Source organism: Triticum urartu, chromosome 5A (genome assembly GCF_056163025.1).
Source record: "Triticum urartu cultivar PI428250 chromosome 5A, HENAU_Tu73, whole genome shotgun sequence".
In the NCBI taxonomy this organism is placed as follows: Eukaryota; Viridiplantae; Streptophyta; class Magnoliopsida; order Poales; family Poaceae; genus Triticum; species Triticum urartu.
The window spans coordinates 566,916,752-566,988,175 of record NC_141877.1 but is presented as its reverse complement, the minus strand read 5'-3'; the positions used below and the strand labels follow the sequence as shown (position 1 = coordinate 566,988,175).

At 46.2% G+C, this 71,424-nt stretch overlaps 4 protein-coding genes across 8 annotated transcripts; 2 read left to right on the top strand and 2 right to left on the bottom strand.

Moving 5' to 3' along the window:
- Nucleotides 1-13,031: 13,031 nt before the first annotated feature.
- On the bottom strand, nt 13,032-17,543 carry LOC125510618 (uncharacterized). 4 transcript variants are annotated; one of them, XM_048675846.2, is made up of 7 exons: nt 17,244-17,543; nt 15,066-15,626; nt 14,824-14,969; nt 14,496-14,739; nt 14,302-14,406; nt 14,045-14,227; nt 13,032-13,943 (listed from the first exon to the last, which is right to left on the bottom strand). In XM_048675846.2, the coding sequence occupies exons 2-7, from the start codon at nt 15,585-15,587 to the stop codon at nt 13,251-13,253; spliced, it is 1,893 nt and encodes a 630-aa protein (XP_048531803.1). In that variant the 5' UTR covers nt 15,588-15,626; nt 17,244-17,543; the 3' UTR covers nt 13,032-13,250. The 4 variants fall into 4 exon arrangements, with proteins under 4 accessions (XP_048531803.1, XP_048531801.1, XP_048531804.1 ...); XM_048675844.2 differs by lacking the exon at nt 17,244-17,543 and adding an exon at nt 17,044-17,199; XM_048675847.2 differs by lacking the exon at nt 17,244-17,543 and adding an exon at nt 16,587-17,001.
- A 15,037-nt stretch (nt 17,544-32,580) lies between these two features.
- LOC125510617 (uncharacterized) lies at nt 32,581-41,948 on the bottom strand. Of its 2 annotated transcripts, XM_087521749.1 has the most exons (11): nt 41,876-41,948; nt 41,270-41,275; nt 35,366-35,518; nt 35,058-35,262; nt 34,791-34,881; nt 34,535-34,677; nt 34,161-34,404; nt 33,951-34,055; nt 33,520-33,702; nt 33,226-33,430; nt 32,581-33,165 (listed from the first exon to the last, which is right to left on the bottom strand). In XM_087521749.1, the coding sequence occupies exons 1-11, from the start codon at nt 41,931-41,933 to the stop codon at nt 32,684-32,686; spliced, it is 1,875 nt and encodes a 624-aa protein (XP_087377875.1). In that variant the 5' UTR covers nt 41,934-41,948; the 3' UTR covers nt 32,581-32,683. The 2 variants fall into 2 exon arrangements, with proteins under 2 accessions (XP_087377875.1, XP_048531800.2); XM_048675843.2 differs by lacking the exons at nt 41,270-41,275; nt 41,876-41,948 and adding an exon at nt 36,294-36,516 and having other exon boundaries at nt 35,366-35,641.
- A 12,948-nt stretch (nt 41,949-54,896) lies between these two features.
- On the top strand, nt 54,897-56,433 carry LOC147972921 (uncharacterized). Its single transcript, XM_087521747.1, has one exon. The coding sequence runs from the start codon at nt 54,955-54,957 to the stop codon at nt 56,431-56,433; it is 1,479 nt and encodes a 492-aa protein (XP_087377873.1). The 5' UTR covers nt 54,897-54,954.
- A 65-nt stretch (nt 56,434-56,498) lies between these two features.
- LOC125510616 (putative LRR receptor-like serine/threonine-protein kinase At3g47570) lies at nt 56,499-58,594 on the top strand. Its single transcript, XM_048675842.2, has 2 exons — nt 56,499-57,873; nt 58,008-58,594. Exons 1-2 carry the CDS (start codon nt 56,499-56,501, stop codon nt 58,382-58,384), a joined length of 1,752 nt encoding a protein of 583 aa, XP_048531799.2. The 3' UTR covers nt 58,385-58,594.
- The last annotated feature ends 12,830 nt before the right edge of the window (nt 58,595-71,424 follow it).

Genomic DNA, 71,424 nt, shown 5'->3' with positions numbered 1-71,424 from the left:
CAGGGTAAAGCTGATGACTACTCGATAGTTCAGTGTGCCATGCTTTACGGCTTAGAACCGGGACTTCAACGACGTTTTGAATGTCATGGAGCATATGCGATGTTCCAAGAGTTGAAGTTAATATTTCAAGCAAATGCCCGGATTGAGAGATATGAAGTCTCCAATAAGTTCTACAGCTGCAAGATGGAGGAGAATAGTTCTGTCAGTGAACATATACTCAGAATGTATGGGTATCATAACCACTTGACTCAACTGGGAGTTAATCTTCCTGTTGATAGTGTCATTGACAGAGTTCTTCAATCACTACCACCCAGCTACAAGAGCTTCGTGATGAACTATAACATGCAAGGGATGAACAAGACAATTCCCGAACTCTTCGCAATGCTAAAAGTAGCGGAGGTAGAAATCAAGAAGGAGCATCAAGTGTTGATGGTCAACAAGACCACCAGTTTCAAGAAAAAGGGTAAAGGGAAGAAGAAGGGGAACTTCAAAAAGAACCGCAAACAAGTTGCTTCTCAGGAAAAGAAACCCAAGTCTGGACCTAAGCCTGAGACTGAGTGCTTCTACTGCAAACAGATTGGTCACTAGAAGCGGAACTGCCCCAAGTATTTGACGGATAAGAAGGATGGCAAGGTGAACAAAGGTATATGTGATATACATGTTATTGATGTGTACCTTACTAGAGCTCACAGTAGCACATGGGTATTTGATACTGGTTCTGTTGCTAACATTTGCAACTCGAAACAGGGACGGATTAAGTGAAGACTGGCTAAGGACGAGGTGACAATGCGCGTGGGAAATGGTTCCAAAGTCGATGTGATCGCCGTCGGCACGCTACCTCTACATCTACCTTCGGGATTAGTTTTAGACCTGAAATTGTTATTTGGTGCCAGCGTTAAGCATGAACATTATATCTGGATCTTGTTTGATGCGAGACGGTTATTTATTTAAATCCGAGAAAAATGGTTGTTCTATTTATATGAGTAATATCTTTTATGGTCATGCACCCTTAAAGAGTGGTCTATTTGTGTTGACTCTCGATAGTAGTGATACACATATTCATAATGTTGAAGCCAAAAGATGCAGAGTTGATAATGATAGTGCAACTTATTTGTGGCACTGCCGTTTGGGTCATATTGGTGTAAAGCGCATGTAGAAACTCCATACTGATGGACTTCTGGAATCACTTGATTATGAATCACTTGGTACTTGCGAACCATGCCTCATGGGCAAGATGACTAAAACTCCGTTCTCCGGAACAATGGAGCGAGCAACAGATTTATTGGAAATCATACATACTAATGTATGTGGTCCGATGAATATTGAGGCTCGTGGCGGGTATAGTTATTTTCTCACCTTCACAGATGATTTGAGCAGATATGGGTATATCTACTTAATGAAGCATCAATCTGAAACATTTGAAAAGTTCAAAGAATTTCAGAGTGAAGTGGAAAATCACCGTAACAAGAAAATTAAGTTTATACGATCTGATCATGGAGGAGAATATTTGAGTTACGAGTTTGGTCTACATTTGAAACAATGCGGAATAGTTTCGCAACTCACTCCACCCGGAACACCAGAGCGTAATGGTGTATCCGAACATTGTAATCGTACTTTACTGGATATGGTGTGATCTATGATGTTTCTTACTGATTTGCTGCTATCATTTTGGGGTTATGCTTTAGAGACAGCTGCATTCACGTTAAATAGGGCACCATCGAAATCCGTTGAGACGACGCCTTATGAACTGTGGTTTGGCAAGAAACCAAAGTTGTCGTTTCTTAAAGTTTGGGGCTGTGATGCTTATGTGAAAAAGCTTCAACCTGATAAGCTCAAACCCAAATCGGAGAAATGTGTCTTCATAGGATACCCAAAGGAGACTGTTGGGTACACCTTCTATCACAGATTCGAAGGCAAGACATTCGTTGCTAAGAATGGATCCTTTCTAGAGAAGGAGTTTCTCTTGAAAGAAGTGAGTGGGAGGAAAGTAGAACTTGATGAGGTAACTGTACCTGCTCCCTTATTGGAAAGTAGTTCATCACAGAAACCGGTTCCTGTGACACCTACACCAATTAGTGAGGAAGCTAATGATAATGATCATGAAACTTCAGATCAAGTTACTACCGAACCTCGTAGGTCAACCAGAGTGAGATCCGCACCAGAGTGGTACGGTAATCCTGTTCTGGAAGTCATGTTACTTGACCATGATGAACCTATGAACTATAAAGAAGCGATGGTGAGCCCAGATTCCGCAAAATGGCTTGAGACCATGAAATCTGAGATGGGGTCCATGTATGAGAACAAAGTATGGACTTTGGTTGACTTGCCAGATGATCGGCAAGCCATCGAGAATAAATGGATCTTCAAGAAGAAGACTGACGCTGACGGTAATGTTACTGTCTACAAAGCTCAACTTGTTGTGAAAGGTTTTCGACAAGTTCAAGGAGTTGACTACGATGATACTTTCTCACCCGTAGCGATGCTTAAGTCTATCCAAATCATGTTAGCAATTGCCGCATTTTATGATTATGAAATTTGGAAAATGGATGTCAAAACTGCATTCCTGAATGGATTTCTAGAAGAAGAGTTGTATATGATGCAACCAAAAGGTTTTGTCGATCCAAAGGGAGCTAGCAAAGTGTGCAAGCTCCAGTGATCCATTTATGGACTGGTGCAAGCCTCTCGGAGTTGGAATAAACTTTTTGATAGTGTGATCAAAGCATATGGTTTTATACAGACTTTTGGAGAAGCCTGTATTTACAAGAAAGTGAGTGGGAGCTCTGTAGCATTTCTAATATTATATGTGGATGACATATTACTGATTGGAAATGACATAGAATTTCTGGATAGCATAAAAGGATACTTGAATAAGAGTTTTTCAATGAAAGACCTCGGAGAAGCTGCTTATATATTGGGCATCAAGATCTATAGAGATAGATCAAGACGCTTAATTGGACTTTCACAAAGCACATACCTTGATAAAGTTTTGAAAAGGTTCAAAATGGATCAAGCAAAGAAAGGGTTCTTGCCTGTGTTACAAGGTGTGAAGTTGAGTAAGACTCAATGCCCGACCACTGTAGAAGATAGAGAGAAAATAAAAAGTGTTCCCTATGCTTCAGCCATAGGCTCTATCATGTATGAAATGTTGTGTACCAGACCTGATGTGTGCCTTGCTATTAGTTTAGCAGGGAGGTACCAAAGTAATCCAGGAGTGGATCACTGGACAGCAGTCAAGAACATCCTGAAATAACTAAAAAGGACTAAGGATATGTTTCTCCTTTATGGAGGTGACAAAGCGCTTGTTGTAAATGGTTACGTCGATGCAAGATTTGGCACTGATCCGGACGATTCTAAATCGCAAACCAGATACGTGTTTATATTGAACGGTGGAGCTGTCAGTTGGTGCGGTTCTAAACAAAGCGTCATGGCGGGATCTACGTGTGAAGCGGAGTACATAGCTTCTTCGGAAGCAGCAAATGAAGGAGTGTGGATGAAGGAGTTCATATCCGATCTAGGTGTCATACCTAGTGCATCGGGTCCAATGAAAATCTTTTGTGACAATACTGGTGCAATTGCCTTCGCAAAGGAATCTAGATTTCACAAAAGAACCAAGCACATCAAGAGACACTTCAATTCCATCCGGGATCAAGTCCAGGTGGGAGACATAGAGATTTGCAAGATACATATGGATCTGAATGTTGCAGACCCGTTGACTAAGCCTTTTCCATGAGCAAAACATGATCAGCACCAAGACTCCATGGGTGTTAGAATCATTACTGTGTAATCTAGATTATTGACTCTAGTGCAAGTGGGAGACTGAAGGAAATATGCCCTAGAGGCAATAATGAAGTTATTATTTATTTCCTCATATCATGATAATTTTTTATTATTCATGCTAGAATTGTATTAACCGGAAACATAATACATGTGTGAATACATAGACAAACAAAGTGTCACTAGTATGCCTCTACTTGACTAGCTTGTTGATCAAAGATGGTTGAGTTTCCTAGCCATAGACATGAGTTGTCATTTTATCAACGGGATCACATCATTAGGAGAATGATGTGATTGACTTGACCCATTCCGTTAGCTTAGCACTTGATCATTTAGTTTACTGCTATTGCTTTCTTCATGACTTATACATGTTCCTATGACTATGAGATTATGCAACTCCTGAATACCGGAGGAACACTTTGTGTGCTACCAAACGTCACAACGTAACTGGGTGATTATAAAGGTGCTCTATAGGTGTCTCCGATGGTGTTCGTGGAGTTGACATAGATCAAGAATAGGATTTGTCACTCCGATTGTCGGAGAGGTATCTCTGGGCCCTCTCAGTAATGCACATCACTATAAGCCTTGCAAACAATGTGACTAATGAGTTAGTTGCAGGATGATGCATTACGGAACGAGTAAAGAGACTTGCCGGTAACGAGATTGAGCTAGGTATTGAGATACCGAAGATCGAATCTCGGGCAAGTAACATATCGATGACAAAGGGAACAACGTATGTTGTTATGCGGTTTGACCGATAAAGATCTTCGTAGAATATGTAGGAACCAATATGAACATCCAAGTTCCGCTATTGGTTATTGACCGGAGACATGTCTCGGTCATGTCTACATAGTTCTCGAACCCATAGGGTCCGCATGCTTAAAGTTTTGTGACGATCGGTATTATGAGTTTATATGTTTTGATGTACCGAAGGTAGTTCGGAGTCCCCGATATGATCACTGACATGACGAGGAGTCTCGAAATGGTCGAGAAATAAAGATTGATATATTGGAAGCCTACATTTGGACATCAGAAGAGTTCCGGGTGAAATCGGGATTTTACCGGAGTGCCGGAGGGGTTACCGGAACCCCCCGGGGGTTAATGGGACTTGTTGGGCCCTAGTGGAGAGAGAGAGGGGACGGCCAGGGCAGGCCGTGCGCCCCTCCCCCTCTGGTCCGAATTGGACTAGGAAGGGGGCCGGCGCCCCCCTTTCCTTCTCCTTCTCCCCCTTCCTTTCCTTCTCCTTCTCCCCCGTCCTTTCCCCCTCCTAGTAGGAGTAGGAAAGAGGGGAGTCCTAGTCCTAGTCCTACTAGGAGTAGGACTCCTCCTCCTGGCGCGCCCTACAGGGCCGGCCGGCCTCCCCCTTTGCTCCTTTATATACGGGGGCAGGGGCACCCTAGAACAGACAAGTTGATCATTGATCTCTCCCAGCAGTGTGTGGTGCCCCCCTCCACCATAATCCACCTCGGTCATACTGTAGCGGTGCTTAGGCGAAGCCCTGCGACGGTAGCTTCATTAACATCGTAAACACGCCGTCGTGCTGAAAAAACTCTCCCTCGAGCTCTACTGGATCGTAAGTTCGCGGGACGTCACCGAGCTGAACGTGTGCTGAATGGGGAGGTGTCGTACGTTCGGTACTGAGGATCGGTCGATCGTGAAGACGTACGACTACATCAACCACGTTGTCATAACGCTTCCGCTTAACGGTCTACGAGGGTACGTGGACGACACTCTCCCCCCTCGTTGCTATGCATCACCATGATCTTGCGTGTGCGTAGGATTTTTTTTTGAAATTACTACGTTCCCCAACAGTTTTTCTACTGTTATTTATAATGTTTTTATGCATAATAATACTTTATGGAGTAATTCTAATGCCCTTTCTCTCATAATATGCAAAGTTTACACAAAGAGGGAGAATGCCGACAGCTGGAATTCTGGACCTGAAAAAGCTATGTCAGAGTTACCTATTATGCGCATATCCAAATGAGCTGAAAATTTACGGAGAATTGTTTTGAAATATATAAAAAAATACTAGAGCAAATAACTATCGGAGGGGCCCACATGGTGAGCACAAGACACCAGGGCGCGGCAGGGCCCTCAGGCGTGTCTTGGTGGGTTCTGCTTAACCCAGCCCATCTCCAATGCCCATATTCTGGTATATAAGTCATTATGATCTAGAAAAAATGAGAAGAGGACTTTTGGGACGAGCGTCGCCGTCTGAAGGCGGAACTTGGGAAGGAGAACTTTTGCCCTTCGGCGGAGCGATTCCGCCGGGGGAACTTCCCTCCCGGGGGGGAAGAATCGAAGTCATCGTCATCACCAACAACCCTCTTATCTTTGGGAGGCCAATCTCCATCAACATTTTCAACAGCACCATCTCCTCTCAAACCCTAGTTCATCTATTGTGTTCAATCTTTATACTGGAACCTCAGATTGTTACTTGTGGGTGACTCGTAGTGCTGATTACATCTTATAGTTGATTACTATATGTTTATTTGCTGGAAGATTATATGTTTAGATGCATTATGCTATTTGATACCCCCGGGCGCCCATATATCCGCCTTACATTTGGACTGGATATGAAGGTGCCGGTCAGTCCGAGCGTTTGAGGCCTGTTTAGGAAGCCCGTCTGAATCAAAAAAACGTGACCAAACAGTGACATGGTGGCTCGCCCGGGCGTATGAGACGGATTTGAGGCGCCCGGCCATAAATGCTCTTATTTAAATTAGGGACTGTCTATTTGACACTCCACTGAAATCCAATTGGATTACAATCAAATTTTGCACCAAATAGGCAGCTGGCACGTGTATGCCCTTTATTTCCACCTTTGGTTGTATGTATGTCAACAAACAACAAAATCAGCGCATTTATGTATCAGGACTGACCCAACCTAAAATCCCATCTGGACCATAACGGGTTTGATGCCCTAGACCCGGTTTCTTAAAAGTAGACCACAATTACGCCTGGACAGTAAAAAAGCCAGGGGAGGGGTCCCAATTTTCTCAGTTCTGAAGATTCTCCATTTCCAATCCCTGCTTTGATGCCTAGTGAATTTTCTAAGCTCTGAAGATCTAGAGAGAATTTTTGCCAGGTCATGTGAAAACAGCAGATGTAATGCATAAATCAATAGAGGAAACATGAACTGGACAGTTCAGTAACATTGTAAAGCACTAATAAAGCCAGAGCAAACTAGATAGTGGAAGAAAAAAGCACACACTGTATACGAAACCCACATGAATCAGGCAAGGGATAACCAGATAGTTTAGTAGCATGTGTGCCCACATGCTCACATCCCAAACAGAATATCCTAATGAACATACACACTGAGTAATTACATTGAAAATCCCAGTCAAAAAGCACAACACTTACTCTATAAAAAACAGTGTAATCACAGTTCAATTTAACTACAAAGATACACTGGAAATACAGTTTAATAACTCTGAAATTCCACTTAAATGCCCATTGTAATTACATTGAAAATTCACAGTAATTACATACAGTGTGTTACTCTGAATATCCACTGAAAAATTACATACAATGTAATTACTCTGAATATACATTGTAATTACACTGAAAAAACATTGTACTTACACTGTAAAAGACAATGTAATTGCAGTTCAATTTGACTGCGAAAAATACAACGGAATGCAGTATAATATCTCTCAAAATCCTCTTAAATGCCCACTGTAGTGAGACTAAAAATTCACCGTAATTACATTGTGACGTAAACTGCGATTACTCTAGAAAATCCACTAAAATCCCCACTGTAATTGCACTGAAATTCCATTCTAGTTACAAATAAAAAGCACTGTAACTCTACTGAAATGCACTGTAATTACACATTGACTGCAAAGAACACAATGGAAATACACTAGAAAAAATACACATTATTTGAGCACTTGACATGTCAACAGTAGCTTCACTTTCAACTCCTAGTTAATTGCACATCTTTGAGCACCTGCAAAATCTCAAAGGGCCATTGGCCGATCTTTATTATATGAAGAAGAACAGTACAACAATATCTAACAGTTCAGGAGCTCTGGAACTGTTAGTACATGGAGAGCCGGTGGAAAGAAATAACAAGGGAACAACACCAAATCAGATAGGCTATTGGAGTATGGAAACCCTAAACCCTAAGCACCTGCAAAATCACCAGAAAATTTGCAGAGATCACATAATCTATCTATTCCACGGCACTAAACTGGTCAGTTTGCATAAAAGCACTGGGGACATAGAATAACCACAATATTTAGCATGTAAAGTGCAAAAAAAAGAGCATTTCCAAAGTAGTAAATTATAGTAGCTATAAGCCTAAAAACACTGAAAATATAGTTACCAAATTGCTGAAATTACATATACTAGAAAATCATGTGCACAACTAAGGTTGCTTACACAAATGGGCAAAAATAAAGTACGAGTATACCAATAACCCTAACAAAAGAAAATAAATTGTTCTAAAGTGAATGCATCAACAATGACAAAACCCAAACATCCTGAGGGGTAAATTAACTAAAAAGATAATGTGATTACTCTAAAATACTCACTGTAATTACACTGAAATCCCCACTGTAATTACAATTCAAAAGCACTATAATTCCACTGAAAATGCACATAATAATTCCACTAAAATTTCACTGAAACATACATTGTGCTCACAGTACAAATTTCAGTAAAATTACACCAGATTTCTAATAAAAACACATGCATTTAAGAGATTAGAATATTGTGATTACACTTTAGTTTCAGTAATATCCATTTAGACTTTCAAATGGTAAACTGGATTCAATACAAATCCAACAAAGAGAAACCCAAAATGTTAGGTTCTAAAAGTGCAAGTGGGCATTGCAAAACTAGGAAGCTTCTAGTACTTGCAGTACTAAAAAACTAGGAAACTCACCAGTGTGATACAAATTCAAAAACGTTGCAAACTAATGGAATTCAAATGGAAGTTACACTACTTACTTGTGGAACTTACACTACTGATTAGGGAACTCAAACCTATGACTACATGACTCGTCGAGCGAGGCCTTGCTTTCTATAAACACCTCACCATTGAATGAGAAACTTAGTCTCTAAAACGACTAAGACAGAAGACATGGTCAAGCCGGCGCCGCCCTTCCTCACCTGCCCGAATGGAATTAATATTTTATTCATCTAGTCGGGAAGGGAAAAAGACTGGCAGCGAACAGGACCGTGACTCATCTAAACCATTACATGAAAGAGAAGTTCATTCTCGTCATGATCCTGAAATATAACACACACAAAACCCTAAGCATCAAATATATGAGGATACAACAACACTGACATGACTGTACCAAACCATACTATAGAAAAACTGAAATTGCACAACACCAAAACTGAAAATTACACAACCTAATAAGGAGATAGCATCTAAAGTACCAACACCTCATTATAGAAGTACTAGGGCAGAGAAATTCATGAACAAAAAATAGCTGAAGATACAACACAAACCACCAAATACATACAGAACCAAAACAGAATGAATAAGAACATTCACATGACTAAGGACCTGACTTCAGACGAGGGAGGTTTGCCTAAATTACAACTACATCTCTACATCACTTGAACCTAAATTCAGATCAAGGATTGACAATTAGGACATGCATCCACATCACAACGGCCATCAGAATAAAAAATGACTGGTGAACCAAATTCAGAGCAAGGAGCAAGGATTGACCATTACCGCCGACTTCTACATCACACAGACGAGCAAAATCAACCGACCAGGGCAAAGGAAATTTAGAGCAAGGACTGAAATAAGCACCTGCATCTACATCACACGAACATACAGAAACAAGCAACCAAGGAACCTACATCTACCCCCCCCCCCCCCCCAAAAAAAACACCCTCTGAATCAGACTCCCAGGCTAGCAGATATCAAATCAACAGGGGAAGAGCAAGGAGCTAAGGACCTACATCTACATAACATGAACGATCAGGAATAAAACTACCAATACCACTAGATCCAGCAGATCAGACGCCTAGGCCAGCACATAGAAAATCGACAGGGGAAACGAATTCACCGCTACATCCATGCACCTACCACTACAAGAACAACAAGAATCGCCAGAGAAAATACACCGCTACGAGTACACGTACACGTACGTCTATATCAAACACCGAGGGAATCGAATCAAACCAGTAGATCTAGAAGAAATCCAGTGGGGAAAGAGAGCAGACGAGAACAACCAACCAAAACCACAAGAAACTGGATCGGAAATCAAGCTGCAGTAGAGAAGGAGCTTGGAATCACCATGGTGGACAAGGAAATCGCCAAGGAATCGAAAGGACAGAAATGGAAAAAAAGGAGACAGAGGGCTAGGGCCTAGGGGATGGGCACTTGGGCAGTAACGGGTTGGCCTGGAAACTATTACGCCACCAGTAAGGAACAGAAAAGGAAAACACCCTAAAAAAGACACCTCCCAGCGTGAATCTCCGTGCAAGATTGAACGGCCATAAAATTGAATGATGCCCAATTGTAAAAGCGAAACCGTTAAATTATCATGCTCGATCTGGCCTTCAAATCGGTAAGACCTGGTTACCGAGGGAGATTTATCGCCGGGACCTTCACATCTTTGCGTCGTAGTATATGCACACACACACACCGACATATGCTCGCAGGGAGGGATCGATCCGATCCATCTGTGTGCACATCGTGGCATCAAAGGGAAATTAATTACTCGATTTGATGTGGTTGGCCCATGCATCCACATGCTCGAGGTCCACTCTATCCAAGCAATTATTGGTTATTTTCTTATAGTGTATGCACTTGCCTCAATCACAAATGAGATCTCTCGTTTGGTGCATGCCCGTGGACCGTAGTGATGTGCAGCCCTATCCATTCAATTTTAATAATCGAGATATTACCTCTTCAGTACTAATTGGTCCTCTCTACTACTCCCTCTCTTCCTAAATATAAGTCTTTGGCGAGATTTCACTATAGACTACATAGTGAGCAAAATGAGTGAATCATACTCTAAAATGCATCTATATACATCCGTATATGATTTATAGTGGAATATCTACAAAAACTTATATTCAGAAATAGAAGGAATAGTATTGTTTCTTCCGATTAATCATGCATGGACGTGAGACAGATCTCATGGAGCATCACTTGAAGATTGGGTAGCATCCATATACATCAAGTCGCGATGCACCTGACCTGCACAACCAAGCAATCAATTTGGTCTCTACAGGCTGGGAGAGGAGGCTAAGTCACTGTCACGCCGGCTTCGAAACATTTTTCAAATACACGTCTTGGCAATTTTTTTAAACACGATGTTTTTTAAGAATGATGGTATAAAATTTTAGTACATGGATTAGAAAATTCGAACTGAAATATTCTCGATCATACTTTAAGAAAACGAAAAGCACAAAAATGAAACAACAACAAAATAAAACAACAAAGTGAGGAAAAAAGAATGGCAAAATCAAAAAAAATTAAAGAACTCCCTATTGGACCGCCTCGTGGTGGGATATTGCTGGTAATATCGCTCGGGTATTACTGTTTGCTGCTCGCTAGCTGTATGGACGGTTTTTTATTGCTCTCAGGCTGGACCGATCTGATTTTCACCGGGTTTTTTTTTCTTTCTTCTTCTGTGTTTTTCTTTTGTTTTCACGGGTTTTTTCTGTTGTTTTTTATCAGGTTTTTTCACTATTTTGCATCGGTATCTTTTGGTTTTCTTTTGTTTTCGATTTTCCCTTTTTATTATTTTTCTTTTTTCTTTGGTTTTCACTAGTTTTCTTCGGTCTTTTCTTTCCTTTTTTACTTTTTTTTCTACCCATTTTCACATTTTTGAGACATTGAATGTTTTCTGTTTTTCATATGCATTTAACATATTTCAAATACATGAAAAATATGTTTTAATGCTACCTCTTTCATACACATTGTACATTTTTCATATACGTCTAAAACATTTTCTTATATATGTTTAACATTAGTAAATACATGATTAATATTTTTTCAAATACTCCTTTCGAACATTTTTCTTACACACCTTCAAACATTTTTTCGACTGACAAATTTTTCTAACTCACCTTCAAACATTTTTTGGACTGATAAATATTTTTTTAAATGTTACAACATTTTGTTTGAAACGCGTGGTTTTTCTAAATGTAAAGTACATTGTTCTGAATGGTACAAAACATTTTGTTTCAATTACATGACATTTTTTACACTGGATTACATTTTTTTCTAAATGTCTCGTACATTTTTTTGAAACCCGTGAACATTTTTGAGCATTGGGTTTCGAGCTCCGTGGTGAAAACCCCAGGTTTTCCGAAGAAGACGATGCTACATGGAGACACACACTGTCCACGGAAAATTGAGAACATGGAGACACAGTGGCACTTTGGACCTTCAAGGGCACCGCCTCGATGTCCAAGCTCCATCACTCAGATCATGCCGTTCGGGGCCATCACGGTATATGATCGGGGAACGCTCCTCATGCGAGAAAGCGGTCCTGACGCCGCCGTCAACTGAGCGGGCTTTGCCCCGCCGCCATGGGGAAAAGGGGCTAGATTTCTTTTTTGGAAAGAATGTTGACACTAATATTCTTGATGCCTTAGGGCATCTTCGACAATGTTCATCAAGTAGGCATACAATTCAAAAAGAAGGACCTAAAGGACAAAAACATGGGGTGTGAGGATATATGGTGCAGCTGATAGTGGGCATGATAGTGCAGCTGATAGTGTGAGGATATATGGTAAAGCTTCCCCAACCATGTGCATCAAAATAGGCATCAAATTCAAACATGTGTCTGCAAACGTTTGGGATACCACGCTCTACGAGCGTTTCGGGTCACCGCGTTTGAGATACTTAGCGGTCCTGCTGCTCTTGCTCTTGAGCGGGGGGTTGTTCATTGGGAACGAGACTTGTCTGCTTCTTGTCCGCATACGTGGCTTGATTTGATTGGAACAAAATAAGATTCGGCTCCACCTCTTTAAAATTAAAAGACAGCCGTATGATGAAGTGGAGCATGGATGGAAGCATGAGAAGGGAGCAGGCAAGTCGGATCCATTCATTGGTGCCATGGTATTCTGTTTCCACGGCCCAAGACTGACATTTTTTCTGCGAGCAAACATTTTTCGGCACGCGATAAAATTCGGACGATTCACACACGATGATGAATTTACATCTCGTGCATGGAGCAGTTTCGTTTTTCTGCCGTACATGTCACATCCACATAACCGCAAAAAAAAAATGTCACATCCACATACACGACCATGACCATCAGTGAATAAAATAGCTCATCGATTGGATATATATTGCTTGCTCCAGAGTGAGATCTCACTCAGCATAATACACCAGATCAACCAGCAACAAAGAAAGTAAGAAAGAATAGCAGTAGTAATAGAATAAGCCGACCGAGCGAAAGGAATCGATCGGCAGCCATGTCCCAGTTTCCTATCTCCATCCATCCATTAATGGTGTGCTGTCTACTACGCGAAGCGGCCTAGTACTGCTTCGTCCCCTTGGTGGTGAGCCCGAAGCCGAGCGGGAAGAGCGGGTCGTAGTGCTTGTCGCCCACGTTCATCGGCAGCTGCTCCACCGACTTGAACCACGTCCGCGGCAGCCTCCCGGTGAACCCGTAGTCGCCGAACAGCGCGTCGGTCACGCCCTGCCCCTCCGAGCCGGGCAGCCACGCCGCCACCAGCGCGTCCGAGGCGGCCAGCAGCGGCTGCACCACCACGGGCCGCCCGCTGATGAGCACCGTCGCGCACCGCACGGCGCCGCACACCGCCTGCACCGTGCTCAGCCCGGGCTCCGGGATCGTCAGGTTCAGGTTGTCGCCCTTGGTCTCCGTGTACGGGTGCTCGCCCACCGCCACGATCGCGTACGAGAAGCCGCCGCCCTTGACGAACTCCGCGTCGGGGTTCTCCGCGAACACCACCACCGTCGACGGGTCCACGGCGGCCTTCACGGCGTCCAGGATGGTGGTGCCCACGGTGGTGCGCCCCGTGTCGCCCTGCCACTCGATCGTCCACCCGCCGCACTGGTAGCCCAGGTTGTCGGCGTGGCTCCCGGCGACCAGGATCTTGGGCGCCTTCTTGGGCAGCGGCAGCAGCGGCGCGTCGCTCGCCGTCTTGCCGTTCTTCAGCAGCACCAGCGACTTCCTCGCCGCCTCCCTCGCCAGATCTCGGTGCTCCTGCATTCCAAATCGAGTAGTCGTTCAGACTTCAGAGTTCAAGTGCTTGCCAAGCTGAAGGGAGTTTCTGAATTTTTCAGCATCGGAGTTTGTTCAGGTACCTGCTTTCCCAGCTGCTCGGCCATGGCCGGGTCAGCGTAGGGGTTCTCGAAGAGGCCCATGGTGAACTTCACCCGCAGAATCCGGGTCACGGCGTCGTCGATCCTGCTCATGTTGATCACGCCGCTGTTGACGTGGCCAGTCAGGATGCTGATGAACTGCTGGTAGTTGTTGGGCACCATGATCTGCAACATCACAAGAATCTTAGATCTCAGCCTGGCCAGCATCAAGCATTCACAGGGAAGAAATTGGTGCTCACCATGTCCAGGCCGGCAAGAATGGAAGCCTTGACCGAGTAGGAGTAGTCGGATCCGGCAGGGGTGGTGATCCTGTCAATACCCTCCCAGTCCGAGATCACGAAGCCCTGCAAACAACAATGGCGATGAGCCTCTGAACATCTGAAGAGTCCAAGCAATGAAGAGCAGCTGAACTTGAATTTGATTTTGTTTTTACCTGGAATTTGAGCGTGTCTTTGAGGTATTTGGTGACGAGGTCATGGTTGGCGTGCATCTTGATCCCGTTCCAGCTGGAGTAGGAGATCATGACGGTGGAGACGCCCTTGTCCATGGCGTTCTGGTACGCTGGCATGTGGATGTTCATCAGGCCCTCGCGGTTGATGATGGTGTTGTTCTCGTTGATGCCGTCCACCGTGCCGCCGTCGCCCACAAAGTGCTTCGCGCAGGCAGCCACCTTGTTCCTACATTTTTCAACACGACAATCAATCAGACGAGCTCTCAAATAGTGACTGAGATTCATGTATGCTTCATGGACTGGATCTTACTTTCCGGCCACGAAAGGCATGCCGCTCTTGAAGCCCTTGGGCACGTCGCCCTGAAGGCCCGGGATGAGCTCCGTCATGGACTGCACGATCCCGCGGTCCTCGCTGTAGCTCTCGTAGCACCGCCCCCACCTCGGATCTCTGCACACCTGTTCAAGAACAGCAAATGATTTCAGCACAGCGCGATGAGATCCAAAATTTGAAATGCCGCCGACAATGCTGTCCAGGAGAGAAGATGTACTTACCGCGATGCATGGCGCGAAGGCGTACTGGATGCCGGTGGCCCTGACTTCGAGCGCCGTGGCCTCGCCGATCCTCTTGACGAGGTACGGGTCCCGGGTGGCGCCGAGGCCGACGTTGTGGGGGAAGATGGTGGCGCCGTAGACGTTGTTCTGGCCGTGGACGGCGTCGATGCCGTAGATCATGGGGATGGCGAGGCGCGTGGACATGCAGGCCCGCTGGAAGCCGTCCACCATGTCCTGCCACTCCTTGGCCGTGGCCCCCTTGCGCGGCACGCTGCCGCCGCCGCTGAGCAGGCTGCCGATGAAGTTGTCCCGGAGCACGTCCGGCGTGGCCACGAGCCGCTCGATCTGGGTCATCTGCCCGATCTTCTCCGCGAGCGTCATCCTCCCAAGAAGATCAGCGACGCGGTCCTCCACGGGCTTGGCGGCGTCCTTGTACAGCACGTAGTCGGCGTCGGTGCCGCCGAGCACGGCCCAGAAGAGCAGGAGGGCCGCGAACACCGCGGGCGCCGTGAGCAGCGCCATCCTGTGCCGGCGCAGGAGCGGGGGCAGGAGCCGCCTGACCTGCGCGAAACATTGCAGCGACGTGATGAGTATGGCGGCGAGACCTTCCTCCAGCGGCGAGAGGACGCCTGACCGGAGACGGCAGGCGAGCCCGCCGGCGCCGCCATCGGCCATGGCGCGGCGATGGGTCAACGTCAACGGTGGCGGTCAGCGGCGAGAGCAGCCCGGGGCGCCGAGGCTCAGTGATGCGAGGAGCCATGGCAGCGGGCCGTGCCGGGGCATCATCATCGCGTGCGGATTGTTTCTGGCAACCACCGACGGGGATGCTTTGTTTACTCCCCAGTTGCGAGCGTGGGAGCGGCGTGTTAGTTTAAGCGTTGTTTTCCCTTTCATAATTTGGCAGAGCAGTATGTTCCGCTTGCACACTGTACTGCAACGGTACCAAGAACAAAATAAAAGCTTGCAAGGACGTCTAATGGAATGTCAAAATCTACAGCTGCAAATCACAATCCAACAACAGCAGAAGAAAACCAAACGCTGGGCTACAAGATTACTTTGAAGCTAATGCTACTATTGGAAGCAGCAAACAGGAAGTGTAATCACCAGGGGCGAAGGCGAGCGGAGGAAGAAGAGGGCGGCAGCAGCTACAGCGAGCAGGTTGCCCTTGGGCTTTGCAAATGCTGCAGAAACGTGTGAGCGCTGGCAGGAACAGGGGAGGAGAGCAGAGCACTATTCGTATGAGAGGTAGGGGGTGGGGGGTGAAGTACTGGGGTGGTGAAACACCCGGATTCAATGCGTTTGTTGCAACCGATTGGAAATTTCGGAACCTCCCGCGAGAGAAAATCCAACCCGCGTGAATGACCGGCGCCCTTGGGCAAACAGTTGGAGTCCAAGCACACACACTAAATGCTTCCAGCAAGAGGCACACTACTTTTTTTGGGGTTTTTCACACAAGACACGCCATGTTTTTGGCACGAGGTCGCAAGAAACAACCGTGGCTGGCTGGCATGAGCCTCTTACCGGAAAGGGCGGCGGTGGTGCTCGTGTGGCGCCGGCAAGGCAGAGCGAGGGTAGCTAGGGTGGATGGGACGAAGAGGCGTGCTCTTCCCCCTGCTCTTCTCCGTCCCCCCGTTATATAACCCGGGGTGGCGCCGGCGATAAGGGCGGTCGATCAAAGGAGTGGTTGGGGTGTGGGATGCGGCTGGTCATGCAAAGCGGAAGCCGCCATTGCAATGCAACCGAAAATGTCCTCCTCTGCCCTGCCCTGCTCCGGTCCTCCACCCGCCCGCCTTTGATGATTGATATTTTGGCAACCATCCGGCGAGCCATCCGGTTGTCCTCTTCCGGCAAAGGCCGAAGTGAAAGCAACGGGGACGGCCGCAGCCATCGCATCATCTCAACGGCAACAACGGCCCAGAGAATCGCAAGAAACAAAAGTAAGGAGGTGCGTGGCGGACTCGTGAACCGACGAACTTACTCTGGCTAGCAGCTTGCTCGCCATGAGGCCCAGCAGCGTGCGGTCGAGAACGAAGGCAGTAAAGTAGCAGGGGGGATGCGGCAGCGGGAAGACGAGATGAATTGAAAGCAAGGCTGTAATGTTGGCCTGGAGGGGAACTGGGAAGGGGCTTGGCTTGCGGTGGGTATAAATATATAGCGGCGGTGGGGTTGGTTGCTTACCGGAGATTAGAAGCGACGGCGACCGGTGCGCGGCCGAGGACGACGGCGGTGAGTCAGGCCGGATGCGAGTCCGACAGCGACGCCCGAACCTCCGTGCCTATCTTTCTATCCACTATCCCACCGCCACCTATCCGATCTTTCTTCCGTGCAAGGTTCTCCCACCCGCCTTGAAACCCGGCCACAACTTGCAGCCAAGCGACCGAGGCAAGCAACAATGGCAGGAGGAGGACGAGGCCGGAGGAGGAAGAAGGTGGGGCGGGGCGGGCAACGGCTAGGTACCGGAGGGAGGGATGATGGACCAGCGGTTTGGAGAGTGTGATTTTATAGCAGCGTTGCATTGATCGATCGGTGAAGGAAGGAAACGGCACGCACGCAGGGAGAGGGACAGACAGGGACGCCGGGAAAGCGCGGCGGAGGGATTAGATTAGTGATTCATCTCCAACGTTCGGCTCGGGGCCCGGGGCACGCGTCCCGACCGCCCGGCGGGCAACGGACGGACGGGCGGACGGCCAGCTGGGGCCGGCGATGATGAATGGGCCGTGGGGGTGCGTGCGTTCCCGCCCGGGCAACGTGACGGCCATGTTGCTCGCCGTCCGTCCGGTCACCTCCTTTTTGGTTTTTCCCCGCCGAGCACGAGGCCCAACGGTAACCGGACCGCGATCCGGGCGAGGCAAACGTTGGGGCGACTAGGGCCAGCCAGCGCCCTCTTTTTCTTTTTTTTTTTATGATGATCTTGTGGCAGGACAGCCTTGCGGATCCCTATGCTTCTTCATGGTTCCCACTGTGCCATCTGTCTGGTGCTGGATCGATCTGGTTCTTTTTTTACATATTTTTCGTGCCAATTTGGACGCATTTTTCTCGCAGAAGGAGGAGAAGATGGAGGGCATTTCGTTTCTTAATTTGGACGCGTGCCGACGGTCTGTAACGTACGCCTAGCTGTTCATTTTTCCGAACGTTGGGAACTTGGGCGGTGAGAAACGCTTTGACCGCTCGTGGTTATCTATGCTGTGCTGGACTGATTAATGGAGTTGTGCTACGCACTGGTAATGTAGTAAATCCAGATGATAGTTATGGCCGTCGACTGGACCGGACAAAATGGGGCGACCGGGGGCAAGAATTCACATATGTTTACATAGAAAAAAAGGCAGAAAAAGAAAACAACAACGCCCGGTAGCAAGTACTTCCTACATTCAGAATTACTTGCCGCTCAAACAGATGTATCTAGCACCAGGAAGCAGTACACACAACACACATTGTCACGAAAGGAAGTACAAATTCCACGCGAGCGAGCGGTACAGACCAAGTGCGCGTTGTATGTGAAAAGGCTTGAACAACGTTTGAATATATTTTTTCTAGCTATTTCAAAGCCTTCCAAACTGCCATTTGGAAGGATTCGTGTATTTTAGTTTCATTGTCTACACAGTTGTCCTGGACGTATATCGCATATGTCGCGCCTTGTTCCCGTTGGTGTAGCTTTTACGTTTATGTATTTTTCTTTTATTTCCTACGTTCCAGACCGGGCATTACCCAGAAATAAGTGCAGGAAAGCAGCTGGCTGGGCCGGCAAACTAAGCATAGTATATATAGTATCACTAGTACGTAATCGAGACTACGCGTTCAATGACTTGGAACCAAAAAAGGATTCAAGGATGTATACGTTGTCCGTTGATGGGTGCTTTTAGTTTGTTTCTATATTCAGGGCAGATATGGCATGTGCCGTCACGTTTATGATCCAATATCAAAATATTCCCCTCTCAAACGAGTTAGCTACGAGCTAGAAACCTAGCATAAATCAAAGTATACTACAGTGCATCTGTACCCCTTTGCTCGTACAAACCCTTGGCGCTCGGCTAGGGTTTCCTTCCCTCTCGCCGGTCCGTCTCATCTCCTATAGTCATGTAGGCACAGTGGATCTCAGTTTTTGCCGGCGAAGGGCTCCGTTTTTAGAGTTTTTTTAGTTGGGTTTGTGCCATGCTCACGAAGACGAAGCGGTGACGGCTTTCTGAAGATGAAATAAGGTTCTCCCGCCTAGCCCTCGTTCCGGTTGTGCTTCTAGCGGCGGCGACTTATTGAAGATGGAAGAAGGTTCTTCCGCCTATCCGTCGTTTCGGTTATGCTTCTAGCGTCATCGGAGGGCGTGCAACGTTTGCCTTGGGTGGATCCGATCTTCATTTGTCTTCTTTTGCGTGTCTGCGGGTTGGTCCTTTCGATCTATGCTTCTCTTTTTCGGCGGTGATTGTTATTCTGATGCGCTGCTCCTATGGGGCCTTAATACAACAAATTCTCGACTCTCTACGACAACAATGTATGTCTAGCTCTGGCGAGGGAGAGACGGTGACGGCGGCGCGCCTTGGGCTCGTTCCAGTGCTTCTAGTCGCCGCTAGCTGTTCTACAGACCGGGATGTAATATTTAGTTCTGGTGTATTTTGTACTACCTTGAATGATGATGAATAGATCGGAAGTTTTCTCGCAAAAAAAACATCAAGTTTGAAGCCTGAGAGCATCAATAGCCAAAGCCCTGATACCTGTCGCAAATGTCCGGACGGTTTGTCCTATCATTGCCTAGACAAGAAAGAGACACCAAATAGGACCTGGCAACTCCGTCTCAAAGGGCCACTTCTCATACCCGACCCATATATCCTGAGCGAATATGAGGATGCCCGGGTGCGGCCGTCACGTAGGACTGGCGCAAGGGCCCGCGTCAATTCTCTTGAAGAAGGCCCTCCCTTCTTGCCCGACCAGTCCATTCCTCTTCTCTTTTCTTCCAATCCGCATAGCTGCCACTATAGTTCTAGCCGTCATCGCTGCACCGATGGCACCCCAACCCCCTGATTTATCACCGTAAAGCCCCAACCCACACCGCTGCCGACCGTGTCGCAACCGGTCAAGGTCGCCGCCGCCACCGAAAGCCCCTTGTTGTTGTGGTAATTTTGTCGATTGCATTCAGGGGTGGTCCTTTTTATCAATATCGTCATGCATGTGGTCCAATATGCCAAAAAGCCGGTGCACATTGGCTGTGAATGTTTGCACCGGGGCTCATCCTAGAAGCTAGAAATAGGTCGAGCGCAAGCTGGAGAAGAAAGCTCGGGTGATGCTAAAAAGACATCAAAGCATTTTTTAAGAAAACACATGTAATTTTATTCATACTCATAACAATTACAGGTACACTGATGTGGATCTAAGATCCAAGAAAATACAAAGTAACCCCTATGACTAAGAATTACTATGAAATCTCTTGGAAACATCTTCTTCGTGGTATAAATCTCTGCTAGAAGAAATACTCTCAAGAATTCAATAAAGAATCTGTAGTTGGACTGGAACAACAATGTTGTCACTCTTTCACACTCACGAACATTATCAATAAAGGTTTCTGAAAGGCGAAAGCGCTTTGAGTCGCAATCCAAAAGGACGGAAAGTCTTGATCAATGAACGTACTTGGGCCATGTTGACAGTAAATGAGAGGGATCCAGGGTTAGAGCATCGACAACCGGGCGTTAAACACCCGGGTGGACGGCCCGGTCACTGAGCGGTAAAAAAAGTGTCCTAGACGGGTGCCTCAGACGCTTAGGCTGACTTGCACCATCATATGCAGCTCAAATCTAGAACGGATATGAGAAGACCCGGGCGCGTCCGCCTCGTCAGACTGGCTGCTAGGGCCCTACACCAATTCGCCCATATTCGCCCCCCCCCCCTCCATGTGCAACCAACCCTCTTCTCTTCTTTGTTTGTCCTCTCCTACAGCCACAACCGATCAAGGTCACCGCACCTGACGATGCCCTGTGGTTATTACTTCTACATCATCGATGGATTCTCGTCTGCAGTAAAAATTACTCAAAAGTAAGAGAACAAAGGGTAAGTAGAAAAATGATTTATAACTTAAAAAATAAGGTCATCAATGCTCGCTTTGTGAAGGATATGAACTGTCACTATGAACAAGAAGATTCATAATGACAATTCATACTCTTCATAGCATGTATGTATCACCGTCCTCTTCATTTTCTAATAATTATGCAATAACGTTTACTTTCTATCAATCATAATGACATAATTGAACAAAAATATGCGCTAAATTGACCGGTTCATGTTCATGTATTGTACCGGACAGTGCACAACACAACAAATATCCAGCAATGAAGCAAACCCTAATTAAAATTTTGAGGGATTGGGAAATGGTACCTTAAATCAGGTGAGCCTAGTGCCGGAGTTCAAACTGGGCGGTGGGCGGCTGCCGCCGGCATGCAGAGGCGCCAGACGGTCGAGGCAGGGCACTGGGGTAGCAGGGTTGTCGCTAGGGCAGTGGCCCAGCTAGCACCGAGGGCGTGACGGAGAGGCAGGTGCGGAGGAGCCTCCTCGGCGGCTGGCAACCGGGGAGGGCGACGATGTAGGGAGCGGCAGGGATTTTTTTTTGGGAGGGGGGGAGGGCTGGGCGCCGTGCAGGGTTTCAGTGTCGCGTGCGACTGATCTGGCTTCGTGTGTGTGGTGTGTGATCTGATGTTGGTTGTTTTGGGTCAAATCATGAAGTGTTGATGGACCATTTTTTTTCTTCTTCTATGGCCCATCCCTCTATACGTATATATGTATATATGTTGGAACTAAATCCCAGGGTAGGCCGCGGTCCACTCCGGCCACCCAGTAGCTTCGGCCCCGCCAACACGGATGTTACATCCATATTGGAAATCATAAGTATGAACAATTTGTATTTTTCTGCACCGAACTGTTTTTGGCCAAAATGATCGCCATGCATATTGAAGTGTGTGACTGTCAGACAGGCCAAACGAAGGACCGTTCGACGCTGTCTGTGGACGTGTTTGTGGGTGTTTAGAGGGCCGGATTTGTCAAAGTCCGAATGTAGATGCCCTTGACGAGGCAGTTGTTTGGCGTAGATCGAGGAGAGGGACCGTGATGCCTCACGAAGTTGGGCCACGTCGGGCGAGACAAGCCGGGCGCCTCAAGCTAGCCAGGCACGCAACGCGCTCAGACTTCACAGAGAGGTGCCGTACCCGGTAAATTTAGCGTGGAACGCTCGTGTTTTGCGTCGACGCGGCCACTCACTTTTCTTTTACCCGTAAACGAAGCGAGGCACTCCTGCTGTCGGGTGCCTGTGCGCGGTGACCTGCCGGTTCACGCACGTCAGAGTACATAGCCCAATAATTTAAACTTGGCGCCGCGTACGTGTGTAGCAACGCAGTGCCCTGCTCGGTCGGAAAGCTCGCCGGCGCTGGTGCTCCTGCACGTGAGGGCATCTCCAGCCGCGCCTCCAACAGGTCCTCCAGGCACTTTTTCGGCGCCGACGCCGAAAAAACGGCCCAGTCGCGTCCCCAGGACGTCGAAAATTACCGGTTCGGACCTTTTTTCCGCCCGGCGGTTACAGGCCGAACCCGGCGCGCTGGGGAGCAGTTGGGGGCTCCGGCGCTAGGAAAAAGCACGCCTAGCCCACACCGATAAGGAAAAAGTTAAGGTTTTCTTTCCCCGACTCGCCTCGCACCCCCGCGCCCTCGGCCACCACTAGCTATATCCCGGCGACGGCCGCCGCCCTACTCTGGTAGATAGCCATTCCCCGCCGGAAAATAGCAGCGCTTCGCCGCGGCAGCCCCTCCCACAGCAGTTGGGCGTTTCCGGCCGCCGTTTCCGGCCGCGGAGGCGCGGTTTAACGGCGGGTACACGCCCACCGAGCGCAAGGTGTTTGGCGTTTTGCCTGTCTCGGCGATGGACTCGGATGAGGAGGAAGAGCTCGCCGCGCTGCTGGATGAGGAAGCCGCGGCCGACGTCCAGGAAGAAGAGCATCTCATGGTGCTCGCCGCCCTCGCCCAGCTGCTGGCGAGCAATGAAAAGCCGCGGCGAGGTGGCTCGGTGCCGGGGCGGGTGAAAGCAAAGAACCGGCATCGTCTCCAAGGCTACTGCATGCTCTACTCCGACTACTTCGCCGATACTCCACTTCATGGCGAGAGAACATTTCGGCGCCGTTATCGGATGAGCCCAAAGCTCTTCCTCAGGATTGTGAATTCCATCCGGGAGTTCGACAACTACTTCAAGTGCAAGATGGATTGCACTGGCGCTCTTGGATTCACCTCCATCCAGAAATGCACGACAGCGATGAGGATGCTTGCATATGGAGCTCCCAGTGATTCACTCGACAACTATGGGCGCATGGCCGAGTCCACCAGCATAGAGTGTTTCTACAAGTTCTGTCGGGCAGTGGTGGCAGTGTTTGGGCCACAATACTTGAGAACACCAAATGCGGAAGACACTGCTCGGATCCTAACCCAGAATGCAGCAAGAGGATTTCCTGGGATGCTTGGAAGCATCGACTGCATGCATTGGAAATGGAAGAACTGCACATTTGGTTGGCAGGGGATGTACAAAGGCGTCAAAGGCGGTTGCAGTGTGGTGCTTGAGGCGGTAGCCACACAGGACCTCTGGATTTGGCACTCCTTCTTTGGTATGCCAGGAACTCACAATGACATCAACGTGCTGCAGTGCTCTCCTGTTTTTGTCAAGCTCGTTGAGGGCCATTCTCCTCCGGTGAACTTCGAGATCAATGGGCACCAATACAACAAGGGATACTATCTAGCTGACGGCATCTATCCGAGATGGTCGACATTTGTGAAGACGATCTCAAACCCTGTGGCAGGAGGCAAGAACGCTTGGTTTGCGAAGCTTCGGGAGGCTTGCAGGAAGGATGTCGAGCGGGCATTTGGTGTGCTCCAATCTCGATTTGCTGTTGTTCGGTACCCCGCTCAGACCTGGTCCAAAGATCAAATGTGGGAGATTATGACTTGCTGTGTCATCTTGCACAACATGATCATTGAGAGCGAGCAAGAAGACCCAGTGTTTGACACTGAACCATACTACAGGCAGGGTCCTCTAGCCGAAGTTGATCACCAGCTACCGGCAACTTGGACTGCCTATCTCAGTATGCGTCAGGAGATCCGAGACCCACAGGTGCATCATCAACTGCAGAAAAATCTGATTGAGCACCTATGGAGGCTCAAGGGGGACGCCGTGTGATGAAATACGAGTTTTTGTTTGTTGAACTATATAATTTGTATTGAACTATTTGTTGTTGTACTATTTTGTTGAAGTATTTGATTTTTCTGTGATGAAATATGTGATAAGAAATAATTATATTGATAATTGAACGCCGAGACACGGCGAAATCACGTCGAATATGGGCCTATTCTCGCCCATATGGGCCCTTTGTTCGCTAAAATTAGGCTGCAAAGTGGGCCAATTTCGGCGTCTGAGGGGCGACGACTGGACGCAAAACCGCCACCAGCGCCAAGTGTATCGCCGGCTCATCCTCAGAGGACGATTTTTATGCGTCCTGAGGAAGCCAACGGCTGGAGATGCCCTGAGAACCCTCCGGCCCTTGTGCTTTTGGCCGGCTTTTTTGGTCCGAGCTTTCTGGCTCTCTCCTTTGGCCTTTGGGCAACACGCTCGTGGGGCACGTGAGTGCGCGTGCCCTGTGTCCTGTGTAACGAGGTTTTTTAGCTCTTTATATGTTTTACCGCACCGTACGCATCGATCAAACCCCAGAGAGAAGAGAAGAGGGGCATCCGCGTCGCGCTGGCGGTTGGTTTCTTCCGTGTGATGCGTACGACGCTTGTCTCGGCAAGGTGACCCGACATGGGGCGGTGGGGGGCGAGGGCGACGGACACGGCCGTTGTGGCGTGCAGCGCAGGGCCGTGCTTGGATCGATATGGTCGACGGGAGTGAACGGGAGCGTAGGGACTTTGCCACCACGCCGTTTCCCTTGGAAACGCCGCGCGTTGCCCAACAACGCCACGCCTACGGAAAGAATTTACCGCTCTCGTCTCACGGACACGGACGCGGCGTCGTGCTGCTGGATAACCATCAGGCAGTTGTTCCGGGGGAGGAAAGAAACCCGTTCAGCTGAACGGCGGCAGCGACTTGCCTCTAGACCTAGCAACGTTACCTGGTCGGGTCGACCTCGATCGTGTTGGACGCATGCATGATGGAAAGAGAGATGGGCGGCGGCGGTGCATAGCATACAACCACGCACGATAACGACTGGGTTAACTTATGGGTACTAGTAGGATTGATTTGGGACGGCGCCTTCTCGTCGTACTACGTACGTAGCCGATTAACAGTCACGCACGGCTCATGCAATGCACATGGCCGGGTGGCTTGATCGTGCCCTCAAGGTGTTTTTTGGGTGTACGCACGTAACGTACGGTGCACGCATCATCCTTTTTTGATTCTTCACCGTTGCGATGGAGATGGTTGGACCCTCCCTAGCAGCTGCCTAGGTCGCGTACATGCGTCGGCGATCGCTGCATTTGCACCCGAGCAAGCGTACAAGACAGATAAATGGAACAGGGAACAAGTGCACATAGTAGTTATCACAACTGCTCACAACCAATTCGATTCAAAAAACAAGCACATCGCATCAGCCAGCGTGCTTTTTCACACACATATATAGCTTGCTTCGAAGCTCTTTTTTTTTCTGCGGGTGAAAAACTGTATTACTCAACTCAAGATATTCATACACTCAAGCTGCAGCTAGCTCTACTTACTTGACATGGTCGAAGCTAATACGTGGATTGATCACCTTTTGTATTTTTACGGCGACGTCCACCTCCAGCGATGGCGCCACTCCCATCCGGATCAGGACGAAAAGATTTTAGGTGGCCAACGTTTCCGGCGAGACGTCGACGCCTTTTTGTCATTTTTAGCACGGTCGTGGTACACATTTCTTACACGTAAAAGGCAAGTGCGTGACGAGGACAACGTAGTATTGCTATTGTACTGCCAAGTGCACGATTAAAGATCGCGCGGCCGTACGTGTGCCAGCCGACGCACGCACCGGCGTTATCGTCATCCAGTCTCCAGCCATTGGCCTCTCAGGCGACGATCTTATGCACCCCGGGGTGAACCGGCGCTAAAATCGGCGCAGGGGTGAGCGGCTTCCCAGCCGTTCGCCCCAGGGTTGTCCCAGACGTATTTTTTTTATTTTAAAGAATCTGAATTCAGTAAAGTTTTGCTAAATTCGGCAAACCTGACATTAATATTCAATATGTTCGCCGTTACATAAATTATTAAAAAAAAGACATTTGCGGGGCGAAGAAGTCGCTGAGCGCGGCGAAGTCGCCGACGTCGCCGCCGTCCTCGTCGTCGGCGGCGTCCTTCTCCTTCTTGACGGCGCGGCCGCCCCTGCTGGACCCCTGTCCGGCGTCTCCAAGGTGGACCGATGGTGGCAGCGGCGCATCGTCGTCGTCGTCGCTGCCATCGAGGACGACGACGCCTCCCTTGTCCCGGTGATGACCCACACGTATAGGGGATCTATCGTAGTCCTTTCGATAAGTAAGAGTGTCGAACCCAACGAGTAGCAGAAGGAAATAATAAGCGGTTTTCAGCAAAGTATTCTCTGCAAGCACTGAAATTATCGGTAACAGATAGTTTTGTGATAAGATAATTGGTAACCAGTAGCAAGTAATAAAAGTAAATAAAGTGCAGCAAGATGGCCCAATCCTTTTTATAGCAAAGGACAAGTCTGGACAAACTCTTATATGAAGGAAAGCGCTCCCGAGGACACATGGGAATTATCGTCAAGCTAATTTTCATCACATTCATATGATTCGCGTTCGGTATTTTGATAATCTGATATGTGGGTGGACCGGTGCTTGGGTGTTGTCCTTACTTGGACAAACATCCTACTTATGATTAACCCCTATTGCAAGTATCCGCAACTACAACAAAAGTATTAAGGTAAACCTAACCATAGCATGAAATATATGGATCCAAATCAGCCTCTTACGAAGCAACACATAAACTAGGGTTTAAGATTCTATCACTCTAGCAACTCATCATCTACTTATTACTTTCCAATGCCTCCCTCTAGGCCCAAACAATGGTGAAGTGTCATGTAGTCGACGTTCACATGACATCACTAGAGGGATGGCAACATACATCTCATCAAAATATCGAACGAATATCAAATTCACATGACTACTAATAGCAAGACTTCTCTCATGTCCTCAGGAACAAACGTAACTACTCACAAAGTATATTCATGTTCATAATCAGAGGGGTATTAATATGCATAATGGATCTGAACATATGATCTTTCACCAAGTAAACCAACTATCATCAACTACAAGGAGTAATCAACACTACTAGCAACCCACAGGTACCAATCAGAGATTTGGATACAAGAGATGGACTAGGGTTTGAGATGAGATGGTGCTGGTGAAGATGTTGATGGAGATTGACCCCCTACCGATGAGAGGATCGTTGGTGATGACGATGATGTTGATTTCCCCTAGAGTCCTAGATTGGTTCCGCCAAGGTTCCGCCTCGTGACGGCGAAGTCTCGTCCCGAAAGCTTGCTTATGATTTTTTCCTCAATGAAAGACTCCATATAGAAGAAGATGAGCATCGGAGGGCCACCATGGGGCCCACGAGGCAGGGGGCGTGCCCAGGAGGGTAGGGCGTGCCTCCCACCCTCGTGGCTGGTGTGTGGCCCCCTCTGGTACTTCTTGCGCTTAGTATTTTTTATATATTCTGTAAATAACTTCCGTGAAGTTTCATGACTTTTGGAGCTGTGCAGAATAGGTCTCTAATATTTGCTCCTTTTCCAGCCCAGAATCTCAGCTGCCGGCATTCTCCCTCTTCATGTAAACCTTGTAAAATAAGAGAGAATAGGCATAAGTATTGTGACATAATGTGTGATAATAGCCCATAATGCAATAAATATCGATATAAAAGCATGATGCAAAATGGACGTATCACCCGGCCATGGCGCCGAGCTTCAAACCGCTCGTAGGCGGCGCGCTGGCGTTCCAGCTCCAGCTGCGCCCAGTCATGGCGCGCCCATTTGAGGGTCGCCGCGTCGTCGACTCCTCCTTGACGCCGCGGACGAGCCCGGGCTTCGTCTTCACGGCGGCATGCCCCGGCCCCGCCTTTGGCTTGACGAAGCGCGGAGGAGCCGAGGAGGGGGCGCGCCTGCCACCCTCGTTGATGACGATGCCGGCGCTGCGGGTGCGCCCACCGAGCTGCGTCTCCGCGGCGGGCTCGGCCTTCACGTCGAACAGCGCCGGCGAGCCGGAAGAGTGGGAGGAGGAGCGGGAGGACAAGGAAGAAGAGGAGGAGCCGAACCTCCTGGGCACCCATGGCCCGGCGCTCCAGCGGGGGGGGGGGGGGAGGGCGGCCGCCGTGGCAGGGTATGCCAGCGGCAGGTTATTGCCGCCCTCGAGGTACTCCAGTACCTCGTGGAGCGTGCGGCCCGGGACGCCCCACCAGACACGTGGCCGTCGTTGTTCTTGACGCCGCCCCGTTCGTGGACGCCAGCCGTTGCGCTTGCCATCGCTGGAAGTAGTCTGCCCACGCCGCGTGGTTGTCGGCGACGTATTGGGGAAGGGCGCGCTGCTCCTCCGTGAGGGACGACCGCACGCGGTCGACCTCGGCGGCGAAGACGCCGGGGTGCGCGTCGACGTCGGGCATCGAGGGATGGGGACGCCGTCGTTGCTGAGCCTCCACCCCGTCGGCCCGGCGCGCATGTCCGGTGACATCGGGATGTTGGCCTCGAAAAGCAACCACGCCTCCCACTCCTGGAGCGAGCGGCGGCCGAATCCGTTGGCCGCCGCGGCGTCGCCGGGGAAGCGTTCGGCCATTGCCGGGGAAGGGGAGAACGGGGGAGCTCGGCGGCGCGGGCGAGAGAGAGCAAAGACGGGGGAGCTCGGCGGATGGCTTGGGCTCGGACTAGTGTGGCCAGCGGCGAGTGGGAGCGGCGGGTTTTATTGCCCGCGCCGTGTGTACGCGTGGCGGGAGGGGAGGTGTCGCCGCGCCGCCCGTGACGCGCCGCCCGTGAGAATCAATGGCAAGGCTGCCGCCGCAGGAAACCGAGGCGCCGTCTCGCTGACGCGGCTGGCCTGCGGTTCTTTCGCACAAAAAATGCTCGCCCCGGCGCCCCCGGGCGCCCCGAGTGCGCTGGGTTCGGTCTGGGTACGCCGGCGTTAATTTCGGCTCAAGCCAGTGAAAAACGGGCTTCTGAGGGTGCGACTGGGCCGTTTTTTGGACGCTGACACGGAAAAAACGCCTGAAAAGGGCATGTTGGGAGCGCGGTTGGAGATGCTCTTACTTCGACTTGATGCTCATCTGGAACGGGTTGACCGGGAAGCATGCCCCGCCATTGGTTGCTGGGATTGGTAAATAGCAGGACACGTAGTTGATGAAACATTTTTATCTTGTTATAGGGTTTTTATCATTTATGTCATTAGTTGTGTCTCACTACTCAGTTTTGCTATTAGAAATTATAACTATTCAAAAATGTCATCGATCCTTAAGATGTTTGCTAAAAATGCCATTAGATATTTCAAAAATGCCATTGTTCCGTTAGATGTTTGCTTAAAAATGCCATTAGACAATACAAAGATAGATGCCCACATGCATGTACATATACTTTTTTTGCGGGGTATACACGTAGATAGACTTAACTCTATGAACACATACCCATCCTATTCAAACACCTTCAAGATATTGAACTCCCACTGAACGAACACCACCGAAAAGGATGAAATAAATCCAAAAAATTTGAGCACCGGTTCTAAATCTATAACTTCAACCCTATGGACCGGTTCCATCACAATAAAGCTAACTATCTCAGTCGGTTCAATATCTGAGTCGGTTCAATAATGCCATTAGACAGTGTAGCACTTGAACCCTCTGGGTTGGTTTCATCACAATAAACCTAACTACCTGAGCCGGTTCAATATATGGGACAGTGGGATTATCATGGTTCCATCAATGCTTAGTCTAGAACATGAACCCTACGGGCTGGTTCCATTACAACATCTTAGTTTTTTTATTTTGAATTGTCACGTGGGGGGAGGAGAACTCCCCCACCTGAATCTTCATATAGAAATATCGGGCCTCAACATCTTAGATATAGCTCACCGGTACGCCATGTAATTTTGGTATAGCAACAAGAATATAATGTACAATGTACAATGAGTTTAAACTGTGATGAGAGATTTTGTTGGTACGGGACCATCTTTTAATTAAAAGAAGGCAAGTCTTTTCATTTTGTCAAGCTTAATGTCACATTATATCCCTCCAGTAGGCTCAGGAATAGATGAGCATACACACTCTTGGGCTGACCTAGCATGGTGGGTGATTTTCTTTATCTTTTTTTTTCATTTTCTACTATTTGTTCATTTTCAGAAGCCAACCAGTTTTTTCTTTTATGTGTTTCTGGTTTGCTTATTTTACTCGGTTTTTGTCTGGTTTCTTTCTTTTTATTTTCCCTTCATTTTTTCCTTTTTCATTTATTTTTTCAAATAGGTGGACTTTTTTCAAAATTGAAAAGATTTTGCTAATTCGTTAACTTTTTCCAAATTTTGTGGACTTTTCCCAAATACATTTTTTTCAATATTTTTTGATTTTATTATTAAAATTGGTGAATTTTTTTCAAATTACAAACTTTTCCATGTCTTGAGCTTTGCCAAATTGGTGAATATTTTTTTTCAAATTTTATGGATTTTACCAAGTTTCCAAACTTCTTTCAAAAATTTGAGCTTTTTTTTTCCATTTTATGAACTTTTTTGTTTTTAAAAAGTCAACGGGCACTTGTCTACTAGTCAACTGAATGACCAAAACAGTCACAGGTCCACCAGGCGAGCAAAAGCTATTGGAAAATAGCAGTGGTTTCTAACTAAGGGCATGTACAATGATTGATAAGATAGTCTTATTTTAAGTTTTGTATGTAAATTAGAGATGATAAAAAAACATGTCTACAATGGGCCATCTCTTAGCCTTATCTTCAATAATTAGTTGTTTCTATAAACATGTTGAGACAAATTATACTAAAAGATCATTTCTTGTCTTCTCTTAAATAAGATAAGACAAGCCTTCTCTTATGATTTCTCTCTCCTCCACCTCATCATTTATTCTACGTGGCACTGTTAAGATAGAACCATTGTACATGCCCTAATGGGTTGCGGCCTGCTAGGGGCGCGCATGAGCGCCAACAAGAGTCTGGGCGCTTTAAGGCGCTAATTAGGAGCTCACGCATGAGTTAGAGGACTCGGAGGATAACCTCCAAGTACGAACCCCCTGCATGATGTGGGGAGCCTGGTTTTTTAGGTTTGTTTTTTATTTTACTTTTAAATTCTTTTGGAAAATTAGAGATAGGTTCCAGATTAAAAAAACATTCCGGAATTTCAAATTTTTTTGCAAAATAATAAAACATGAATTCAAAAAAACATTTGTGATTTGCAGAAAAAACTTCATTAATTCAAAAAGTGATCGTGAATTTTAGAAAGTATTAGTGAATTTAAAAAAATCCAAAAACTTCGTATAGTGTTTTACGAAAAAATTACTCTTTTTTTGTGGTGGTGCCATGAAGCCAGATTATGTGTGCTTGTAGAACTGATTATTCAAATCGTTGTGTGTTATGTGCCATGTTGCTTTTGTTGGGTTGACTCTTTGTGGAGTTGGAACTTTTCCTCGACATTTATGATGAATACTTAATGGTTCGAGCCTGAACTTCTAGGGAGTCATCTCCGACGCTTGTATGCTCGTCGCCCATGGCTTCCCATATCTTTTGAATGAGCAACTCAAGGGGCTTTCAAAAACCTTTATCAGTAATCAAGTTCGCACAGGTGAACGAGTTGCAGTATCGCCGCTCCAATCTAATTGCAATCTCTTTACCATAGTATTGGCAATTTTCATCTTACAAAGATTATTACTATGGAGCTGATGTCTCTAAGAGATTTCATTGTAACTCTTAGTTGCAGGAGTTACTTTTTATTTTGTAATTTCTTGGACCGTAAATCCAAATCAGTGTAGTGTAATGGTTGCGAGTCTAAATAAAATTACAGATATTTCTCAAAAAAATTGCGACATTTTTTCCTTCGTCGCACATGCTATGCATCCATCGTTCATGGTTATTTTAATATTGGTGCTACTATTTCAATAGTATTTGTGTGGTATTATAATTTGTCTTATTTCAAAGTGTTACATTGGGGTTTTCTCCGCTCCAAAATGTATTTTAATGTTTTATCGTGTATCATCATGTATTTGCAAACCCGATTCAAAACAAGCCCATCCCTTTTTTATTGGTACACAAATGAACCATGTTGATACAAGTTGAAACCAAAAAAGTAGCATGAATTTCAAAACGATCACGGACAGTGGATTCACGGTAGATAAACCACACTTCCATGTGATGCATCATTCATCCGATTCGTGTTTTCGCCACATCCACACCTACGTGCTGATTCGAGGGGTCATTAGTATCTTTATATTCATATAATATCATGGTACAAGGATTGAGATTATTATTGAAGGCCGCGAGAGGAACACGGTGAAGAACTGCTGATTAAGAACCCTCCACGCTTGATTTAGCATCTCGTTATTTTGTGCCACACGACATAAGCATCCGTAGCATCTCATGTCTTACAGCACTCATCGCACCGGACTCATTTCATCGCCTCGGTGGTGAGCCCGAACCCGAAGGGAAACAGCGGGTCGTAGTGCTCGTCGCCGACGTTCATCGGCAGCTGGTCCACCGACTTGAACCACGTCCGCGGCAGCTTCCCGGTGAACCCGTAATCACCAAACAGCACGTCGGCGACGCCCTGACCCTCCGAGCCGGGCAGCCAGGCGGCCACGAACGCGTCCATGGCGCCGATGTACGGCTCCACCACCAACGGCCTGCCGGAGATGAGGACCACCACGCACTTGACGCTCTCGCACACGGTCTGGATCACGGCCGGGCCGGGCTCCGGGATCGTCAAGTTCAGGTTGTCGCCCGCTGTCTCGGCGTACGGCGGCTCACCGACCACCACGACGGCGTAGTCGTACTCGCCGGCATCCACGGCGCTTCTGCCTGGATTCTCGGCGTAGACCACCTGCGTGCCGGGGTCGACCGTGGACTTGATCGCCGAGAGGATCGTCGTGCCTGCATTCCATGCCATGAAATTTTGTTCGAACAATAGACTCAACGAGAGATGACATTTACCTGCAGTGTTGTTATTGCCAGGCTCTCCTTGCCATGTGATCGTCCACCCCCCACATTGGTTGCCCAGGTTGTCGGCGTGGCTGCCGGCGACGAGGATCTTACCGGCCTTCTTCGGGAGAGGCAGCAACGGAGTGGAGGCAGATTTTCCGTTCTTCAGCAACACCAGGGATTTCCTGACAGCTTCACGGGCAACTTCGCGGTGTTCCTACAAGCAGAAGAGGACACATCGCTAAATATACTATAATCAAGACGGATGAAGTGTGAGAGAAAGGAACTGCGTTGTTCAGAACTGACATGGCTGCCAATTTCACCGGCGAGGCTTGGATCGGCGAACGGGTTCTCAAACAGACCCATGGTGAACTTGACACGAAGAATCCTGTAGACAGCATCGTCGATTCTGCTCATGGGGATAATGTTGTTCTTAACTTGGTATGTCAGATCATCAATGAATTCTGTGTAGGCGAAAGGAACCATCACCTGCATATAGTGTGTTTCAGTTCAGACTATGTTCAGAAAGGGAAGGCAACACTGCATTTTCATCAGTTGTATACAGAGATAAAAAATCACCAAGGATGTATCATAATCAGTAGAAGAGGACCACCCCTCTATTGTGACTGATGAGGCACTAGATATTAACTCCACTGTTGAGTGTTGACCCCAACAGAAAAATGGAGCGAATGATGCATTCCATAATTTTTATCATGTAAAAAGTTCACAGACCATACCATGTCAATACCGGCACCAATTCCAGCCTCAACTGAATAAGAATAGTTTACGCCCGGAGGAGAGGTGATCTGATCAATGCCTTCATAGTCTGTAATCACAAAACCCTGTTTGCTCAAGAGCCAAAGAAATAAATAACATTAGAATCCGTTAATATACTTGCAAAAGCAAATAAAGACACCAATCTTCTGTCTTTGTGATGAGCAACTGACCCTAAATTTGAGCTTGTTCTTGAGAAAATCGGTGATAAGGAAATGGTTTGCATGCATTTTCTCCCCATTCCAACTAGAGTAGGAGACCATAACTGTGGAGACACCTCTGATGATAGAATTGTAATAAGCAGGCATATGGATGCTCATTAGCCCATGCGTATCAATGATTGTGTTGTTTGCGTTGATTCCCATATATGTTCCACCATCACCGACATAGTGCTTCGCGCATGCAGCGACCTTCTTGCTACATGGTATTAGAGTGATATCAAAGTTAGTTCCATCAATAAAACACTAGTTCCTTTTACACATGAGTATACAAGACACACTGAAGAAAATTCAGTTACTAGAACTGTATGATGCAGATGGAGTATTACCTTCCACCAACATATGGCCTTCCTGTGTAATCTGATGGAGCATCCCCTTGCAAGCCAGAGATGAGTGTGGTCATTGACTGGACAACCTTTGGGTCTTCGCTATAGCTTTCGTAGCACCGTCCCCATCTTGGGTCTCTACAAACCTGAGCAAACATCATGTCAACTAAATAAATGTGTTCCTAACGATAACTAGGAAGACATTTGCAATCCCATGCCAGACCAAAGCATTCAAAAAGCAAGCTGTACTATCTATTACCGCAATGCACGGAGCAAAGGCGTAAGAGATTCCGGTAGCTCTAACTTCAAGAGCAGTTGCTTCTCCTATCCTCTTCACCAGCATAGGGTCCCTGGAATGAAAAAAATACACATAAATACATGTATATGCTAGCAATATACGCATCACATGCACTATATGCATCAAAGTTGGTGCTTTTTGCGCGAGAAATTCACAGCTTACCCATCCAATGTAATATATGAATAGATGAAATTGAATTATCATATCAAAAGCAGAAACAGTTTCTACCTGGTAGCTCCAAGCCCAATATTGTGGGGGAAGATAGTAGCTCTGTAGGCATTATTGTTGCCATGGACAGCATCAATACCGTAGATCATCGGAATACCAAGCCGTGTAGAAAGAGAACCCTTTTGTATCTCATTCACCATCGAAGCCCAAGCCTCAGCAGATGCTTGAGGAGCAGGCACGCTGCCTCCACCACTCAGCACACTGCCTGCATCATCATACAACACAATGGTTAGTTTGTTACACTACAAACTCTGCAGCCCTTCACCATCTGCAGTGACTTGTTTAGAATGAAATAAAACATGAGGCACCTATGAAGTATTTGGACATGGCCTCTGCCGTGGCGTTCACCCTCTCAATCTGAGTCATCTGGCCGATCTTTTCAGCCAGAGTCATCCGACCAAGCAGATCGTTGATGCGAACGGCGAGAGGCTGCTTCGGATCCTTGTACTTGGCATACTCCGCTCTCACCAGCACAACCAGGCAGAACATGAGGAGAAGAGAGGTGAACTTGTTGCGCGAACTCCCCATGTTGCCACCGTGTGTCTGTGGTATCGATCACCACAGGCTTCTATATAGACAGACACCTAAGCAATGGTGCCAACAATGTGAGTGAAGTAGCGAACACTCATGGTTATACCAACAGTGGAAGATCAATCATGTGTTATATTCTAATGCGACGCTGTTGTATGAAGAAACCAGACACTGGACCAGTCAAGGGACTCCTGCAGCCATCATATCATATAGGAGCATAAACAAGCAAAAGTGGACACTCCTGCAGCCAAGTACAAGGGTGCATATCTATTACTTAAAACCAGGTAATGTTGCTCAAGAATGGGTTTGGACAAGGACCGACAGTTAAAAAATGATAGTAGCTGGGCAGGCCATCTGGCCATGTGCATATCTGTTGGTTGTTCTCCAGTGCACGGTATGAGTAGCTGGTTTTGCACGGTTTGGAGAAGAAGGAAACCACTAAATCCAGGTAAGTTTTCCCCCAATTTTCATGGCCCAAAACACATAATGTTGCTGGAAACCGGCATGATTTATATTTTATAGGCGGAACATCAAGCAGCCTGGCCCTGATTCGCCGAAATCAGCCGTGGCGGAACAAATGGGTGGAAAACAGAAACAGACAATGCAGCATAAACAGAGCACAATAGGGGCTACAGTTTCTGAAAATCTGGAAATTCAACAGCAGCGGCAGCTAAGATAGTACGGTAAATCTGAAGAGCAGTATACCTTGCAAAGTAGCTTCCCCTGGTAGTGAGAGGCGAGGAAGTGAGAGCTTGGCGCGGCAGGGCAATGGTATTTATCCCCTAGCAGCGCTGCAAAGGGCCAAGCCAAAGTGGTTTCTTCTTTCTTCCCCTGGCGAGAGCATTTTCCATGGAGAGGAGAGGCACTCCAGCTCCAGCGAGTGGCTTCTGAAGCCAGTTCTCACCGTCGTCCACCTCATCTCTCCCCTCTCCTCGGTCTCACACCCGTGACATCCTCTCCCCTCATCTGGTGGACCCACCTGCCATCCTCCTCCTCTACCTCATTTACTTCTCTGCACTAGGGTCTGAGTTACAGCATGCTGGCTGGTTGTTTCTTCCCCCACAGCTCCACCCCTCCATGGCTCCATGTGGAGATGGCGTGGAGTGTCAGAGATGGCGAAGAGATGTCCGACGATTAAAAAAAACTGGTGAATGATTAGCCTCCAGAAATAAATCTATCCCTGTCCGGACCGGTGAGGTCGATCAACGTCGGTGCAGGGCCGGCCTAGGGGAACGCCTCGTTCTAGACGCCGGTGATGTCGGGCTTTGCCGCCGCTGCCTGGGCCTGGCGCGCCTCCTCTTCGGCCTCGCGCTCGAGCATCTGCAGGCGCTGGCCTTCCCGGCGGTCCTCGGCAAGCCGAACGCGGCGCCAGTGGTCGAGGTAGGCCGCCTCCTGCTTCTCCGTCGCCCCGAGCCAGATCGGCGGAGCGCTGACCCACTCGCGGACTACTCCGGTCCAGGAGTAGCGCTCGATGTAGGCCGGCTCCTCCGGCTCGGCTTTGGACGGGGACGGCGGGGCCACCGACGGCACGACGCAGTCGCCCGCCGTGGAGAGGGCCATGGCCTCCGCCATGGCAGCCTCGAAAGCCGCCTCGTCCGCCTCCCTCCACCGCTCCTCCTCCTCGCTCTCCTTGATGGCCGCCTGGTAGGCGGCCTCGGCCTCCTGGTCCTCGTCGCGGACGACGACGCGGGCGGCGGCAGGCTGTGGTCGATGCCGCGGACGCCGCGTCGCCTCACCTCCTCGTGCTCGATGGCGAACCATCGAGCCCAGTTGAGCGAGTCGACGGCGAAGCGCGGGTCGGCGCGCTGCTCCTCGCTCAGCAACGCCCGCCGGTGCCGCACCTCCTCTGCATAGGCCCTGGCCGTCCGCGGCGCCGCCGGCACTGGGATCCTCTCCGGATCCAAATGCCAGTCATGCGGCAGCGTCACGTCCGGGTACGGCAGAGGCACGCGATGGTGCTAGTGCCACTCGGCCTGGTGCACTGGCACGCTGATGCGCTGCCTCTGCCGGGGAGCGCGCGCTGGCGCGGGGAGGGCGGGGAGGGAGGGGAAATGGCGGTCGGGGGCTTTGCCCTTGCGGCTGCTGCCGACGCCGGTGAAGAAACCCATGCTGGCGATGGCTAGGGTTGTCGCCGGCGTGGGGCAGGGGTGGCCAGATAGGGACGGGGGGTGAGTGGTAGTGGATGAGGACGGCCCCGCCGCATCCCGACTTAAAAAAGGACGACCGTTGTCGCTGACGCGTGGGCCCAAGATGGACGGTCGTCATAAATTATGTTGATCGTAGCGGTTGGTCAGCCACCAGTTGGGGACGCGGCGGACGGCGAGGAGACGCGCAGCGCGTCCGCTTCGCTTCCGCGCCGACGCATTCCAGTCGCAATTTTGGGCCGGAAATGGGTCGGCGTGGACGCCGGACGGACACGATTTGAGTTTGAATCAACGCGTTGGACCGTCACTTTTGTTCGCGCCGACTCAAACGGACGCGGATGGACGAAATAGATCGCCCCATTGAAGTTGCTCTTACATATTTGTTAAAACTATCCACGTGTACTCTTCTTATATTACGACCATCATACATACTCATATTCGCAGTGGGAGCAAATGCCGCAAATCTTGACAGATCTTGAGGCACAGTTCCCCAGGGGTTGTCTTGGCTCTAAGGAACAGTGCCCATGTGGCTGAACTGAAACATCCAACGTGTACAGCAATCATCCTTGGGGCTTCGGGAATCCCGCATACTGTACCACGTGTTAGCTACGTGTGCATCACAATGTACATGTGGCCAAACCTGTCCATACTCTGGGACCCATGCGTAACTCATAGCTCTGTGATTGGAATTAACTTGTTATTGCTATGTGTACTAGATGGTACAATTTCAGTGCTTATTGGCTAATCATAACCTAAGTGCTGCCCCTAAGCTTAAGCTTTCTTGTTCGTGGACAAAAGCCACAATGTATATCGGGAAGCCATAAGGAGGACTTTTCGGCTTATGGATGGACTTTTTTTGTCTCACATTTGGGCGCCCTTTGTTTTTTTTTCGGAGCACAAGAAAAATATATGTATTTTTTTATCCCGGCTACTACCCACTCCCAGGGAGCGCACTTTCTTAACACAATATCATAAATACTAATTTATTTTCAACATCAAAATCTAATAGCATCATTCGTTATTATTTTATACACTGATTTTTATAGCAGCAACCCTATGATTTTGTGCAACTGTGCTCATGCGCTCTTCTTGTTTCAAAATAATAAATCTAAAGAGCAAGTTTAGAAAATGAAAAAAAAATTGCATGCATGTACATACTAAATGAACTATGTATGTCCAAGTTCTGGTGAGAAAATAATTTGATTTGCAATTTTCATGAAAAAAAGACGAGGCGTTAAAACATATTTAAAGGTTTAAAGTTTTTGTGTGTGCATAGCTCACAACATTCAAAACTTTGCACAAAACAAGAAGCCTCCAAGTAATACTGAAGTCATCTACATGTGAGACTTAGTTTGTTTAGGAAGAATAGTTTTACTTTATCTTTGAGCTAGGAATACATGCTCTCAAGCTCTGTTGGGTTTTACGCCCATGTAATGGGAGATATGATCACACATAATATCATTCAAAAGGTATCATCACCCAAATTTTTTCCCTTAAGAACGAGCACCATAAGATAGTTCGATATGTTTCATAAGTAACTTGATTCTCTAATTGCCACATCGTATGAGTTTCCGTTTCTATGCGACCTATTGTTTCCGGAGCCTCGAAGGTGGAAGGTTGATGAAGAAGGGTGACTACTTAGCTACACAACAGTAGAATGGCTTTTTTTAAGATTCTATACATACTATGATATGTCTTCCAAAAAATACTGAAGTTAACATTTTTCATTCAAGGCAGTTTAGTATTCGGAAATAGAACCTAAGAAATTGCATTTCCAACCCACGTACTGTGGATACTTCAAGAGTTTATTTGTAACTTTTTTATGAAGTATATATACAAAGCACTTACAGGTTAGTGCAAAATCAAATATTGTGTTCTCAAGGTACTTGTAAGAAGAGGGTGTATGTATCTATTTAGAGATGCACGTATTTGAGTACCCCGACATTCACATTCAAAGGAGCAAGATTGAGGTGGAAAAACTTCACCTGCTTGGTGTCATCCCTAACAAACTGATCTGATTTTGTTGTACTTGGCCATAGAACTTGACTTCTGCTGCTTATTAGCTACTCCCTCTGTTCCATAATGTAAGATGTTTTTCGACACTAATGTAGTGTCAAAAAACGTCCTACATTATTGGTCGGATGAAGTAGTAGCCTGCAACCCATTGTTTTTGACACCTACAACAAAACATCGCCATACCACAAGATGGCAGAGCAAGCCGCAAGCGTTGTTGATTCTTTAGTTTGTGACGGCATCCGTAAAGAGCTTGCTGGGCAGCTTGGCAACTACCCCGCCGAGCATGGAGTCGTGCGCCACCATGAAGCCGAGACCTCCGGTAAATATGGTCGGCCAGGACGCACCATCTATGACATGGGGCGAGAACCGACAGGAGGCTAAATTTAGTGTTTTGACCCTTTTGCAAAAGTTTAGTTAGATTTGATCCTAGTTTGAATTTTTTCGAGATCTGATATTTTTCCTACCGCCAGAGTCGATGCTGGTAGGGTTGTAATGTTCTCGATGCGGCTATATCTTTCACGTGCCGAAGCACGACTTAGAGGCATAACCGCATTGAAAGCAATGTTGCAAGTGAGGTAATCTTCACACAACCCATGTAATACATAAGGAAAAAGGATACATAGTTGGCTTACAATCGCCACTTCACACAATACATGAATAAAACATTATATTCATTCAAATACACTCAAGGCCCGACTACGGAACCAAGATAAAAGAAGACTATCCCAAATGCTACACAGATCCTCGATCAACCCCAACTGGGCTCCACTACTGATCAACTAGAACGAAACAACATAAAGGACAAGATCTTCATCGAGCTCCTCCTTAAGCTTGGTTGCGTCACCTGCTCGGTAACATCGGCACCTGCAAACTGATTTTGGAAGTATCTGTGAGTCACGGAGATTCAACAATCTCACACCCTCGCGATCAAGACTATTAATTTAAGCTTATAGGAAGGGTAAAAGGTATGAGGTGGAGCTGTAGCAAGCGACTAGCATATATGGTGGCTAACATACGTAAAAGAGAGCGAGAAGAGAAGGCAAAAGCACGGTCGAACAACTATGATCAAGAAGTGATCCTAGAACAACCTACGTCAAGCATAACTCCAACACCGTGTTCACTTTCCGGACTCCGCCGAGAAGAGACCATCACGGTTACACACGCGGTTGATGTATTTTAATTAAGATCAACTTCAGGTTTTCTACAACCGGACATTAACAAATTTCCATCTGCCCATAACCGTGGGCATGGCTTTCGAAAGTTCAAATCCCTGCAGGGGTGTCCCAACTTAGCCCATCACAAGCTCTCACGGTCAACGAAGGATATTCCTTCTCCCAAGACAATTCGATCAGATTCGGCATCCCGGTTACAAGACGTCCTCGACAATGGTGAAACAAGTCCAACAAAGCCACCCGAATGTGCCAACAAATCCCGATAGGAGCTGCACATATCTCGTTCTCAGGGCACACCGGATTGTCCAAACTTCCGGTAGGCCAGCCCAGAGTTGCCCCTGGTAGCCACCGGCGGCTGACAAGGTGGACCAACACTCAAAGGAGCACTGGCCCGGGGGTTTAAATAAAGATGACCCTTGAGTCTGCAGAACTCAAGGAAAAGAAAAGGCTAGGTGGCGAATGGTAAAAGCAATGTTGGGCCTTGCTGGAGGAGTTTTATTCAAGGCGAACTGTCAAGGGGTTCCCATTATAACCCAATCGTGTAAGGAACGCAAAATCCGGGAACATAACACCGATATGACGGAAACTAGGGCGGCAAGAGTGGAACAAAACACCAGGCATAAGGCCGAGCCTTCCACCCTTTACCAAGTATATAGATGCATTAATTAAATAAGAGATATTGTGATATCCCAACAAAATATCCATGTTCCAACAAGGAACAAACTCCAATCTTCACCTGCAACTAACAATGCTATAAGAGGGGCTGAGCAAAGCGGTAACATAGACAAACAACGGTTTGCTAGGACAAGGTGGGTTAGAGGCTTGGCTTAACAATATGGGAGGCATGATAAGCAAGTGGTAGGTATCGCAGTATAGGCATAGCAAAAGAGCGAGCATCTAGTAAGCAAAGATAGAAGTGATTTCGAGGGTATGGTCATCTTGCCTGAAATCCCGCAAGGAAGAAGAACGAGTCCATGAAGAAGACAAACGGACGTAGTCGAATGGGTCCTCATAAACGCGACGTTAACGGAACCAACCCGAAGAAGCAACACCGGAAAGAAGCACACACAACATAGTAAACAACCAACACACGAACATGGTATGATATGCGGTATGCGGTATGTGATGCATATGCATGATTTGCAAAGGAATGATTGAACCTGGCCTCAACTTGGAAAATCCAAGAGTGCCACTAGAAAGGTGAGGTGATTTCGGTCGAAATCGATAGAAAGATCACCGGAATCGGATGCACGGTTTGAAAATGGCAAGCAAAACAAATATGGCACTAGACTGCAATAAACAACAAGTAGCCTTCTAAATGCATCAAGATGAATATGCTATAGCACTCAAACATGGCAACAAAATACATGGCAGAGATCCACTCATGATGCTTGACAAAAGGTGAACACTGAGCTATGGCTAATTCAATCAATAGCAGTTTCAAACAAACATGGCGAAAGTGCAAACGATAACAGGTTTCAGACTTAGTGAAATTAACATAAGTCCGAAATTTATCATCAGGAAGCAAACTTTAGAGCCTGATAACTACATGCTACAGGAACATATCATGGCAAAGCAAGGCATGGTATGAAGCTACTCTAAGCATATAACAAAAGTCCCTTAGTGACCATGAGCCAAAAGGGATCAGAAAATACAATTGCAAGCATGCGAACATAGTAAAAACATAAATAGATTTAGACTTAGTGAAAAACTGGAGCATGCAAAATAGATTAACGAGTAGGCATGTTTACGAACTCGATGCACTCACTACGAGGCATTGCAAGACAAACTAAGCATACACCCATCAAGAAGACATGGCATAGAAGCTAGACATGGTAGGAACAACAGCATAGCATGCACGGATCAATAGCAACAACCTCAGCAAAATCGCTAAACATGTTAACAATCTGCCAGGAACATTTTATAGTAAAAGTAGAGCTCGATTGACTCAAGCTAGGGTGCTCCATAATTGCAAACAAAGACATGGATGGATAGAGCACAACAATATTAACAAAACATCCTTACTGATCATTCTCAAAAGAGGCATGGATCACTAGGAAACAACATGAACATAGGCATAAAAACAATAACATGACAAGGACTTAGTGAAATTGTAAGTCCCTGAAATCAACATCATCGAGTAAGCTACTTTGCATGCTTGTACTAGTCACCACAAAGATCACAAAAATACATGGCATACACCCCTGTAAAGATGGCATGACATATAACAAAACACATGTAGAGCTCAGGATCATAGCATGCACACACTAATCATGACAAAAATGACAAAAGGCCATTTGCTGAAACAGATTTGACATAATCATCACATAGCCCTCTTCCAACAGTATTTCGGGCATCAAGATGAGCTCAAATGCAAATGATTCAATGAGATGAAATGTTGTACTCGTCGAGACGAACATTTTGAAATGCTACACACGCGAATCGGAGCTACGAGTGCAGAGTTATGATGCGATGAATATGGGCATATGAATCTGGAAACTTCAGGGACTTAGTGGAATTCACCTCCGCGAAAAGTCAACACGGGATGAGGATATCCGAGACGAGGGGGCTGTTTGGATCGCGGGATTGGTGGATCTGATCCAATCTCACCAGATCCGGGCGGCGGATCTCTCCGGCGAGCTCGCGACTCCGGCGATGACCGGAGAGGACGGAGGAGGGCGCGAGGCGGCGCGAGGAGGTCGGGGCCGGCCGGGCGGCGCGGTTGCCGGCGAGAGGCGGCAGCGAGGGAGCTCGGCGGTGGCGCGAGCGAGGCGGCGGAGATGGCAGCGCCGGCGAACGAGGCGGCCGGCGGCGAGGAGTGGCGGCGGCGAGCGACGACGGGCGGCGGCGTGCGGCTGCCGGCCGCGAAGGCGCGCGATGGCCGGCGCGTACTCCGGCGAAGGGCGACGAGCTGCGGTGCGGGCACGCGCCCGTGGGCATGCGGCGGCGGTGACCGGGCCCCGCGGCCCGCGGTGGCAGAGGGACAGGTGGCGGCCTGCCATAGGCGCGGTTCGGCGGCGGCGGTTGTCCGGCCAGGGCGGACATTGTCCGGCGGCGCGCGATGGAAAAATTAGGGTTAGGGGTGGAGGAGACCCGGATTTTTGGGGAGAAGGCCTTTATATAGAGGTAGAGGGAGCTAGGAGAGTCCAAATGAGGTGCGATTTTTGGCCACGCGATCGTGATCGAACGCTCTAGATGATGGAATAGGTTTAGGTGGGTTTTGGACCACTTTGGAGGGGTGTTGGGCTGCAACACACACGAGGCCTTTACGGTTCTTCGGTTAACCATTGGAGTATTAAACGAAGTCCAAATGACACGAAACTTGACAGGCGGTCTACCGATAGTAAACCAAGGCCGCATGACAAGTCTCGGTCCAATCCGAGAACGTTTAACACCCGCACACGAAAAGAGGTAGAAAGGGACACCGGATGACATAGGAGCGCCGGATTGCAAAACGGACAACGGGGAAAATGTTCGGATGCATGAGACAAACATGTATGCAAATGAAATGCATATGATGACATGATATGGAATGCATGACACGCAAGCAATGACAAGTCAACAACAGCAAATAAGCGGAGGACACCTGGCACATCGGCCTTGGGGCGTTACAAGGGTATAACAACCTACCGCCAAGGTCCTTGGCAGTAGGGGTGCATCCCCCTCCCCTCCCCGTTCGTAAATAATTTCTAAGTATCAAATACAGTGTTTGTACTCACCTACCGCTCGGCACCTTGGTGGTAGGGTTGCACAGGCTACCGCCAGCCTGTTTGACGGTAGGGCTGCACTGCACTGACATGGATAAGTTGCCTACCGCCAGAGACCTCGACGGTAGGCTGGTATACCCCACAACCATCAATCCCGGCAGTGCGAAAAGGGTCAAATCCCAAACTTTTTTCGAACCAGGGTCAAATCTGGCTCAATTTTCGCAAAAAGGTCAAAACACCAAATTTCGCCCCAACAAGAGTAGATCCGTTGGAATGTGGAATTTTTTTCTGAGGGGTGGAGGTTTTTTTTACCTTTTGTAGTGGTTCGGAAGGGTGAAGTGGGAATGCAGGAAATCGGACTTACATTGTTGTTGTCTGGTGTGGGCCGGCAACAGTGATGAGCTCCAGCAAAAGTGGGCTCAATTAGAGAATCTCCAACCTGGTCCTTAGGCCAACACCAATGAGGTGACTCATGTTGGAAATATGCCCTAGAGGCAATAATAAATTAGTTATTATTATATTTCCTTGTTCATGATAATCGTTTATTATCCATGCTGGAATTGTATTGATAGGAAACTTAGATACATGTGTGGATACATAGACAACACCATGTCCCTAGTAAGCCTCTAGTTGACTAGCTCGTTGATCAATAGATGGTTACGGTTTCCTGACCATGGACATTGGATGTCGTTGATAACGGGATCACATCATTAGGAGAATGATGTGATGGACAAGACTCAATCCTAAGCATAGCACTAGATCGTGTAGTTCGTATGCTAAAGCTTTTCTAATGTCAAGTATCATTTCCTTAGACCATGAGATTGTGCAACTCCCGGATACCGTAGGAGTGCTTTGGGTGTGCCAAACATCACAACGTAACTGGATGGCTATAAAGGTACATTACAGGTATCTCTGAAAGTGTCTGTTGGGTTGGCACGAATCGAGACTGGGATTTGTCACTCCGTGTAAGCGGAGAGGTATCTCTGGGCCCACTCGGTAGGACATCATCATATGCGCAATGTGACCAAGGAGTTGATCACGGGATGATGTGTTACGGAACGAGTAAAGAGACTTGCCGGTAACGAGATTGAACTAGGTATTGGATACCGACGATCGAATCTCGGGCAAGTAACATACCGATAGACAAAGGGAATTGTATACGGGATTGATTAAGTCCTTGACATCGTGCTTCATCCGATGAGATCATCGTGGAACATGTGGGAGCCAACATGGGTATCCAGATCCCGCTGTTGGTTATTGACCGGAGAGTCGTCTCGGTCATGTCTGCATGTCTCCCGAACCCGTAGGGTCTACACACTTAAGGTTCGGTGACGCTAGGGTTGTAGAGATATTAGTATGCGGTAACCTGAATATTGTTCGGAGTCCCGGATGAGATCCCGGACATCACGAGGAGTTCCGGAATGGTCCGGAGGTAAAGAATTATATATAGGAAGTGCTATTTCGGCCATCGGGACAAGTTTCGGGGTCACCGGTATTGTACCGGGACCACCAGAAGGGTCCCGGGGGTCCACCGGGTGGGGCCACCTGCCCCGGGGGCCACATGGGCTGTAGGGGGTGTGCCTTGGCCTATATGGGCCAAGGGCACCAGCCCCAAGAGGCCCATGCGCCAAGAGAGAGAAAAAAGGGGAGAGTCCTAAAGGGGGAAGGCACCTCCGAGGTGCCTTGGGGAGGATGGACTCCTCCCCCCCTTGGCCGCACCCTTCCTTGGAGGAAGGGGCAAGGGCTGCGCCTCCCCCCTCTCCCTTGGCCCTATATATAGTGGGGAAAAGGAGGAGCAAAGATACCTGAGCCCTGGCGCCTCCCTCTTCCTCCCGTGACACATCTCCCTCCTCCCGCAGCGCTTAGCGAAGCCCTGTTGGAATCCCGCTACTTCCACCACGCCGTCGTGCTGCTGGATCTCCATCAACCTCTCCCTCCTCCTTGCTGGATCAAGGCGTGGGAGACGTCTCCGTTCCGTACGTGTGTTGAACGCGGAGGTGCCGTCCGTTCGGCGCTAGGATCATCGGTGATTTGAATCACGACGAGTACGACTCCATCAGCCCCGTTCTCTTGAACGCTTCCGCGCGCGATCTACAAGGGTATGTAGATCCACTCCTCCCTCGTTGCTAGATGACTCCATAGATAGATCTTGGTGACACGTAGGAAAATCTTGAATTATTGCTACGTTCCCCAACAGTGGCATCATGAGCTAGGTCTATTGCGTAGATTCTATGCACGAGTAGAACACAAAGTAGTTATGGGCGTTGATTTTGTTCAATATGCTTGCCGTTACTAGTCTTATCTTGATTCGGCGGCATCGTGGGATGAAGCGGCCCGGACCAACCTTACACGTACTCTTACGTGAGACCGGTTCCACCGACAAACATGCACTAGTTGCATAAGGTGGCTGGCGGGTGTCTGTCTCTCCCACTTTAGTCGGATCGGATTCGATGAAAAGGGTCCTTATGAAGGGTAAATAGCAATTGGCATATCACGTTGTGGTTTTGCGTAGGTAAGATACGTTCTTGCTAGAAACCCATAGCAGCCACGTAAAACATGCAAACAACAATTAGAGGACGTCTAACTTGTTTTTGCAGGGTATGCTATGTGATGTGATATGGCCAAAAGGATGTGATGAATGATATATGTGATGTATGAGATTGATCATGTTCTTGTAATAGGAATCACGACTTGCATGTCGATGAGTATGACAACCGGCAGGAGCCATAGGAGTTGTCTTAATTTATTTATGACCTGCGTGTCAACATAAACGTCATGTAATTACTTTACTTTATTGCTAACCGTTAGCTGTAGTAGTAGAAGTAATAGATGACGTGACAACTTCATGGAGACACGATGATGGAGATCATGATGATGGAGATCATGGTGTCATACCGGTGACAAGATGATCATGGAGCCCCAAGATGGAGATCAAAGGAGCTATATGATATTGGCCATATCATGTCACTATTATTTGATTGCATGTCATGTTTATCATGTTTATACATCTTGTTTGCTTAGAACGACGGTAGTAAATAAGATGATCCCTCATTAAAATTTCAAGAAGTGTTCTCCCCTAACTGTGCACCGTTGCTACAGTTCGTCGTTTCGAAGCACGCCGTGATGATCGGGTGTGATAGATCCTTACGTTCACATACAACGGGTGTTGACGAGCCTAGCATGTACAGACATGGCCTCGGAACACAGCAAAAACACTTGGGGTTAACTTGACGAGCCTAGCATGTACAGACATGGCCTCGGAACACAGAGACCGAAAGGTCGAGCATGAGTCGTATGGTAGATACGATCAACATGATGATGTTCACCGACGTTGACTAGTCCGTCTCACGTGATGATCGGACACGGCCTAGTTCACTCGGATCATGTAATCACTTAGATGACTAGAGGGATGTCTATTTAAGTGGGAGTTCATAAGATGAACTTAATTATTCTGAACATAGTCAAAAGGATTTTGCAAATTATGTCGTAGCTCACGCTATAGTTCTACTGTTTAGATATGTTCCTAGAGAAAAATTAGTTGAAAGTTGATAGTAGCAATTATGCGGACTAGGTCCGTAAACTGAGGATTGTCCTCATTGCTTCATAGAAGGCTTATGTCCTTAATGCACCGCTCGGTGTGTTGAACCTCGAACGTCGTCTGTGGATGTTGCGAACATCTGACATACACGTTTCGATAACTACGTGATAGTTCAGTTAAATGGTTTAGAATTGAGGCACCAAAGATGTTTTGAAACGTCGCGAAACATATGAGATGTTTCGAGGGCTGAAATTGGGATTTCAGGCTCGTGCCCACGTCAAGAGGTATAAGACCTCCGACGGTTCTTCTAGCCTACATACTAAGGGAGAAAAGCTCAATTGTTGAGCTTGTGCTCAGATTGTCTGAGTACAACAATCGCTTGAATCGAGTGGGAGTTGATCTTCCAGATGAAATAGTGATGGTTCTCCAAAGTCATTACCACCAAGCTGCTAGAGCTTCGTGATGAACTATAATATATCAGGGACATATATGATGATTCTTGAGATATTCGCGATGTTTGGCACCACAAAAGTAGAGATCAAGAAGGAGCATCAATTGTTGATGGTTGGTGAAACCACTAGTTTCAAGAAGGGCAAGGGCACGAAGGGATACTTCATAAAACAGCAATTCAGCTGCTGCTCAAGTGAAGAAACCCAAGGTTGAACCCAAACCCGAGACTAAGTGCTTCTGTAATAAGGGGAACAGCCACTGGAGCAGGATTACCCTAGATACTTGGTAGATGAGAAGGCTGTCGATAGAAGTATATTGGATATACATTGTGTTGATGTGTACTTTACTAGTACTCCTAGTAGCACCAGGGTATTAGATACCGGTTCGGTTGCTAAGTGTTAGTAACTCGAAATAAAAGCTACGGAATAAACAGAGACTAGCTAAAGGTGAGCTGACGATATGTGTTGGAAGTGTTTCCAATGTTGATATGATCAAGCATCGCACGCTCCCTCTACCATCGAGATTGGTGTTTGCGTTGAGCATAGACATGATTGGATTATGTCTATCGCAATACGGTTATTCATTTAAGGAGAATAATGGTTACTCTGTTTATTTGAATAATACCTTCAATGGTCTTGCACCTATAATGAATGGTTTATTGAATCTCGATCGTAGTGATACACATGTTCATGCCAAAAGATAGTAATGATAGTACCACCTACTTGTGGCACTGCCACGTAAGTCATATCGGTATAAAACGCATGAAGAAGCTCCATGTTGATGGATCTTTGGGCTCACTCGTTTTTGAAAAGTTTGGGACATGCGAACCGTGTCTATTGGTATATATACATGAAGAAATTCCATGCAAATGGACCATTTTGTACTCACTTGATTTTGAATCACTTGAGACATGCAAATCATGCCACATGGGCAAGATGACTGAAAGCCTCGTTTCCAGTAAAATGGAACTAGAAAGCAACTTGTTGGAAGTAATACATTTTGATGTGTGCAATCCAATGAGTGCTGAGGCATGTAGTGGATATCGTTATGTTCTTACTTCACAGATGATTTGAGTAGATGTTGAGTATATTTACTTGATGAATCACGAGTCTGAATTATTGAAAGGTTCAAGTAAGTTCAGGGTGAAGTTGAAAGATCGTCGTGACAAGAGGATAAAATATCTATGATATGATCATAGAGATGAATATCTGAATTGCGAGTTTGGCACGGAATTAAGACATTGTGGAAATTGTTTCACAACTAATACAGCCTGGAACACCATAGTGTGATGGTGTGTCCGAACATCATAACTGCACCCTATTGGATATGATGCATACCATGATGTCTCTTATCGAATTACCATGATAGTTTATGGGTTAGGCATTAAAGACAACCACATTCACTTTAAATAGGGCACCACGTAATTCCGATGAGATGACACCGTATGAACTATGGTTTAGAGAAACCTAAACTGTCATTTCTTAAAAGTTTGGGGCTGCGACGCTTATGTGAAAAAGTTTCAGGCTGATAAGCTCGAACCCAAAGCGGATAAATGCATCTTCATAGGACACCCAAAACAGTTGGGCATACCTCCTATCTCAGATCCGAAAGCAATATGGGATTGTTTCCAGAATCGGGTCCTTTCTCGAGGAAAAGTTTCTCTCGAAAGAATTGAGTGGGAGGATGGTGGAGACTTGATGAGGTTATTGAACCGTCTCTTCAACTAGTGTGTGGCAGGGCACAGGAAGTTGTTCCTGTGGCACCTACACCAATTGAAGTGGAAGCTTATGATAGTGATCATGAAACTTCAGATCAAGTCACTACCAAACCTCGTGGGATGACAAGGATGCGTACTACTTCAGAGTGGTACGTAATCCTGTCTTGGAAGTCATGTTGCTAGACAACAATGAACCTACGAACTATGGAGAAGCAATGGTGGGCCCGGATTCCGATAAATGGCTCGAGGCCATATAATCCGAGAGAGGATCCATATATGAAAACAAAGTGTAGACTTTGGAAGAACTACTTGATGGTCGTAAGGCTGTTAGGTACATATGGATTTTAAAAGGAAGATGGACAATGATGGTAAATGTCACCATTAAGAAAGCTCGACTTGTCGTTAAGATGTTTTCCGACAAGTTCAAGGAGTTGACTACGGTGAGACTTTCTCACTCGTAGCGATGCTAAGAGTCTGTTGGAATTATATTAGCGATTACTGCATTATTTATGAAATCTTGCAGATAGGATGTCAAAACATTGTTTCCTCGACGATTTTCTTTAGGAAAGGTTGTATGTGATACAACCGGAAGGTTTTGTCAATCCTGAAAGATGCTAATAAGTATGCAAAGCTCCAGCAATCCTTCTGAGGACTGGAGTAAGTATCTCGGAGTTGGAATGTATGCTTTGATAAGATGATCAAAGATTTTGGGTTTATACAAAGTTTATGAGAAACTTGTATTTCCAAAGAAGTGAGTGGGAGCACTATAGAATTTCTGATGAATATATGTTGTTGATCGGAAATGACGTAGAATTTCTGGAAAGCATATAGGGTTATTTGGAAAGTGTTTTTCAATGGAAAGCCTGGATTAAGCTACTTGAACATTGAGCATCAAGATCTATAAGGATAGATCAAAACGCATAATGGTACTTTCAAATGAGCACATACCTTGACATGACCTTGAAGGTGTTCAAGATGGACCAGTCAAAGAAGGAGTTCTTGCCTGAGTTGTAAGGTATGAAGTTAAGACTTAAAGCTCGACCACGGCAGAATAGAGAAAAAGGACGAAGGTCGTCCCCTATGCTTAAGACATAGGCTCTACAGTATGCTATGCTGTGTATCGCACCTGAAGTGTGCCTTGCCATGAGTCAGTCAAGGGGTACAAGAGTGATCCAAGAACGGATCACAGGACAGTGGTCAAAGTTGTCCTTAGTAACTAGTGGACTAAGGAAGTTTCTCGGTTATGGAGGTGGTAAAAAGAGTTCGTCGTAAAGGGTTACGTCGATGCAAGCTTAACACCTATCCGGATAGCTCTGAGTAGAGATACCGGATGCATATAATGGAGCAACAATTTAGAATAGCTCCAAGTAGAACAGTTATTTGGAATAGCTCCAAATAGAGCGTGGTAGCTACATCTAGGAGATGACATAGAGATTTGTAAAGCACACACGGATCTGAAAGGTTCGGACCCGTTGACTAAAACCTCTCTCACAAGCAACATGATCAAACCTAAAACTCATTGAGTGTTAATCACATAGTGATGTGAACTAGACTACTGACTCTAGTAAACTCTTGGGTGATAGTCACATGGCGATGTGACCTGTGAGTGTTAATCACACGACGATGTGAACTAGATTATTGACTCTAGTGCAAGTGGGAGACTGTTGGAAATATGCCCTAGAGGCAATAATAAATTAGTTATTATTATATTTCCTTGTTCATGATAATCGTTTATTATCCATGCTGGAATTGTATTGATAGGAAACTCAGATACATGTGTGGATACATAGACAACACCATGTCCCTAGTAAGCCTCTAGTTGACTAGCTCGTTGATCAATAGATGGTTACGGTTTCCTGACCATGGACATTGGATGTCGTTGATAACGGGATCACATCATTAGGAGAATGATGTGATGGACAAGACCCAATCCTAAGCATAGCACTAGATCGTGTAGTTCGTATGCTAAAGCTTTTCTAATGTCAAGTATCATTTCCTTAGACCATGAGATTGTGCAACTCCCGGATACCGTAGGAGTGCTTTGGGTGTGCCAAACGTCACAACATAACTGGGTGGCTATAAAGGTACATTACAGGTATCTCTGAAAGTGTCTGTTGGGTTGGCACGAATCGAGACTGGGATTTGTCACTCCGTGTAAGCGGAGAGGTATCTCTGGGCCCACTCGGTAGGACATCATCATATGCGCAATGTGACCAAGGAGTTGATCACGGGATGATGTGTTACGGAACGAGTAAAGAGACTTGCCGGTAACGAGATTGAACTAGGTATTGGATACCGACGATCGAATCTCGGGCAAGTAACATACCGATAGACAAAGGGAATTGTATACGGGATTGATTAAGTTCTTGACATCGTGGTTCATCCGATGAGATCATCGTGGAACATGTGGGAGCCAACATGGGTATCCAGATCCCGCTGTTGGTTATTAACCGGAGAGTCGTCTCGGTCATGTCTGCATGTCTCCCGAACCCATAGGGTCTACACACTTAAGGTTCGATGACGCTAGGGTTGTAGAGATATTAGTATGCGGTAACCCGAATGTTGTTCGGAGTCCCGGATGAGATCCCGGACATCACGGGGAGTTCCGGAATGGTCCGGAGGTAAAGAATTATATATAGGAAGTGCTATTTCGGCCATCGGGACAAGTTTCGGGGTCACCGGTATTGTACCGGGATCACCGGAAGGGTCCCGGGGGTCCACCGGGTGGGGCCACCTGCCCCGGGGGCCACATGGGCTGTAGGGGGTGTGCCTTGGCCTATATGGGCCAAGGGCACCAGCCCCAAGAGGCCCATGCGCCAAGAGAGAGAAAAAAGGGGAGAGTCCTAAAGGGGGAAGGCACCTCCGAGGTGCCTTGGGGAGGATGGACTCCTCCCCCCCTTGGCCGCACCCTTCCTTGGAGGAAGGGGCAAGGGCTGCGCCTCCCCCCTCTCCCTTGGCCCTATATATAGTGGGGAAAAGGAGGAGCAAAGATACCTGAGCCCTGGCGCCTCCCTCTCCCTCTCGTGACACATCTCCCTCCTCCCGCAGCGCTTAGCGAAGCCCTGTTGGAATCCCGCTACTTCCACCACGCCGTCGTGCTGCTGGATCTCCATCAACCTCTCCCTCCTCCTTGCTGGATCAAGGCGTGGGAGACGTCTCCGTTCCGTACGTGTGTTGAACGCGGAGGTGCCGTCCGTTCGGCGCTAGGATCATCGGTGATTTGAATCACGACGAGTACGACTCCATCAACCCCGCTCTCTTGAACGCTTCCGCGCGCGATCTACAAGGGTATGTAGATCCACTCCTCCCTCGTTGCTAGATGACTCCATAGATAGATCTTGGTGACACGTAGGAAAATTTTAAATTATTGCTACTTTCCCCAACAACTCATTTGGTCCGTGCGTGGTCGATCGGGCCAAAACAAACAGAAATGATGGCCTAACTCATCCACAAATTGCGTCCACTCAGTGTCTGTCTGGACGCATTTTCAGCCCAAATTTGCGCCAGATTCGCGTCCATGCAGACACTAGATGCACGCCTGCGTGTCTGCCTCGAGACAACACTTTGATCTTCTACCTACCGCTGCCTGTCGTATTAAATGGACACACGTGCGCTTGGGTCCGCAAATCAGCGTCATCCGGAGGTCCTTTTTTAGCCGATGCGCGCGCGCGCGTGTGTGTGTGTGGGGGGGGGGGGGGGGGAGGGGCCGGTGGATGAGGAGAGGGCGGGGGTCGAGCGAGGGAAGAATAATGTGCCCGTGTCCGGCCCAGTATGAGCATCTATGTTGATGGATTGAAAATGTTTGGATTGTCCGATCCAAACATACAGGGACAAAATAAGCGTCCACTTAGGGGATGACCGAAAACTACCATGAAGATGAAAGAACGGGGAAAAGAGGAGGGAGCTGACCAGCTGATCGTGTGTCCAGGTGAACAAACAAGCGTAGAGGTGAATTTACACGGATGTGGGCATGCATCGCCGACCGAAGCAATTTTCTGCTGCCATGTGTCTTGATCGATCGTATACGTTGAAAGTGAAGTTATGCCCTACGAAATGACACTATTTACATGTTTCCGTAATGCGCGTCTTTGTCGCCAACATCTTCTACGTACGATGTGGACTAGCTACCACTGGAGTCTCCGAGGTGTTGACGAGAGCAGATCAAGACGAGGCACGTCGTCGGTCAAGGCTAGCTGCCGCCCGCACAGCAAGGCCGGTTCACACTTTCCCCCTTGTCTATAGTGGCCTGCCGGCCGGCCGGTTGGCCGCATGCAGCTAAACTTCAAACCGGAACAAGTTCACCACAGGTCAAGTCTTACACGCCATGAATGGCCACCCACTCCTGCATTTCACTTCATGGTCCACAAGTTTAATCAGCTGCTGCAGCAGTCGGCAGCATGTGTTTCCTGGAGACTTTCCTGGAACATGCATGCAAGCGCTTGACTGACTTTGAAAGATCCGGTTGCCTTGCCGTGCCGTGCGCGCCATGGCTGCAACAAGGTCATGGTTGCCTGCGATGGAATCATGGAGACATGAGACTACAAATACACCTCTACACTCCCAGTCCATGCACACGCACACCGCTCTTTGATGCCCACTCACACAGATAAACAGCTCGATCAATGGCCTCTCCAACATCGTCTACTCCCATTCCCATCTTCTTCATACTCGCGCTACTGTCGGTCCTCTCATCATCTTCTCCCAGCCCGGCCAGCAGCTCCGGCGGCGACACCGACCTCGCCGCGCTGCTGGCTTTCAAAGCCCAGCTCGCCGACCCTCTTGGCATCCTTGCCGGCAACTGGACCACCGGCACGTCCTTTTGTTACTGGGTCGGCGTCTCGTGCAGCCGGCGCAGGCAACGGGTCACCGCTCTGTCGTTGCCGGGCATGCCGCTCGCTGGTTCCATGACAACTCATGTCGGTAACCTCTCTTTCCTCTCCGTCCTCAACCTCACAAACACCAATCTCACTGGCGCCATTCCACCCGAACTTGGCAGGCTACATCGTCTAAAGTATCTTCGCCTCAGTGGAAATAGCTTGTCTAGCATCATACCTCCTACCCTGGGGAACCTAACGAGGCTGGAGTTCCTTGGTCTAGATTTGAACCAACTCTCGGGCCAGATCCCTCCTAAATTGCTACTTCATATGCACAACCTTCGGAAAATTAATTTGTATGGAAATGACTTGAGTGGCGAAATATCTCCGTATTTGTTCAACAACACGCCTTCATTGTCATACATCAGTTTTGGCAATAACAGCCTATCGGGTCCTATACCACACACCATTGCGTCCCTACCCATGCTTCAAGTCTTAAACCTACAGGTTAATCAACTCTCCGGCCTAGTGCCGCAAGCCATGTACAACATGTCTAGGTTACAAATTTTTGCACTTGCAGGAAACGGCAACCTGTCTGGAATATTTCCGACCAATCAAACTTTTAGCCTCCCAATGCTACAATTTTTTTCACTATTTCGTAACAACTTTACCGGTCGGTTTCCGTCGGGGCTTGCATCGTGCCAGTACCTAAAAGTAATATCTTTGAGTAGAAATTCCTTTGTGGATGTCGTGCCAACATGGTTAGCCAAATTATCACACCTTGAAGAGCTTTCCTTGGGTTTTAATAACCTCATAGGGTCAATTCCAGCTAATCTAGGCAATCTCACCAGTCTTGCTGCATTAGAACTATCTAATGGCAACTTGGAAGGGGAAATTCCACGAGAATTGGGTCTTATGCAGAAACTATCATATTTGCATGTTGGATACAACCAATTCACAGGAAACATTCCAGACTCCCTCTGGAATTTGTCCAGATTGTCTTACCTAAATTTGGGAACTAATCAATTGTCCGGCCAAGGACCAAGTACACTTGAATATAATGCAGATTTGAACGTGCTTGATTTGTCGGATAACAATTTAGATGGGAATTTAGACTTTTTGTTAGATCTTTCCAAGTGCAGACAACTCCAAGGCATTGACGTACAAGAAAATTCTTTCACCGGCATCCTTCCTGACCTTGTGGGAAACATCACTTCACGTTTAGCCATTTTCTCTGCAGGTTATAATAAGTTAACAGGTGGCCTTCCGGTAGCAATTCAAACATAAGCAGTCTTGAAGTGATAGATCTTTCAAACAACCTATTCACCGAGCCAATTCCAGAGTCCATTTCTATGTTAGAAAATCTTTTGTACCTTGATCTCTCCCACAATCACATGTTAGGTCTGATACCAACACAAATAGGTATGCTCGGGAGGGTTCAACATTTATTTCTCCAGGCAAACAAATTCTCGGGCTGCATACCAGGCAACTTTGGTAACCTTAGTTGGTTAGAAAACATCAACTTGTCTAATAACCAGCTAAGCTCAACAATACCCACGAGCTTTTTCCACCTGAATAAACTTATCAAATTGGATATTTCTCACAATTCCTTTGTTGGTGCACTACCATCCGATATTTCTAGTCTAAGACAAACATATCAAATGGACATCTCTTCAAACCTATTGACAGGAAGCATCCCAAGATCACTTGGACAACTTAACATGCTAACCTACCTAAATCTATCCCACAACTCATTGGAAAACTCAATTCCGGGCACATTCGAAAAACTAAAAAGCTTAGCATCATTAGACCTCTCATTTAACAATCTCTCGGGTACCATTCCCAAGTTTCTTGCAAACTTTACCTATTTGACTATCTTAAACCTTTCATTCAACAGGCTAGAAGGCCAAATACCCGGGGGAGGTATTTTCTCAAACCTCACGGTACAATCTTTGATTGGCAATGCTGGCCTATGTGGTGCTCCGCGCCTCCGATTTTCGCCTTGCCTTGGCAGATCTCCCTCAACTGCTATACACTTCCCACTATTCCTACTCCCAACCCTCATATTAGCCGTGGTTGCCATTGCCATTTGTGTATACCTATGGCTTGAAAAGAAAATTAAGAAGGATGAGTGCAATGCATCTTTAAATCCAACCAATATCATGGGCCATCAGATAATCTCTTATCGGGAGCTCATTCACGCCACCGATAATTTTGGTGAACATAACATCCTCGGATCAGGAAGCTTCGGAAAAGTCTATAAGGGCTTATTGAGCAACGGCTTGGTGGTCGCGATAAAAGTTCTTGACATGCAACTAGAGCAGGCCATTCAAAGTTTTGACATTGAGTGTCGCGTTCTTTGCGTGACGCGACACCGCAACCTGATAAAGATACTCAACACATGTTCCACACATGACTTCAAAGCACTAGTGCTTGAGTACATGCCAAATGGTAGCTTAGAGGCACTCCTACACTCCTCTCAAAGTACACTACACCTAGGATTCCTTGATAGACTTGGCATCATGCTCGATGTGTCGATGGCAATTGAGTATTTGCACCATGATCATCATGAGTTGATCTTGCACTGTGACTTGAAACCTAGTAATGTGTTGTTTGACGAGGAGATGACTGCACATGTGGCGGACTTTGGCATTGCAAGGTTGCTTCTCGACGACAACTCAGTGATATCTGGGAGCATGCCTGGAACAGTTGGATACATGGCACCAGGTACTTAATTAGCTAGCTCATGTTACCTTGTTCAACCAACTAGATGTTAAAAATCATTGATAGTTATGGCTCCACCCAGAACAATAAGGCCGAGAAACTGCATTTTAATTCCGGTTTACGTTTTTCTTGGGTAGAGTACGGAACACTTGGAAAAGCATCGCGGAAGAGCGATGTGTTCAGTTATGGGATCATGCTCCTTGAAGTTTTCACCGGAAGAAGACCGACCGACGCTATGTTCGATGCACAGCTAACCCTTAGGCAGTGGGTTCATCAAGCATTTCCTGCAGATCTTTTCCAGGTCGTCGATGGCCACTTAGTGCAAGGTTCCTCTCTTTCGAACTGCAGCTTGGACAATGGTTTTGTTGTGTCCTTGTTCGAGCTGGGTTTACTATGTTCTAGCGACTCGCCTGACCAAAGGATGACGATGCGCGACGTGGTGGTGACGCTGAAGAAGATCAAAGCTGAGTTCACTGGGCGAACATCCAAGACATCATGTAGTGCAACACAGTGATCGAGCTACCTAGTTTCTTGCCTCTTGTCTCATCTATAAATGCGCATGCTTGTATTTGTTTCTCTTCTTATTCCAATGTACTTGTTCTTCTTCTTGTTGTTGTTCATCACAGTAATCACGTCTACCTTAAGTAGAAAGCAAAGCCGGGGGAAATGTAGTCCTTCTCTGAGCATGTATTTGCAGGTTGTTCTGTGAGCAAGTGGAGTCGGTCAGTTATAATTGTGCTAGTCAAATGAAGATCAGCCAATAACGTATTCTTTTGCGTTGGTGGAGCGAACCATTGAGCTGATTGCAGTAAAACATAGTGAGTGTACTGGTGAGTTTTGTATGTGCTTTCTGCATATGCATCGATCATTACAGTCACTGTGATCTTGCCGGCGGTCGAAACGTCAAGCATAGCAATTTAGCAACATGTACAGTTGGTACGCGGACCTACCGAATTACCATGACCCGAGAGACACGCCACAACTCGAACTGACCGGCCTGATCATGTAGTTCAGGGCACACAACTGAAGCTCTACTAGTCGTTGGGCCAACTCCAACCGTCGACCCTAAATGGACATCCGTTTTGTCCGAATTTTGTTCGTTTGGGTCGGCAAAATGGACATGCGCGTCCGCTCTTGGTCGTTCGGCCATCGATGCGTCCAACCGGCCCACCGCATCCCAATTTGTCCGTTTTCTGGACTTGAAATTTGAACCCAAATAGACATTGCAAAAATAATTTAAAAACATTAATATAAATATAAACGACAACAAAAAGCCAATCCAACATATTTCTTAACTTAAAATTGAAAGACATAAAAAAACTAGATAGCCCGTCGCCGCCGCGGCCGCTTTCGTCCTCGTCACCCATGAGGTCGATGTAGGCCGCCAGCGTCCGGAGGTGGGCTGGCGGCCCCTGCCAGGCGGGAGGCACCTGCGAAGGTGGTTGCGGTGCCGCCTACACAACCTCTGATCGTGGCGGCAACGGTGACCATGTGTCGGCGCCTGCGTACTCCGGCGTGCATGGCACGGTCTCCGTCCATGACCAGGACTAGCCGACCAAGGCCAGGTTCCACGTCGCGGGCTGCTCCTTCTGCACCTCCTCCATGGCCTCCTCCTTGACCATGTCGTGGAGCCCAGGATGGCGACGTCGCCGGCCGCAGAGAGGGCCATCATCACATCGAGGCCCTCCCATTGGCGCTCTTCATGGAACTGGATGGAGTCCTCCATCACCCGTTTCATGAGCTTCGCCTCCTCCTCGGCGGTCATCAGAGCAGGTGGTGGCGGGGACGGCGAAGGAGTGGGCATGAGGCTGTGAACCAGCCTACGCCCGCGGTGCTGGGGCGGGCTAGGAGCGTGCACGCGACGGGCTCGGAGCACGACCGGCAAAGAAGGATTGCCGCCGCAGATTGTGCTCGTCGCGGAGCCATGTATCCCACAGCGGGGAGTCCACAGCGTACCTCGCATCGTGGATGAGGTCCGACGGCAGGCGGGCACAGCGGCGGTCGATCTCCTCGCGGCGGGCACGGCGGTGGTCGGTCTCCTCGTGGCGGGCACGACCGCTCACTGGGATCGGTGGAATGGGCACCCGATCCGCGGAGAGATACCAGTTACTGGGGAGGTGCATGTCGCTCCACAGCAACGGCATGCCCGTCTCCCAATAGCGCTTGCAAATCTCCGCCTTGATGTAAGTGCATCTAGTGCCCCTTAGTGATTTTGGTGTATTGAAGACTTATAGGTTAAGGGATTAATGCGTTTGTGAGTGTATACAGGTCTATAAGTCTATGAGGAGTTTGATATTTACAGAGAAAGTCGACCCCTAAAAATGAAGTTCTTCGACTGAAGACTTTAAATCTTTGAAGACTTTCTGAAGACTTTGAAAGTGAAGAAATTGGTGTGACCTTGAAGACTTGGTATTCATTCGAGGAACATGAAGCATGAAGACTTTTGTTTTCGTAGTTTCATTTTCTCTTTCTTGAGTCATAGGAAACACCGTACTGTTAAAGGGGGTCGAGAAAATACTAAGGAAAAATTTCCATGTGATGCTCAACTCAAAATCCTACACCTACCAATCCCTTCGAGTGAAGCCATTGGAAATCTCATACAGTCCAGTCATAATCTTCAGTGACAGAGACGAAGTTCTTTTGGTCTCTGAGGAATTTGTTCTGACTGAGGAGTTAGGAATTCGCCAGTGCGGATTTCCTACACATTGAGGAACATGATAGCCCTAAGGATTTTGCTACTCAAAATTCCGACCGTTGCTGTGCTATGCGCCAGCTGTCCCAAAATATCTATCCATCTAACGGTCATTTCATTGAAGGGCATTTATGTCTTATCATGTCGGGATGCTCCCTAGGCTATAAATAGCCGCCCCCTACAACCACTAGCTGGTTGGCTGCTCCGAGAGAAACCGACACTTGTCATTTGAGAGCAACCCATCCTCCGAGGACTTTGAGCGAAAATCATCAAGTGAGGAAAAACCCAAAACCCAAACACCTACAAACTCCAAGTGATTGAGCATCACTGAAGAGATTGGTCCTGCGTGGATCCGACGCTTGTTACCTTTGAAGACTGTGCTTCTTCCAGACGGTTAGGCGTCATGGTCTAGAGCATCCAAGAGGAATTGTGGATCGCCGAGTGACCAAGTTTGTGAAGGTTCGGAAGTCACCTGAAGACTTACCACGAGTGATTGGACGAGGTCTGTGTGACCTTAGTTCAAGGAGAATACGGTGAGGACTGGGTGTCTTGAGCTGCGTGTTCAGGACTGGGTGTCCGGGACTGTGTGTCTTCGAGTTTAAATACTTAGCCGCTCCAACCAGCGTACAACTGAGACAGCAGTTGGAACTAGTCTACCAAATCATTGTCTTCACCAAGCTTACTGGTTCTATTTCCTCAACTCTTTCATTTCCTCATAACTGTGTTGTGTACTTGTTCATATCTGTGTTTGAAGACTTTGACTGAAGACTTTCTCAATTTCCTCAGTTCATTTTCTTCAGTCTGTTTGTCTTCATCCTGTGTTATCCTGTGCTTACGCTTCCTGTACTCTGTGCCTGTCTTCATTTCATCATGATGACTATGCTTGTATTCTGTTATGTTTACTTTTGAGTACTCATTTCGCTGCTAGTAGTTCTTCATAAAGGAATTTCCTCACCGGCAAATTCCTCAGTGAAGAATTTCATAAAAATTGCCTATTCACCTCCCTCTAGTCGATATAATGCACTTTCAATTGGTATCAGAGCAAGGTACTCCCTTGTTCTGTGTGATTTTGGTTTAACCGCCTGGAGTTTTAGTTATGTCGACTGTAGATATGATCAAGGTCTCTGCTGGATGTCCTACCTTCGATGGGATGGACTACCCCTACTGGAAGAATAAGATGCGAATGCATCTTGAGGCAATTGATAACGATCTCTGGTATGTTGTGGAAAATGGTGTTCCCTTAGTCACACCTTATCTGAATGCTGTTGATGTGAAGAGATTCAAGCAACTCGACTCTCAAGCGAAGAATATCATATGTGGCCATCTGAGCAAAGGACAGTATGGCAGAGTGAGTGCTTTGGAGACAACGAAGCTTATCTGGGACAGGTTGTCCAAAGTGAATGAAGGAGTCTCAACACAGCGTGACTCTCGAGTTGATGTTCTTCGCAATCTCTTCAACCGCTTCAAAAGACTCGACAATGAAAATGTTCAACAAACCTTCGATCGCCTCACTGACATCTCAAATGAGCTTCAAGCACTTGGTGCCACTGACATCACTGACCATGAGGTGGTGAAGAAATTGCTGAGATCGCTTGATTCGTCATTTGACACTCTGGCATTGATGATACAAGAACGTGCTGATTACAAGTCACTTGATCCCGCTGATATTCTCGAGAGACTAAGTACTCATGAGTTCCAACTTGCTGAAAAAAAAGATCTCTATGGTTCGAGCTATGGCAGATCACGCGCACTGAAGGCCAAGGCGGTATCTGAGTCCGAAGATGAAGACTCTGGTAGCAGCCTTGGTGATCCTGAAGAACTAAGCCATTATCTGGCTCTGCTCATGAAGAAGTTCCAAAAGTTTTCAAGACGTGGTCGCCTTGAAAGACCCTCAAGGAGCAATGATTCCTCATCTAGTGACTACAAGAGGAGGTTCGGTCACAAATGCAAGAAACATGGACATTCCATTCAAGATTGTCCTCAGTGGGAAAAGGAATCAAAGAAGAAGAAATATAAGGATTACAGTTCTGATGATGCGAAGAAAAAGAAGAAATCCACAAAATCTTCATCATCAAAATCCTCAAAGTCTTCATATCACAAGAAGAGCAGCTCCAAGAAGGCTAGGGCATTCATTGGCAAGGAAATGGACTCTGAGGCTGAATCTGAAGAAAATGAGGAAGATGAGTCATCTGAGGAGTCCGAATCCGGAGTGGCAAGCCTAGTTCTCGCTACTGCATTCGTCAGCAAGTCTATCTTCAACACTGAAGAAAATGACCTCACCAACAAGGCTGATGAAGGCGATGATGACTATGCTCCCACCTATTGCTTCATGGCAAAGGGTGCCAAGGTACTCAAATATACCTCCTCTGAATCAAGTGAGAATGAATCTGATGAAAACCTTAAGCCCAGCTATTCTAAACTTGCTAAGATTGCTGTAAAACAACAAAGGGCTCTTGAAAAGGTTCAAAACATGCTAGACAAAAGTGATGATATGTTGGGTGAAGAAATGGATCGCACTAAAGCCTTGACTGAAAATCTTCAGAGACTTTAGACTAGGTTTGACAATCTTCAAGGTCATCATAACACTCTCTTATCCAATCATGAGAAGCTTTCTTATGAATTTCTTCAAAGAAAGCAAGACCTTGAGAAGCTAAGAGTGAGTTATGAAGATCTTCAAAAGGAGCGCGATTCATTACTTGCTCAACAAATCAGCGCTTCTCAGGAAGAATTTGTTCCTCCTTGTTTGAAATGCATTGAACGTGAATCTGCTAATTCTTCACCTGAATGCTCAAATGCTGCTAATGTTTCAAATTCTTCACATGCCTCTGCTATCACTAATTCCTCATCTCAGGACATTGTTAGTATCACTGATGATGCAGGGTTGAAGGAATTGTACATGACAGGCATGTACAAAAGCCTCAAAGGGCATCCGACTCTTTGTGATGTGCTTAAAAAGAAGATCCTCAACAGGAACCCTAGGAAAGAGGGTATTGCTTTTGAGAGGAAACTCAATGCTGATGGTACATATTGGAAGCCTGAGCAGTACCCCAAACTACATGGGTTGCTGCAAAGGGACCTCCAGTTGATCCATCTAACCTATCTGAATATGCATGTGAATCTCCTCATTCTGATGATGAGTCATTTGACTCCAACTACAAACTGTTCAAAAATCAGAATGGTGAAGTATTTGCTAGATATGTTGACACTAACTGCAGGAACGGTCCCCCTATGAAGAAAATCTGGGTTCCCAAAAGATGCCTTGAAAATCTTCAAGTGAATGTCATCATGACGCCACCTGTGAAGAATAGGAACCCCAGATCAAATTCTTCATATGGATCCAAGTCCTCATACGGACCAAACTCCTCACACGGATCAAATTCCTCAAAAGGATCAAAGTCCTCATATGAACATCATCGTGCTAACCCGTATGTTTCGCAGGGAAGATCTAAGGATTATGGATATGCGCATTATTCTTCAAATTATTATGTCCATAAGTCCTCGAAGAATTTCTCTGCTTACTCTTATGCTTATTCTAACCCCTCTTATATGAAACGAAATGGACTGACTTCTATGCCATCCTTCTCGTATGGAGCTCGCAGAATGATGAACTCTTTGCCACCCCTTCAGATGTGGGTGGTGAAGAAAAAGAACTAATCTCTTCTGCAGAGTCAGGTCTCCAGACGTACGTAATCGTTTGAAGAATTTGCTAGAGACCTGAACATGCCTGATAGGACGCAGGCTAATCATGAAGAAATGAACTTTCATTTCTCACGTCCTCACACTGCTTTATCTATTCTGTTGCTTGATGAAATTGATCTGATGAATTGATGTCATATTCTTCACTGATGAAGTATATGAGTTTGTAAGCTGCACTAATTCATCTGCAGGATGATCAACCCAAAGCCACTGAGTGGGTCCTCGATAGTGGATGTACAAATCACATGACTGGTGACAAGAATCTATTGATGGATGCTTCATTATCTCCGTCGCATCTGAAGCATATCATCTTTGCTGACAAAGGCAAAAGTCAGGTATTGGGTCTAGGTAAGGTTGCGATCACAAAGGATCGACACATGGACAAAGTCATGCTTGTTGAGTCCTTAGGATACAACCTTATGTCTGTCTCAATGCTTTGTGATCTTGATATGGTTGTTGTCTTTGGCAAGTACCGTTGTGTTGTGGTTATGAAAGCTGACAATTCCAAAGTCTTCGAAGGCTTTAAGAGAGGAGACCTATATATTGTTGATTTCTCTACAGGACCACAACCAGCCGTGTGCCTACTTGCAAAAGCTTCAGAAGGCTGGCTCTGGCATCGACGACTTGGTCATGCAGGCATGAGGAATTTGCACACGCTTGCGAAGAAGAAGCATGTCATCGGCATCGAGAATGTCAAATTCCTCAAGGATCACCTATGCGGAGCCTGTGAAGCTGGGAAGATGACAAAGGCCAAGCATCCAGTGAAGACTATCATGACCGCCACTCGCCCATTTGAATTACTTCACATGGATCTCTTTGGTCCTAATCATTATTCTGCTGTTTCAAATGAAGCATCTCAATATGGCTTTGTTATTGTTGATGATTACTCTCGTTACACATGGGTACACCTTGTTACTTACAAACAAGAAGTGCAGGAAGTCTTCAAACGATTTTCCTCGAGGGCTTCAACCAACTTCGGTGTGAAGATCAAGCACATTAGAAGTGACAATGGCACTGAGTTCAAGAATTCTGGTCTCAATGACTATCTTGATGAACTTGGTATTACTCATGAGTTATCTGCTCCTTATACTCCTCAGCAGAACGGTGTCGTGGAGCGCAAGAACAGGACTCTTGCTGAGATGGCTCGCACTATGCTTGATGAATACAAAACGCCTCATCGTTTCTGGACTGAGGCAATTGATACTGCGTGCCAGAAAGTATGAACCCTAGGCCTTGTTTCAACGCATTGCAATACCGTTTACGCTCAATTTTATCATTAGTTACCTTGCTGTTTTTATAATTTCAGATTACAAAAACTATTATCTACTATCCATATAACACTTGTATCACCATCTCTTCGCCGAACTAGTGCACCTATACAATTTACCATTGTATTGGGTGTGTTGGGGACATAAGAGACTCTTTGTTATTTGGTTGCAGGGTTGCTTGAGAGAGACCATCTTCATCCTACGCCTCCTACAGATTGATAAACCTTAGGTCATCCACTTGAGGGAAATTTGCTACTTTCCTACAAACCTCTGCACTTGGAGGCCCAACAACGTCTACAAGAAGAAGGTTGTGTAGTAGACATCAAGCTCTTTTCTGGCGCCATTGTCGGGGAGGTGAGTGCTTGAAGGTATATCTTTAGATATTGCAATCGAGTCTTTTAGTTTCTTGTTTTATCACTAGTTTAGTTTATAAAAGAAAACTATAAAAAATAGAATTGAGTTTGTCTCATACGCTTCACCTTTTTAATATCTTTCGTGAGTATGATGGAAAGGAAAACTGTGCTCAAGTGCTAGAAGAAGAATGCATTAGAATGTTTGGAACTAAATATTTGAATGATGAGCAAGATTGCAATGTTGTTAGTACGAATTCTTTGAATATCCATGACACTAATGATGATTGCACTAGTTATGATGAAAATGTCTCCTATAAACTTGTCAATTTTTGTGGAGTGCATTGGGTTTGTAAGTACACACCAAATAGAGAAGATAGATATTGCAAGAAGCATAAGTACTCCCTCCATTGTTATTTACTCTGCATATTAGAGTTGACTAAGTCAAACTTCGTAAAGTTTGACCAAGTTTATAGAAAACAATATAGACATTTATCATAATAAATCTATATGATCTGCAAGTACATTTGATAATAAATCTAATGTTGTTGATTTGTTATTGTATATCTTAATAGTTTTGTATATAAACTTGGTCAAAGTTTGTAAAGCTTGACTTTGACCAAAGCTAATATGCGAACTAAATAAAAACGGAGGGAGTACTTAGAAACTAAATTGTTGCAAGAAGAGCTAGATGATTGTGCTGAAAATTTAAATTTTCTTGGCCATACTTGTGAGCTTTGTAATGAACGTGGTCATTTAATTATCCGATGCAAATTGTTTCATGATCTAATCGTGTCCAAAAATTGTGATGGCTTGATTTCCCTTGCACATTATAATGAACTTAGTTTTCTTATGGGCTACGAAGAAATGAAACGTATAACTAAGGATATTCCAAAATTTGCCCTTGATAGAGTTCTTCATTTTGACCTAGAGGAAATTTATATGTATTGTGCGGTGAATTGCATTGAAAATCCTTATATTGCCAATTACATAAAAAAAGAAAACAAATAGAAGATGAAGAGAATACTAATGAAAGGGAGGAGACTTCCCAATATCCTCCTATTATTTCTTATGATGAATCAAGTAACGAGGAGGAGCCTCCTATTCAACCAATCTCATTAATAAGGAGCTTCAAAAAGAGGATTGAACCCACACATGATGTGGTGAAGAAGAAGAAAAGAAAAAGGAAGATAGGTAAAAAGATATCCCTCCCAAATAATGTTGCTTCTATTACTATTGTGCCTCATGAAAATATAATTGTGGAAGATAATGATACTTCTTATGATCTTGAAAATCTGTTTGGCACTTGCTTGGAAGAATATGATAATTGCTATACTATTGGTGCTATCCATACTATTAATTATGAGAGTGATTATGCTTATGATATGAAAAGGCCCAAGCTTGGGGATGCTATGTTTGATGAAGATGATGTTTTTGAGAATATATTTGCTGCAATTAATGTTTTCCCCAAGCTTGGGGATGCTACGCTTAATGAAGATGATATTTTTAGTATCCCAAGTTTTGATATGCAAATTTATAATGATAATAACATGCCTCCTACTTATGATAATTATTGTGATGATACATATGCTATAAAAAGTAGTGAGGATTATATTTATAAAACTTGTCATGATTATGGTTACCCCTTCTCTGAACATTACTCTTTTAATGTGGAAACAATTTATTGTATTCAAGTCTCTTATGATACTCCCACTATTCCGAATGAGAAGAATTTTGCTTATGTGGAGAGTAGTAAATTTTCTATGCTTGTAGATCATGAAAAGAATGCTTTAGATGCTGGTTATATTGTTGAATTCATTCATGATGCTACTGAAAATTATTATGAGGGAGGAACATATGCTTGTAGGAATTGCAATAATATCAAGTTTCCTCTTTATGTGCTTAAAGTTTTGAAGTTATGCTTGTTTTGCCCTCCTATGCTAGTTGATTATTATTCCCATAAGCTGTTTGCTCACAAAATCCCTATGCATAGGAAGTGGGTTAGACTTAAATGTGCTAGTCATATTCTTCATGATGCTCTCTTTATGTTACAATTCTTATCCTTTATGTGAGCATCATTGAAATCATCATGCCTAGCTAGGGGCGTTAAACGATAGTGCTTGTTAGGAGGCAACCCAACTTTACTTTTGTTCCTTGCTTTTTGCTCCTGTTTAGTAATAAATAATTCATCTAGCCTCTGTTTAGATGTGGTTTATTGTTTTAATTAGTGTCTGTGCCAAGTAGAACCTTTGGGAAGACTCGGGGAAAGTCTTGTTGTCATGCTGTAAAAAACAGAAACTTTAGCGCTCACGAGAATTGCTGCCATGTTTATTTGAAGAGTGCTATTTAGTTAATTATTTTTGCATATGATTAATAGATAAATTCCTCAGGTCCAGCAATTTATTTGAGAATTTTATGAGTTCCAGAAGTATACGTTTGATCCAGATTACTACAGACTGTTCTGTTTTTGACAGATTCTGTTTTCATTGTGTTGTTTACTTATTCTGATGAATCTATGGCTAGTAAAATAGTTTATAAACCATACAGAAGTTATAATACAGTAGGTTTAACACCAATATAAATAAAGAATGAGTTCATTACAGTACCCTGAAGTGGTGTTTTGTTTTCTTTCGCTAACGGAGCTTACGAGTTTTCTGTTAAGTTTTGTGTTGTGAAGTTTTCAAGTTTTGGGTAAGGATTCGATGGACTATGGAATAAGGAGTGGCAAGAGCCTAAGCTTGGGGATGCCCAAGCCACCCCAAGGTAATATTCAAGGATAGCCAAGAGCCTAAGCTCTGGGATGCCCCGGAAGGCATCCCCTCTTTCGTCTTCGTTCATCGGTAACTTTACTTGGAGCTATATTTTTATTCACCACATGATATGTGTTTTGCTTGGAGCATCAATTTATTTTGTTAAGATTTGCTTGCTGTTATTTAGAACAATGTTTTGCATCTTTTATTTCAATAAAAGTGGCATTGATAGTCTTTACTATGCCCATTTTAGAAGTCTACATGTTGCTGTTTAAAAACAGAAAGTTTACCGTTGTTGCAATAATTCCCTAGAAAATTCAGAATGTGATAAAATGTTGAAATCTTTTGAATATTAAGCTCTGATAAATTTACTACAGTGAGAATTTTCTGTCATAATTTTTGGAGTTAGGGAAGTATGGATGTTGCAGCATTCTTTACAGACTATCCTGTTTAGGCAGATTGCTGTTATGTTTGCATTGTTTGCAGATGTTTGCTTCTTTAATGATTCTATTTGAAGATAGGACTATTAAATATGCAGAGGCATTTAGTATGTAATGCTGAATAATAATTTTAGTGATTTGCTACAGTAGAGTATGATAAGGTTTTGGCAATGGTTTATACTAACTTATCTCACGAGTCCTTGTTGAGTTTTGTGTGGATGAAGCTTTTGAGATTTAGGGAGACCGTGATATGAGAGGAATTAACGAGACAAAAAAGCTCAATATTGGGGATGACCAAGGCACCCCAAGATAATATTTCAAGAAGTCTCAAGCGTCTAAGCTTGGGGATGCCCCGGTTGGCATCCCACCTTTCTTCTTCAACAACAATCGGTCAGTATCGGTTGATCCTAAGTTTTTGCTTCTTCACATGATGTTTGCCATTCTTAATGTCATTTTATTTATTTTTGCTTGCTGTTTGAATAAAATACCAAGATCTGAAATTATTAAATGTTAGAGAGTCTTCACATAGTTGCATAATTATTCGACTACTCATTGATCTTCACTTATATCTTTCGGAGTAGTTTGTTGTTTGCTCTAGTACTTCACTTATATCTTTGAGAGCATGGTGGTAGTTTTATTTTGAATAAATAGATGAAATCTCATGCTTCACTTATATTATTTTGAGAGTCTTAAATAGCATGGTAATTTGCTTAAAATCCTAATATGCTAGGTATACAAGACTAGTAAAAACTTTCTTATGAGTGTGTTGAATACTATGAGAAGTTTGATACTTGATAATTGTTTTGAGATATGGAGATGGTGATATTAGAGTCATGCTAGCTGAGTAGTTGTGAATTTGAAGAAATACTAGTGTTGAAGTTTGTGATTCCCGTAGCATGCACGTATGGTGAACCGTTATGTGATGAAGTCAGAGCATGATTTATTTATTGACTGTCTTCCTTATGAGTGGCGGTCGGGGACGAGCGATGGTCTTTTCCTACCAATCTATCCCCCTAGGAGCATGCATGTAGTACTTTGTTTCGATAACTAATAGATTTTTGTAATAAGTATGTGAGTTCTTTATGACTAATGTTGAGTCCATGGATTACACACACTCTCACCCTTCCACCATTGCTAGCCTCTCTAGTACCGCGCAACTTTCGCCGGTACCATAAACCCACCATTTACCTTCCTCAAAACAGCCACCATACCTACCTATTATGGCATTTCCATAGCCATTCCGAGATATATTGCCATGCAACTTTCCACCGTTCCGTTTATTATGACACGCTTCATCATTGTCATATTGCTTGCATGATCATGTAGTTGACATTGTATTTTTGGCAAAGCCACCGTTCATAATTCTTTCATACATGTCACTCATGCATCATTGCACATCCCGGTACACCGCCGGAGGCATTCATATAGAGTCATATTTTGTTCTAAGTATCGAGTTGTAATTCTTGAGTTGTAAGTAAAAAGAAGTGTGATGATCATCATTATTAGAGCATTTTCCCAGTGAGGAAAGGATGATGGAGACTATGATTCCCCCACAAGTCGGGATGAGACTCCGGACGAAAATAAAAAAAATTAAAAGAGGCCAAAGAAGCCCAAATAAAAAAAGAAGAGAAAAGAGGCCATAAAAAAGAGAAGGCCCAAATAAAAAAATAAAAAAATGAGAGAAAAAGAGAGAAGGGGCAATGCTACTACCCTTTTACCACACTTGTGCTTCAAAGTAGCACCATGATCTTCATGATAGAGAGTCTCATATGTTGTCACTTTCATATACTAGTGGGAATCTTTCATTATAGAACTTGGCTTGTATATTCCAATGATGGGTTTCCGCAAAATGCCCTAGGTCTTCGTGAGCAAGCGAGTTGGATGCACACCCACTTAGTTTCTTTTTGAGCTTTCATATACTTATAGCTCTAGTGCATCCGTTGCATGGCAATCCCTACTCACTCACATTGATATCTATTGATGGGCATCTCCATAGCCCGTTGATACGCCTAGTTGATGTGAGACTATCTTCTCCTTTTTGTCTTCTCCACAACCACCATTCTATTCCACCTATAGTGCTATGTCCATGGCTCACGCTCATATGTTGCGTGAAGATTGAAAAAGTTTGAGAACATCAAAAGTATGAAACAATTGCTTGGCTTGTCATCGGGGTTGTGCATGATTTAAATACTTTGTGTGGTGAAGATAGAGCATAGCCAGACTATATGATTTTGTAGGGATAGCTTTCTTTGGCCATGTTATTTTGAGAAGACATAATTGCTTTATTAGTATGCTTGAAGTATTATTATTATTTTTATGTCAATATTAAACTTTTGTCTTGAATCTTTTGGATCTTAA

Excerpts from the sequence above, each read along its gene's own strand:
- LOC125510616 (XM_048675842.2), top strand. The coding sequence starts at position 56,499 with ATGTTAGAAAATCTTTTGTACCTTGATCTCTCCCACAATCACATGTTA. Across the intron at positions 57,874-58,007 it reads AGTTGGATACATGGCACCAG|AGTACGGAACACTTGGAAAA; the intron begins GTACTTAATTAG and ends TTTCTTGGGTAG.
- LOC125510617 (XM_048675843.2), bottom strand. The coding sequence starts at position 35,585 with ATGGGGAGTTCGCGCAACAAGTTCACCTCTCTTCTCCTCATGTTCTGC. Across the intron at positions 34,056-34,160 it reads AGAACAAGCTCAAATTTAGG|GGTTTTGTGATTACAGACTA; the intron begins GTCAGTTGCTCA and ends TTGAGCAAACAG. Across the intron at positions 33,166-33,225 it reads TGGCAATAACAACACTGCAG|GCACGACGATCCTCTCGGCG; the intron begins GTAAATGTCATC and ends CATGGAATGCAG.
- LOC125510618 (XM_048675844.2), bottom strand. The coding sequence starts at position 17,067 with ATGGCGAGCAAGCTGCTAGCCAGA. Across the intron at positions 14,970-15,065 it reads CCTTCGCGCCATGCATCGCG|GTGTGCAGAGATCCGAGGTG; the intron begins GTAAGTACATCT and ends GTTCTTGAACAG. Across the intron at positions 14,228-14,301 it reads TTCTTGCCGGCCTGGACATG|ATCATGGTGCCCAACAACTA; the intron begins GTGAGCACCAAT and ends GTGATGTTGCAG.
- LOC147972921 (XM_087521747.1), top strand. The coding sequence starts at position 54,955 with ATGGCCTCTCCAACATCGTCTACTCCCATTCCCATCTTCTTCATACTC.